The sequence below is a fragment of the Hirundo rustica genome, chromosome 1, assembly GCF_015227805.2.
Source record: "Hirundo rustica isolate bHirRus1 chromosome 1, bHirRus1.pri.v3, whole genome shotgun sequence".
NCBI classification, from domain to species: domain Eukaryota; kingdom Metazoa; phylum Chordata; class Aves; order Passeriformes; family Hirundinidae; genus Hirundo; species Hirundo rustica.
This window is the reverse complement of record NC_053450.1, coordinates 44,076,909-44,137,869: the sequence shown is the minus strand read 5'-3', so window position 1 is coordinate 44,137,869 and position 60,961 is coordinate 44,076,909. Positions and strand designations below refer to the sequence as shown.

Below are 60,961 nucleotides of genomic sequence, written 5' to 3'. Positions count from 1 at the left end.
AATAGCCCTCAAAAAAGAAGCAAGCATATTTCAGAAGGTTAGTGGCATTTCAATACAGTAAGCCAGTGGGGTTAGTTATTTTGGATGTGCTGGGTTGGATCAAAACACAGTTCTGCACAACAGCCTTAGTCATTCATAAATGGTGATTAAAACAACCACATCTCCTATGCAGGGGAAAAAAAAAAAGAAGACAGTATAGTCGCCACAATTCTTCAGATTTCTCAACCTGTGATTGCATTTTGCTTATCTTGCAGGTCTGAGTTGTGCTTGCTTTGCTTTTGATCAAAGAAAAAGAAACCATCATCCTGTTTCTGCCCTTGTTTAAAATTAAATAAGATATTCCCCATGGATTTTAAAGATATTACAAGTCCATATAAAACAAATCTACATGAGCAGAATCAGATACCTCCTCTATTAACACTTTAAGAAAATAACATAAATATATCACAATATCGAAGAAAGCCTTTTATTGTGATAATTTGTGACAAAAAGAACATTTGAAAATGCAGGTATGCTGCGAACACCTGCATAAACTATTTTAAGGAATTATGAAATTTAAATAACAGGAACATTGTTATTACTGGATGTATTCTGTTGTTCCATGTTTTCTGAATTCTGGAAAGGTCCAGCAACATACCCTGCCCATATTAGGGAAGTTGGAACTAGATGATCCTCAAGCTCTCTTCCAAACCAAACCATTCTATGACACCAGTCTTTATAAGGTTTATGCCTTTCTCTCAGACAACACCTTTGCAGAGTCCCTATTCAAGAGTATTGAAGTAGCCCATATGTGTCTGAAACAGGTATAGAAGAAACCTAGCCAAAAATTCTCTGAGACTTGTCTTAACGGGATTGCAGTAAGCATCAGGTACTTATACAGATGTTATATGATTTCATATATCAGAAGGTTGCTTGTGTGATGATGTCAATGTTCATTTTATTACAAATCTGGTATAAATAACATACACAAAAAAAGCGAAGGGTGTTTTTTAATAACAGAAATTAGTACACTTAGACTTCATTTCTGCAAACATTTGCACTCAAGCACTGTCACCCTGTGATGCATCTAATAATTCCAAAATCAAATAACTGTTTTATCTTCACATTAAAAATACAAAAATATAATATAAACATATAAAAAAATTTGGCAACAAAGTCTGTGCAATAAAAAGGATGCCTAAACACTGTGTTTTTGGATTACAGGCTCACTTTTAAAATCTTGTGTGTTCCTTTGTAACACTTGATATTTCCTGAAGAGAAAATGGAATAAGAAACGGTATTTCAGAATGCACAGCAGGTTCTCTTCTTAGTTTCATTTAGAGACACAACATCTAAGTCATGCAATACACAGGTTTTCTGAAAAACAAACAAAAGCAAACAGTTCATTAAGATAACGAGAACACAACACTAGAAACTGTGAAAAGTTTGCTTTTCCACATACTTTAATGTAAAATATCTGGTGCAGTCACAGGATATGTTTTTCCTTTGAATATTTAATTAAATGATTGAAGTTTTCTAATAAATTAGATGGAAACTTATGCCCACACAGGTCCCATTTGGCATATATACATTCTTTAGCCACCTCAAACATCTCTCCTAAATCTGAAGGTGACAGCATCTTTTGAGGAGTCGCTACAAACCATATGTGTCAAATCCTGTAAATCTTTACTCACATGAACTGTTCTGTAAGTACAGGTTCTTCTGTTGACTACACCAATTTTAGCTAATTTTCAGTTAAGTACCCTTATCTTTGAAGCATTGAGCATGGTTGAAAAAGTCCAGTTGAAAGGAATAGGCAATACAGAATATCAGTACTCAGTTAAAAAAAAGGCACAGGCACAGGCACTGTTGTAAAGGATGTTAACTATTTGGTGAAATTCACTAAAAATCTGGGGTTTTACCTCTATTTAAGAACCAGGAATGCCCCCAAATGGAAACAGTTAGTCTTTATCATGATAAACTATCAAAATAGCACTCCACCCTTGTAAAACATTTATGTACTGATTGCAAAAGCAAATTATAACAAAAATGAAAATCACCAAAACCACGACTCTTCCTTTCAGCAGCGAACTCAACTAGATAATTAATGTTGACCAGAGAAACAATCAAACCCAGTTGTGCAATGCAGAACATGTCGCAATCTTGTTCTCTGAAACTATGAACGCTGAACTCTGAACTAGGGCACAAAGACACAGAGAATATTGTCACATGCCCAGGAAAATGAAAGCCCCAACTTCTCTACCTGCCACTCTGTTGCCTCTGTCTTGGCAGGTTTACCAGCTAAGCACAGAGAAATAAGTACAACCACTGGATTCACCGCATTCCTCTCTCAACCTAAACCCAACAGCCATAAACAACCATGTCTGACAATAAAGAGAAACTTCCAGAGACAACAGCTAAGTTGGAATGAATGAAATCCAAAGCACAGGAAAAAAAGAAAGGAAGAAGGGGAAAAAAAGGCATCATGTAGTACAATACTAATCATAATTCAGAATTAAAAACTTACACATAAAAAGTCAGTGAACATAAAAAGCTAGTTGAACATTGACTACATCCAAAAAGATTCACCTAAAATTACTTGGCTGCATCAGAATGAGGGCAAATATAAAGTCTCCCATGTGCTGCAAATAAGCTTTATGCCTCTTTGCCTAAGAATATTCATCACTACTTAAAAATCTGGAGAAGATGCATGGAATTTGCTTCCTTTTTCCTTCTGCAGCCATAGTTCCAGCTCTTCCAGAATGCTGGCTGCCCTGTGCCAGAGCTGTCACCATAAAGAGAGTGGCTGAGCTCATTCTTCCCTGAGGCTGCAGGGACCCAGGGAGGCTTCCACAGTGCATCATACTGGGGGCAGAAGATGAAACATCTGAGAAGGGATCAAAAGTGATGGACAGAGGAAGGAGTAGAGGGCAAGAAATGTATTGTAGTATCTAAAACCCAGAATGGATGCTGAAGCTGTCATCAGTAAAATTATTAGCAAAGACCATCTGACTAGAATATCCCAAGACTGTGGCTTACTGATTTTAGAAATTTTTTGTCATAATGAATTCTCCACATAATGAAGAAATACAGCAGTTGCACTTTTTTTTTTTTTTTTTTTTTTTGGGGGGGGGGTGGTGTTTATTTTTTGAGCAGTAAGAAGCAAGAGACACAACATTTTTATTACCCTTGAGAATTCTCACAAATACCAACACACAGCTTTATAGCTTCTGATAAGTTTTAACTTTTTACACAGTTACAGACAGTAGCTATTACAATTTCTTCTAGGCAGAGACAGTATTTGGTAGCCTGCAAGCATAGATATTAAATTAAAAAGTATGAAGACCTTTTAAAAAAGGGAGCAAGGCAGAATCAAAAGTACACAAACCTAACCTTGTCATCTCAAGGAACAAGATACCACTCTGGTTTAGAGATAAGATTCTGAAGAGAAAATAAAAGCTTTGGAAGATAATGGTACAGTAAGAAATTTAATTTCACTCAATTGAGACCAAGAAGTAACACTGAGCATTGACTGTTGTGAACTACAACTAAATAGATTTTGTTTCACCCGTGCTTTTCCTTGAGAAGAAAACAATCAGTTTAAGTAGTAAAAGAGTTCTAGAAAAAACCCTGTTTGAAGAGTTTCAGAATTCAAGTTTCACTTACTTAGAGAAAACAGGTAATTTGAAGATGTTGCAGATTATACTTCACGACCAAACTTCATGATTTCAGTCAAATGGGGGAAACTTACGTTTCCTTAAACACTCAGGATACTTATTTGTATCCTTAGCATTTTACTACTTAATACTACTTTTAGATGGTAAGTAAGCTGTTCTCATATCCTTAGCAACGATCCTCAGTACTGTTAAGTGATTAAGAATGGTGAAACATATTTGATAATGCAACAGTTCTTATAATCTCTAAAATCATTATTTGATAGTTCATCTGCAAACTAGCCAGGACAGACAGACGAGAACCACCACTCCACAAATAAGGAACAGTCATTTTCAAATCCATTTAAAAGTTGAGCACTATCAATCACTTCAGTTGGTAAGACTGTACCATATAGGGTCTTTGTGAAGCAAATTAAGGGTCTGAGATCCGTTTAAGCATAAGTGCTTCACACTCATTTAAAAAGTGCACATTCATAATCTAAAGAAATACAGCAAATCCTGCATAAATCGCTGATGCAACGATCAGATTTGGGCAATCCCAAAAGCCTCAGGCAAGCCTTGGAAGAGGTGGGGCACCCCCTCTCCCGAAATTACAGCAGGGAGGTATGCAAATTTCTCCCACCTGTGAGAACAAGGCGGGCAGCATTCCTCCTCCAGGGCTCCATGAACACTAACACTTCCAGCTCACATTTCAGCTCAGCTTGTTATAACTCACTGCCCCACAAGTCAGCCAACAAACAGCAAAAAACTGTGAAAAGGTGAGAAGAACCAAAATGGTACCAAGAAGCTGGAGTTTCCACTTCAGTATCTTGGACAAAGTTTTGAAAATACCGCCACAAACACAGATGCCACTGTACCCTGCTGTGATTTCAGTAAGATACTGAAACTTCCTGCTATCAAATACTAGTTTTTCCTGTTAAATAGCAGAGCAGACATGTCTCACCTAACTGCCAGGCATCTCTGCAAGCCAGTTTTGAACTTCCCTTCTGGCTGTCTCTCCTGCCCAGTTCTAAGCAGAATTTATATCACTGGCATGCAACAGATACCTAGACACAGGAATTGAGATGAGATGGCTCAGTTACCTTTTTTTTTTTTTTTAATCAAGGCAAGAGAGCTATGGTGATAGCACAAAGGAAAAAGTAATGAAAAAACCCCAACAACCTCTTTCAAAGGTTTCCAATGGAGAAAATATATAAATCTTCATTAAGCTCAGCTGCCCATTCCTTGCTGAAAATCTACTCAGATTAATGGTGGATCCACCTTCTCTAGCACCATTTTTTTGTATTTTGATATGGTCTAGTTATTTTGAAGGTGGGGCTCACTGTGGGTTTGAAAGAATGACAGGATTTTGCTTTATCCATATCATGTCCCCAGTCACAGCCAGACCTGGAGTGCTTGCTGAAAAACTAGAAGCTTTGGAGAAACAAACAAAAGAGACTCTAACTGGGGTTACTATTATTTATAACTTCTTTAAATTTTGAGGACTTTTACTCAAAAAATGATCCTACTTAATTACTACAATAATTTTATTTATATTTAACAGTGATAGTTGACAAAGACTGGCAGAGAACTTCATGCACCAAAGTCCCATGTGACTCCAGTGCATGACCTGCCATTAGAGAGACCTCAACTATTAATAGTGCTGACACTTTTTATGTATTTCTCCTATATTCTGTAATTTGAATTACCTGTTTAAAATGCAAGAGAGTAGTCTCACAATCACAGTCTGGACAAATGGCACAAGCTGGATATGGCACAAGCAGTACTAAGCAAGGGCTAGGGATATATTAGCAGGGAAGGCGATCACTATGGGAACAGGTAAAGGAGCAGGAGAGGAGGATATGAGGTCTGGCACAGCAGGATCTAACTGCTGCTGACTACACTTCTCAAGGAATGTGGAGGAAGGTCTTGCTCCCAAAGCCTGCTATTCCACCTTGTCTAAAACATCTAACCCACTGGCAAAGCGTGGGGCTCTATCTCCCTCTCCTGTTACCACCACGTAGTCTGTAACAATGTTATATTGCAATTAGTTATTGAGAAGACAGGTGTGGATCTCCTGTGAGGTTCCCCAACCCTACAAATCATCTAAGTGAGGTTTACTATAGTTGCATCATAAAAACTCTATTTAAGAGAGCAATATATGTTTAAAGTCAATATCCTGTAGAAGAAGCAAATGCCAGAAGTAAGCAAAGTCTGTAACTGTCTTTCATTCTCCTAGAGTTTAATTTTATTTAATTTGAATCATATGAAACAATATAGGCTGAGATACGGAGGCCTCCACAATCAATGGAGGGAGAAAGGCACCTCCAAAACACAGCTTTATCCTAAAGACTCATCTCTTTCCACTGAATAGAGATGATTCCAGACAACCAGACCAGTCATGCAAATTTTAGCTGGCTAGGATTCTAAGATGCTAAGATGAATCTCATCCCCTATACACAGAGGTTGTGATTAAGTTTTGATTTACATGACCTAATTATATGCTACTGTTTCCAGAAGAATATCTGGCTCATTCAATGTCCAGAACAGACTTTTTTATAAAATTAAATAAGATAGCGTAGTTATATTTTGCCTTGCATTGCACCAGCACTAAGTGAGTTGGTACCATTTATCCTCTTTGCTTTAATCTCCGTACCTTGGTTCCCACATGTGCAATGCTGAATATATCCAATGTTACTAAGAAAGTTAAGGAGATAAAAATCTAAAATGGATCTAAAGTACAGCAGGACGAGCATTATGAAAAACCTCTTGAAGGACTTATTATTCTGTGGTCAGTACAAGATAAATAAAAGGCAAATAAAGCCTGGGGCTCCATGCATGACTAAGGGTAATAAAAAAACAGAGTATTCACTGATGGAGACACAGGGATCTTTTAGACAAACTAACAATTCCATGAACCTCAGCAATAATGAAATCCGATTTCCTATGGATTAGGGTCTTGAAGTGAATTAAATTTGATATCTGTGATGCAAGCTCCATCTGGAGTAGCTGGCTGAAGCATTTTTCAGTCTCTCTGTGTAGTGGTCTCTAATATTCTATGAACTAATGCTGGAAACTCCTGCAAGAGTATTCTGTCTCTCGCCTTATTTTCAAGGAACTACTCGGGAACTTAATTTAGTTTGATCTGTCAAATTTGTTGCAAGTCAGCTAACAAGTTCCAAAGGTACTTTAAGAGCAAAGGAATAGAAAACACAGTATAATCTCAACAATCTTGTTGCCATAGGAAAGAAATGTAAAGAAATGAAGGAAGAGCAAAATTGAGGTCTGCTACTTCTGACTGTTCATCTCAAATGACATCCAGCTGTTAAACATTAAATGTTACTCTCAACAGCACAGGGCAAGGTCATAAATGGATTTTCACTGTTCTCTACTCAGCAGATATATGTTTATTTAATATGATTAAAATAATCTTAGTAGTCAATCACTCTTGGGAGGTAGGCAGAATATAAGTTTTGGTTAGTTTTACTGCAGTTTTCAGAAAAAGGTGATAACTTCATTCTTATTTTCCTTTTTTTTAATGGAGTTCTCTCCTGATCCTACTTTAGAAAAATACCAACAATCACATCAAAAGGACATATACAAAGGCTTGTAATATTTTTTTGAAAACCTACTTGAGAACACTACTGCCTGCTTGGCATGAAACCAAAGAACACAAAAGAACAAATGCTAACTGCATTCTGGGTGGTATTTTTTGGTTCTGGTTGCTTTTAGAGGACTGACTCAAAAGTCCAAATAATTCACTGGCAACCAGAAGCATTGTCAAAGAACAGCTGTCATCTATTAATGAACAGGTTTAGGGATATCTGAGATTCATGAGAATTGTGAATAAATAAAAACCTGTTATTTGTCAACATGTATAAGCAAACTCCTGGAATAATCTATGTCATTAACATTTATTTCCACTGGACCCTTTCAAAGACAATCAAATTGGTTATTATTGCCCTTCTCCAAAAACTCATCAGTCAGAGGAAGTTAAAACTCCAGTACTGCATTCAGTAATTATTGACTGATTGGTTTGAAAATTGTGAGTTCCCAGAAATGTGGCATGACTCCTTAGCTGTTACCAATGTAAGCTATTAAAAAAACATCTGATGGTTTTAATGAGACTGTCCTTCTAAATTAGAGCTGCAGGACTGAGACCCAGCATGGAATGGCTGAGATGGAAAGTATCTGAAAGGTCATGCAGCACTTTAGTTACCCAGATCACTGGGACAAGAAGTCTTCTCTCTCCCTTAAGCCCACAACAAGACAAACTGCAAAACAAGACATGGGAAGCTGCAGCACAAAATAGTGACATTGAAACACTTGCCCTTTTTTGTTTTGTGTTTTTTAAAAGCCTTTAATATGAAACTTTTTAATATTTTTTTTTTTCTCAATCTACCACTGAACAACCACAAATTTGAAAAAATCAAGAAGCTTAGTACTTCTGTATGAGCTCTGTAACTCCGGACATCAATCTTCCCCATCTACAGGAGAGTTTTGTGTAAATTAAGTTACTAAGGACACGTCCACAGTAGATGGCAAGAATGTACATAAAAAGTCCTAGATTTCCTCAGATTAATACAGTCTACTGCAATGCATCTGAGAATGGCCTACTGCCTGCCAGCCTGCCCTACTTATTTATCTTACCTCTGAATAAACACCACTCACTTCCCAAAAGCATGGCCATAATAGACTGTTCTGGGGAGTTCCTTTCTTCTCTGGGACTGGGAAAGCAATGACGTGCTTCCACTGAAGCATCTCATCAGTCTGGGACAGATGGAGGCCTGATATACCCAGGCACAGGTGCCTTGGGCAAAAACACTGTGCAAAGCTGTATCTCCTTTTTACAATCAGCAAATATGTATTTCACCACTACCAAATGGATGTCTGACTGAAATTATCTCAGACTGGCATCTATCATGTCATTTTTCACAGCTACTAGTCACACTTGCTACTGCATTTTCCATTCTCCAAAATTTCATCAGTTAGAGGAAGTTAAAATTCAAGCACTACATTCAGATTTCACAGTGTTGTGAACAGGCAAATTATTTTGTTGAACCTGAAAACCATGATGAAACTGTATGGTTTGTGATGTATGTTTGATGAAACTGTATGGAGCCAACTCTTTCTTATCAGGCCAGTGGTAAAACCAATTGGGCTAAAGGGGTTCTTGTTTAAATCAACAAATGCATTTTACTAAAAATGGCAATTTATACACCGAAGTAATGGTACATGATGCCCCATCATGATTCCAAATATTTTTAGCTAAGGTGAAACATTATTACAGACAAATATGACAAATTCTCATGGGCACATTTTCCAAACACACATACATGCAGAGCATACAACTGTTCAAAGCAGTTCTAATTAAACCAAGCAGTAGTATAACATGTTCATCATGGTCTGATTTTTTTTATTTTTGCCATGACCACACTACAAATCCCATGAATTTTCATGAAGGTGAGTAGGAATATTGAAGTTTCACTTACCGTAAAATAAGTGTAGGCAATCTTAATGAGAAAAACACCCAAACATAATTTCTGCATGTGCAGAGAATTCTCTTGGCTATCATGCAAACACACTCTGCAGAAATGCTCACTTTGCGCATATTTGTCTTTGCAGCAGTTATGATCATAGCTATTGTTTTCTAGTTTTCATGTTTCATACTAACAATATATTCTCTATTTATAGAAGACAATGTCTTTTTCATTTACAACAAAATCAGTTATCTTACTTGAGACTTTTTTCCAACAAGCTCAGCAACTCAAGGGCCTGCCATTATCCTCCTGTTCTAAACAATATTTGACTGTTCAGTTGCTGAGCTTCATTTTCCTGTTAAAGTAACCAAAAGATTTTTTTGACTTTTTTTCTCCTCCCCCAAAATAACCAACTACAGCTTGTGTGACTATGTAGTATGACAGGACCCTGATTTAGAAGCAGTCCAACCCTGAGCTATTATTCTGACCATCCCCAATGGCTACTTAATCAAAACACTGCTACTTGTGACTTTGTCAGTAATTTTGCTCATTTATCTTTATTATGACTTGAAGATTATTCGGAGTGGAAGGTTAGTTTTGTATAACTAATATTGGTGATGAATGGCAGTGATAATACATTGCATGAAGAACATATATTAATGTCTAAAATAATATTCTACTGCCTAAAAATAAATTGCAATGCAAAACATTTTCAGAGCTAATGTACAATAATTCAGTCCTACAAAAGAATTGCAGCTCTGAAGAGTAAGGACCTTTACATCAACACACTCAAGTTAGAGATACTGACAGCTACAATATTGATTCTACCACTAATTAACTCAAATCTTTAGGCCCCGATAACTTCAAAAGCACTAGTGTAAATCAGCCAAACAAACAGTTATGAACCTTGGATAAAACATTTGATTGCTGAATCCAAAAGCGCCACTGATTCCATCATCATGCAGCATCTCCACTGTGTGTACACTCTGCAGAAACCTAGAGGAGAAAGGAATCTTCCTGGCACGGAAGTGGAACTACTCTGGAGGTGTTAATCACTCCCTTAAAGAAAATATAGGAAGTAAAGCTACAAATGCAGTCATCCTGAATTTTCACTTTCTCTCTGAACTGTACTGTACCTGCTCACCTCTTCTTTTGTTCTCTTCTCCCATGATTCTTCTCCCCCATGTTCTTCCTCTGTATGACTGCAGCTACAGGATCCCCCCAAAATACTAACACCATAATGCAAAACCAGCATCAGCTGTGCTCTGCTTAAACTGTTCACTAGTTACAACCTTATTTACCAATCTGTCAAGAAAAATCTCCCATCTTCCTTCTCCTTAGAGAAGAAGCCTACCTTTTCCAGGATTTCCTTAGTCAAGACTGAGAATGCGTGCTCAATGTTCACATTTTCTTTAGCACTGGTCTCAAAAAATGGCATTCCATATTCCCATGCAAGCTGAAAAACAAATGTAAGAAGTGGGATGAACATTCTTCAGGAAAAAAACCTGAAGTTCCTAATACCAGTAGCAAGCAATATGGAGGTGTTCTGACTGCTAACACCTTATAAAAACACTAAGTATGACTGCTCAGTAAAGTACTCTATATTCATCCTCAGTTTATAAATTTCAGGTACCTCTTAAAACATTCTTCTAAAAATTTTGTATTTTCAAGAAAACTTTTTTTTACCAATGTTTACTTGTAAACAACAAGAAGAAGCTCCAGTGGATCTGTTCTCAGTGTTTTGATTTATTTGGAAAATGAGCTGTCTACTAAGCAATTATTTAGAGGAAACTAATGGAGTGCCTGCAGATAAAAATATAACAAAAACTGTTGAAAAAGACTGGCTCGATGAAATATAAAAGAGACGTTCCTTTACGCTAGACAGAGAGAAGCACAGAGATAACAGGCAAGCAAAGAAAACATATGCATGCAAAAAAGATATGGTAAAAGGCAAAGAGAGAAAATACTCAGAAGGGCAGCATAGACTTGACATTGGTTGGTTTTATTTAATTGACTCCTGTTGTCTTATTTCCAGTGTTATTTCCAATACAGATAGCTTTGAGTTATGTCAGCATGAAGAAAAAACCCCCAACACAATACATATGCAATAATCAGACTTCAAAGTTTTTGTCAAAATATAATAAATATTACACTAAAGGTAAAAAAAAAAAAAAAAAAAAAAAAAAAAAGGCAAGCAAAATGGTTTCCCATCCAAAATGCAACAAGAAAATGTAATTCTGAAAATCAAGATGAGATCTAACTGACTCATTAGACAGAGACCACTTCATAACTTCATAAGGGATTCTGAAACTCAGTGGACAGCTGTGAACTGTTTTCAGTACTGCAGCAACTTGTTACAGAAAGTTAAGATCATTCAACTATTGCCAGTACAAAACAATGATGCATAAGGGTTCATAAAGAAACATACATGCAATAAAAGAATAATGGGCTCATAAAGTAGAGAGAACTGGTTTGCTGATTATGAAGTAAACAGAAACTATTAAATTACCCTTTTCCTTCCTTGTATCATGGAACAGGTTCGTAGAGGTTACCTATGTACAGACTCTGATGAACACAAACCAACCCTTTTAATCGTGGAATCACAGAAATAATTTTGAAAGACAACCCCACTTAAAATGAGGCTACTGCCCACACAATATTGGGTCAGATACAGCTTTGCCTACAAGTCTTGAAATCCACCAATGATGGATATTCTGTAGCCTTTATGGGACCCTCTTCCATGGCTACATCAACCTTCTAGTGGAACTTGTCGTCCTCAACTCCAACTGAACCTCCCAAGACGGGACTTGTGTTTTCTACCCCTCTGTTTGTTGCTCATCTCTTCTGAGAAAAGTGTATTTCTGTCATTCCTTTAGTACCACTTCTGTAGACCAGTAATTGCTCCTTAGCCTGCTCTTTACCCAGCTCCCTCTCCTCATGGAATACCAGCTTCTCAACACTCAACTGCCAGAGCCAATATTCCATGTGGCCTTGCCAACATTAAGTAAGGGGGGTAATAATCTCTCCAGATCTACCATCCTTTATCCTTCTAATGTATCCCAGCACCTTTAAAGCCATGAGGGAACACTGCTCACTTATATTCAAGCTCGTGTTCATTGTAACTCATCAGTCTCTCACAGCAAGGCAGTGACTAATGCCTTGGTTTATTCTATCACGGGTGCAAAGCTTTGCACTTCATGAACTTCATGATGTTTCTGCTGGCCCAGTTCCCAAGTTTATCAAGGTCCCGCAGAATCTGTGTTCTCCCATGTGGTGCGCCACACACCCCCTTAATCTCATGTCATGTGCAAATCTCCGTCCATCATCAACCAGATCACCAATGAAGATGCTGAACAATGTGACTGAGGCAAGGCTGACTGCCTATAGTGCCCTGAACCTTCTTCCTTGCCTTTTTAAAAAAAATATACATCATGCTGGCATCTTTCTAGTCCAAAGGGATCTTTCCCAGCCACCATGACTTTTCAGAGTTGACTGACAGTAGCTCAAATCACAATGATCAGCCCTTTCAGCACAACTGGGCAAACTTCATCATATCCAACATTCCTGAGCAATTTCTAATCCAAAGCTTTCCCACTGCTGGCTGACCTGTTCCTTCCCAAACCATGCCAGTACCTGCAGAGGCCTGGGAGCAATATCTATTTGTGAAGACCAAAGAAAAGAAAAATCAAATCATACAAAAATACCTTGAGTATTTGAGACTGCTCTATATCATGTTACTATATTGCCTACTACATCTAACAATGCACCCCCATTTTTTCCATACGTGCACAATATTTGTCACAGAAGATAAATGTATGTATTTTTTTAGCATACTGCTAAACTCTGTGGCAAGCAAGTCCTCCAAAAATGTAGCTCAGTAGAAAACCCCCCACTGGTCCAGTGGTAAAGCAGTTGAAAGTATAAACATGTATTTGGCAAATCCCTCTCCAAAAGACAACAAAAAAGTATATTCAAAGAACTACTTTTTTTTTTTTTTTTCCCCCCCTTTGGGAGTATCTCGAATAGCTCCATAAATAAAACACCTAAATACATTTATAAACCTGTGGGAATTATGCTACTGAGAAAGGATATTTTAAAATGTCCTTGATAACAGTTTGGAGAACTTGTGTGAAATAAGCTTATATCTTACCAACAACAATAAAGTAAGTAAAAAAATAATACTTAAAAATAAGTAATGCTAATACTACTTCCTAGCAAAGTGCTGGTATGATTTCTTAGTGCTGAATCAGAGAGATGTCTGAAATATTCCGAAACTGTGCCGAGTTCTATTACGTGTGAAAAATCAGCTTTGAAACTATAAATCAGCTTCAGCTGAAGACAGCAAAAGGAAAAAAAAAAAAAAAAAAAAAAAAGGAAGATTTTACTTGGCTTTTCTGCTGGAAAGATTTGATAGGAGAAAAACAGCCACATTCTACCAAGTCATATAACCTTCAACATTTTTATCCCTTAATGAAAAAGATAATGATATTCGGTGAACAGAGGAGCCCAAGAAGGTTGAATTAAAATTTTTACCAAAGTGAATAAGAAGCAATTAATACAAGAAAATTATACTTTCTAGTGTTAAAAATATTTCTGACTGATCACAATTACATAAGTTTGTACAGAATGAATTGTTACATGATTTTGTACAAAAAGAAACAACAACAAAAAATTCTCAGCATTAAATTGCAATGAAATGAAATTACATATGACAGCCACTCAGTTATAACAGATTTTTACAGAAATGCCAATAGAGATGATGAGATTCCCAGGGAATCTAGAGTTCTTCTGTGCAAGAGACTGAACAGAGTAACACTTAAAGCTCATACTATCAGGGTAATACAAAATATACAGCTACAAATTATTATTTGTCAACGTTAGAATCAAACTGTTTTCCCTTCTTAGTAAGGTTATTTTCTTCTTTAGAGTGAGAGGACAATTACTGCCTCTGCTAATGGAATCTTTCTCTGGCACATTCAGTCAGATCCTTTAGCACTTGTAGATCATATTAAAAGAAAAAAATAGCATAACAGAAGAGTTGCCTTGCCTCAAAACACAGGGGAGATCTAGAAGGCAGACTCATTGGGGAGGAGGTAATGATTTGTTTCTGAAAAAAAAAATACTACATTAAGAGGAATTTTGGTTGCATGGTTAAGAACCCAGAAGTTAGAAAATGTCATTCTTAATACCCTAAGCAAAACCCTAGTGCTGCCCTCTGGTGCACATGCTTCTAGTGATTCTCTAGGTTTCTGACAGTGCATCCTTTGTGTGAGACTACAACATGTATTTTTCAGCAACCTTATTCCCTGTACACAGATGTACATTAACACTGAAAGCATCTTGCATGTGAACTATGAACTCTCAGGAGTGTAATGTTGTCCAAAAGGTGATGTTATTTTTCTAAAGTTCCCTAATCTGGGATTATATAATTGGCAAGAAGCTATCAGTGTGTTTTTCTTTAAACATGAGACATCCTGCTTGACTCACCATGCCTGAAAGCAGAACAGGAAGGCTAATTCCAAGTTTCAGAGAACAGAGGCACACAGTTTGCAGTAGCAAAATTTACTGGTATATAGCACATGCACTCCTGCAATATTTAATTATAATCCCAATTTCTTCTGTCATAGCATGGCTTCTGAATTTCCTTGCTGGCTCTCCGTGAGAGACATTTGCCATTCCCTTTAAAGCAGCACTCCCCACTTAGTAAGCTCCTCCTTCACCCATGGTCAGCAGCTAGAAACTCTACTGTACTCTCAACTATACGCCATATACACAGTTTTGGGGAGCGGATGTTCAGTATCTGTCCACTCTTATTTAAGGCTATTCAGAGACAATGCAGATCACTTTTCATAGGCTGCCAGAATAGTCCTTTATAGTCAGACTGTAGCAAAAATATCACTGATGGGTGGTGTCAGAAAAATTACGCAGAATGCATTACATTTTAATATTCCACATTACGTCAGTACTCTGAAAAGGCAGTCTATATAAGATTTCTGTTGTAGCACCTAAAACTTTTAAGGTACATTTTAACCTTTAAAAGAAAAATCAGTATTCTAAAGAGATCAGCTAGGCATTACTTAATGTATTGCTAGCACTCCAGAACTCCAGTTCTTCTAGAGCAAGTCCGAATGGAATTCTGGGAATTCGGGAGCTTTTTACCATTTTTAGTTCAACAGCTCAGTCATGTACTAAGAAACTCGGGAAGAACCAAAGAAAGTACCAAAGATACCTTTTCTCCTTTCTGTTTTGGAACTACCCGTTCTGACTCCTTATCACACTTGTTGCCCAACAGTATTACGTCCACTTCATCACCTGCTTTCTAAAAGAGAACCAGCATTAATAAGTGTCAAGTAAGAAAAAAGCAAACAAAAAAAGCCCTTCACCTTCTGCTCACACTAACCTTCAGCACTGTATTTCCTTGAAAGCAAAGGCTAAATTCTGTCATGACCTTCATATGTGCAAATATTTTCCACCAGTTACTGGGATTTGGAGGAAAACAGCAAGAATGCAAAGAGGAGAAAAAAAAGCTACTTAAAAGTTCCACGTATAATTTCCAACCCCTTTTGTAAGATATAGAGTATATGGTGCATAGGCACCATCTTCTGATGAATGCTCCATCTTGAGGCTTTAAAGTGACTGGAAATGCCTTGGAATTCAGACACTGCCCTCCTAAAAGTAATAGATTCATGGATTAGCATATGACTCTGGTCTACATCCAGCACTCACAAGTAAAAGGGAAGGAATTTGCTGCACCTGAAAGAGCACCTATCTGTGCTTCACTTTTGCACACAGACAGTAAAATTACTTTCAAAGTGTTCAAACTCAACATAAAAGTCTGATTATTCCAAGACACTAGGAAAAAGGCAATAGATTTCTAATGAAGTAAAATTTAAAAACCTCATTGATTTCAAAAGGAAGAAAAATCTACCTTTTTGACCTTGTCTCCTTCTCTGTTGCTCCAATCCACTCACATGCAAGATGACTGTGAAATGCACTGCGTTTTTAACATCAGTGTTATTTTAAGATAAGTCTTTGTAACTATACGTGACTGAAATAATGACAAGGAAAGAGACCAGTTCTGCAACAGCATGTGGAATTTGAAAACTGACATTCGTTTGGAAAATCATAATATTTAAAACCCCTTTTGGTGCTTAAATGGAGGACGCTGAGGGTCTCAATCTACAAACAGCTGAAGCGACTGTGGTCTGATGCCATGGCTTTTATTCTGGAGGTACATGCTCCCACGCTTCCCTGTAACTCAAACAGCCTGGTCTCAGGCTGCAGACCTCTCTAGGGGGGCTTTAATGAAATCTCTTATCTCTGTCAAATCCTTAACTTTTGCAACTTTGCCATAAGAAAAAATCCATCACGATACAGAGAAAAACCTCTATTCATTAAAGGATGAGAGAACACTAGTTTTAGTCTATTTCTACTTTTACAACAATTTAAGACTTCGTCAGTAGGCACAATTTAGTATTAAGGAACACTATTTTTTTGTTTGTTTTAATCCATTCTCCTCTTGGTCATCTAGACGTATTTCATACCCACAGTTTAATAAAATAAAGTAAACTTCATAAGAGTGTGAAGTACAGGCCTACAATAATGAATTAATCTAACCTGGATTTATAGACCAAAATGTTGGCTGTTTAAGAATGCAATGAAGTTTCACTCATTAAGATCAGTGGCTCTCATACGTAAAATCACATACATCAGTCCTAAAATAGGGTAAACAGACAATTATACAATCAACTTTTAATTCAGAAGAAGACTGAAGGTTGATGAAGGTTTTATGAGTGACATTTGACTTCACTCTGCAGTTAAAGGTTAGGGGGAAAGACATACTGCATGCACAAACCCACTGAATGCATTCTGTAACTTAAATTCTGCATAAACAGCACAAGTTTTTGCAGTAGGAATTTTCTACTTAAACAGCTTCAAACAATAACAAAATTTAAACGTGCTTTGAGGTACCAGGCTTTTCAGCAAGTATTTATGATAACTACCAATCACAAAGTATTTACTTCTGCAAATAATTACTGTTTCTACATCAATAGAATGTATCCATGTATTTTAACTTGGTCTGGATCCACCAAAGCACTTAGAGCTCTCCTTTTTTAAAGAATGTATTTTGCAGTTTCTTGCATTTAGAAAACTGAAGACTGTTAGTCAAAATGATGTCCATTTTAAATTCTGAAGACTGATTATGTAGAACGTCTTCAAAAATTAAGTCAATACGACTAGGCAGAAGTCTGACCATGTGCTCAGCAGGCATAAAAACTGTATGGGTACACTGATTTGAACCCACCAAAAATATGGCTTTTCAGTGCTTTCAAAAGCTCGCTGTATATCTTCATACTTTGTTATTTATAGCTCAGGAATAAGCTTTCCAAATGCAAAATCTATAGCTAAAAAGATAAAGGTTATTTTACAATTGTTAAAATCCTATTATGCAAGACAGCACTGAGTAAGCTCATAGGCTGAGGGAACATTTTTGCTCCCATATTATGGAGAAGTACTATTAAAAATGTCATCAATTTCATCAAGGCAAATTTTTTTTTTTTTTTTTTTTTTTTTTAATTCAGAAAACGTTTTGCTCTGGTATCTCAAAAGCACCAAATTTTGGTTCACCCTCTCAGTTTTTCTTTGGGTTCTAACATTTCAAAGTTCACATTTTATTGAAGGTTAAAATAAATACAACTGGAACCTGGAGAATACCTACACTATTTTATTTGTAAAAGGAAAACATCATCACTGTATTTCTCTGAAAAAATTGGAGCCAAGAGATTTACTGAGACTGACAAAGAATTCTCAAGTGTTTGGCACAGCTTGGAGCCACCAGGTTTTGGCAGAAGATTTCTCTTCCACTGGGTTCTCAGGCAGCTGGATCTGGCAGCAGCAGGAGCCAGGCTGCTCTGAGCAGTGGCCACGGGAGGGAGCAGCAGCAGAGCCTCAAACTCAGCGGTGCCACGTCCTGGACTCGGAACACTGGACACTCACATCACAGTACTACAGCCTCTGTAGCTCACTGATAGAGGCCACCCACCCATGCCCTTCACTCTACAGCTCAGTTTCCACCCAGCCAGGGAAATACACAACCTATGAGGCTATTAACAGAAATCAAGAATGCAAAAGCGAAAATATCTTGCTCATCCCTTTTGTATGTAATTTGTTTGGGGATTTGGGTGGGGTTTTTTTCCAAATGTTAGCTCTATTTTTTTCTAGTTTTTATTTTCCAGAAGTGCTGTGAATTTATATGAGTATGAAAAGTAGCAGACACCTTTTCTTTTAGAAAACTACACCATATCTGTACTCTCAGGTTATTGGAAGAAACTGTCCCTTCACTTCTTAAATGGTGAACAGAGACCTACCAAGAATGATCCCAACCTCCCCCGCAGCAAACTGACCATGATGATTATGAGCTCACCAAGACTCCTTGTATAAAGCAATCTATCTAGGGATACATCTTCCAGAACACCACCTTGTCCCTTCACCACACCTCCAGGGTGTAGTTGTGAAGGGCTGTGTGATATTGATCCTCATTGATTACAGATTACAGAAGTTTGTTTGTAGGTCCAAACAGTGAAACTGAGAACCCATACCTGATAAATACACTATGGGTATTCTTAAATAGTCTGTATTTGAGGAAGAAATGTAGCATTAATATAGTTTTTCACATCTGAAGAAGATGTACATGGTTGAGAAGGCATAATGACAAACCTGTCTACGAACTGGGACAATTTGATCTTTTCACATCAAGCTTTCCTATCTGAGGAAGAAAAACTGAGAACAGTTTTGAGTCAAACTAATTTTTGAGTCAAACAATTTGAGTCAAACTTGTAAAGCAGTTTGCTGTGCTGCTTTTATTTAAGTATGATGCAGAAGCACTGAAAGACAGTCTAGTTTCCCAAATGCATCAGAGGAACCAAACCAAAAAAGGGCACTATGCAGAAATACCAGCAACTCAACAATTCATACAGTTCATATCCTAGTTGAGAGGTCACTTCTTCAGGTAGGACAAATAGAAGTTTAACGTATTAAAAAACTCTAAACCACTGTCACCAAGACTTACAAAAGGAAAGAAAATTATGTTCTCCATGCAGAAAATCCTGTGATGGCAGACAATTTCCAGCACAGAGATAATTGTTAGGAGCTGGTATCGTCACCGTCATGGCCACACCAGGTGACTATCACAATTAAAACCAGTCCAAGGTATTTAGAAGTAAATTAAGACCTACCATCTATGTCAACAATTTGTGGAGACCCAGACGCCATTTGTGAATAATTGAGTGATTTAGGTTGGCAAGGACTTTTAGAAGTCAGCTGGTCTACTCCCCTTCCCAAAGATAGGCCAACTTCAAAATCAGGTCAGGTTGCTCAAGGCCCTCTTGAATGGAATTTTAAGTGTCTCCTTTAAGTGATGCTCTCTGGGCACCTATTTGAGCATTTGAACCACTGTATTGTGAGGAATCTTTTGCCAATGTTAGTTGGAATCTCGTTCAAAACATCCTGGAAAAAACTTTTCTGCAAATGGATTTGGTACACAGTTGCTTGTAGTTATTTAATTTCCAAAGGCCAAACAGCATCAGCCTTTCAGAGCAAGTGCATCCAGTAGCTAAAAGCCACGTCAGCAGAAGGAACACTTTAAGAAATTGGACATAACCTGCAATCATACAAATAAAGAGTGGTTTCAACTTCTAAAGTTATCTTCCTGCAATTATCGTGCTCCTAATGAATGCATTACAAATACAATATCCCTATATTGAACTTGCAAATAATGTCCTAAGATATTAATCTGTGAGTAAGTATACTTTTCTAGTAAGCTTTTAAAAAGTACAGTCATGTTACTTAGTTTCCTCTAGTTCTGAATTCAAATTATACAGCAAAACAGATATGGCAGCATATTTGGGTCTTGTACTTCCTTGGACAATAATTCATTTTTAATAGTACAGCTGCTGTATTCCACATATAAACTAACTGAAATATAATGAGACCATTACTGGTAATCTGACTGTAATTGCACTGACTGGCCAGTTTTTATAAAATCAGTGGGAGTTTTTAAGAATGCTAAATTTCTTGGATTGTTATTTTCAACTCTTGCAAAAGTGGTTTAGCACACTGAACAGTTTTTCACAAAACTTTCTGTTTAAAATTTTTATGTGCAAAGAACAAAAGAAAAAAGAGACCATAATGTAATAACTGAATTGCCTCAAAAATTCCTGTTTGACTGGTTCAGGTGCAAGCTTTACACCTATTAGTCTGGTATTTAGTGAAGTCTGTATTCTCTCTGTTTCCCTTTTTAAAACTTATTTGTTTTTTCTACGCTTGCATATTTTAAATGGTGCTGTAGAAACAGTCACTTTGATTCTGGGCATTTGTAGGAATTAAATACTGGTTTGCATTCACAGACCAAAGCACATGCAAGGAATGTCATCGACCTCCAGGAAGTAATTAATTTTCATGAAATGCCCTGTGTTTTAACAGTTTATTGCTTAAAAACATTTCTTTTGCAATGAATGGCCCCATATATTTTCACCAAGACACTTCAGAAACGGATATCCCACTAGGACTAAATTAAATTTTTTTATTACTATCTAGCTTTATTACAACACTAATTGCTAGTTTTGAGATTGGTACAATCAATCATGCAATTTACATTCCTAGAAATTGTTTTAGATTGAGTATTTTTCCATTTTTTAAACTAACAAAAGTACCTTCAGGGGTTAAGATTAAACAGTCTAAGTATTAATACCTTGAGTACATTTACATGAAAGCTTTTAAAATGTCACAAATAGAGAGCAGGCTTGTGCAGGTGTCATTTCCTGACTGACTATAGCAGATCTAAACCTGCATGGTGGCCACAGGAGCTAGTCCCATTGTTCCCTCCACCCTAGCCATACAGCCCTGATACCTTCTTGTTGCTTATGGCTGTGCATTGTAGCCCACTCAATCAGTCTAATCTGTTGATCTAATTGAAAATTACTCCTTTTGAGCCAGTGTGAGGCCAGAGAAATATTTTATGTTCACATATAAATAGATAGGTAGGTAGGTAGACAGACAGACAGATAGATATAAATCGATATATGCAGATAATCTACATTTTCAGTTTAATCTACAGTTTCAGTAAACCTGCTATCATACTGTTTGCTGAGCTAAATCTTTGTTAACCATGAAACTGTACAAACAGTGCCCTATCTAGCTGGGACTTTTGTTTGGCCAACAGAAGAAAGGCATATGCTTTTCTTAACAAAATAATAAAACAGATGTGTTAGTTTAAAGTCTGTGCAGACAAGCCAGTAAGAATATTGTGTCATCAAATCTCCTTTGTAACACATTACTGAAGTTAGGCTCTGTTGCCACTAAGATTTAAGATGGCTCTGAGGTCAAGACCAATGATGTACTAGGTCACCAGAGTAATGTTTTTAAAAATGAGATAATGTGAATATAATGTTTTCCTAAGGGTATAAAATATCCCATGTATATTACTGGATATACGATCACATGTACTTCATTAATTCAGCTGTATACCGGAGATGTGAAGAGAGAAAATAATGCATTTGATGCATTTATTTCAAGCCTCCTTTCCCAAGATGAACTCTCCCATCCATCCCCACCAAATGACAAGAGTATTTAAAAACCTGCCTGAAACTTTACTTGATTTTGATCAATGGAGAGCACTACCTAGCTTGTATTCTTACAGTAACTTCCGCAAGCATACTAACTACAAACTTCTGTGCTACTGCTGAGGAGCAATATCTCTGCTCCCTACAGCCTCCTCAGGAGGGGAAGTAGAGAAAACAATACTGATCTTGTTTCCCTGGCATCAAGAGACAGGACACAAGGGAATGGCTCAAATTGTGCCAGGGATAATCAGACTGGACATTGGGAATCATTTCTTTACCGAGCCAGTGGTCAAACTCTGGAACAGGCTTCCTAGGGACATGGTCAATTCCCCAAAACAAATTAAGAGGCATCTGGACAATGCTCTTAATGAAATAATTTAACTTTTGGTCAGTGCTTAAGTGGTCAGGCAGCTGGACTAGATGATCACTGAAGGTCCCTTACAGCTGAACTATTCTATTCTATTCTAAAACTGCCTTGCCTCTAGCTAATAGAGAACACAACAAGAGAGACCTACTGAAAAAGACTTGGAATATAGGATTACAGTCAGCTGAATGTGTCTAAGGGCTTGCCCACTCCTCCCTCCCTTCACATTGTTTCCAGACATTCTTCTTCTGGCCTTCCTACTGCTACCTGTTTACTTTACTCCAACCCCAGTAAGACTCAGACCTCTCTATGAGCCTCTCAAACTCACTACTAGAGCAGAAAACCCACTCAACTTCTTTTGCTCCTTTGTGTTAGTTTTCTACCCCATTAGGAAGTCAGAGTGAAGCACAGAGGGCTCTGACAAGCTCCAGTGGGAACACATACCCCATCTGGCAGCCATGTGCCTGCTGAATCACTTCCTATGTCATATGAAAGCACGTATTTCTGGCTTCAGCACCACGAGCAGCTGAGCTAACCAAACAGCTTACCACCCCACTTCCTCTTGAAATCATCCTCTCAAGGAATATCCAGCAAGGACAAAGAGGATATTTAATTTCTTTGATCCTGGGATGAGGTAACTACACTGAAGTAATGAAATTAGGAAAGGGAAATCACTGGCTGTGATATGGAATTTTGATACGGAATCTAATTAAAATCCCAGGATGAGCTCATGCAGACTGATCTATGTATAGCCACACTAGTGACAAGAGCACCATAACTCAGCATGCAACAAAGAAGGACTGGAAGCTGTGTTTTAGAAGTACTTCAGAAAATATCAACATGGGCTTGTCTAAATATAAACCATGTTCCAGTTTCAGATGACAGTAATTCTACTATCATACTGTGTGCTGAATTAAATGCAAGAAATTCTGGTTAGAAACATACAGGAACAAGAATACATCTCATGCAGTCATTTAAAATGACACATTAATTACTTTCATTAAACAATTAACCACTGACAGATATATTTACCTCATATATGTCGTTCATCCAGATTGTTATACTTTGAAAACTCTTGAGATTTGTGATGTCATACACGAGAACAAAGCCTTGTGCACCACGGAAATAGCTGGTACTAAGTGTATGGAACCGTTCCTGGCCAGCAGTATCCCTGAAGACAATTGTAACAAATCACACACACACAAATAAACAAACAAACGAGAGATGATCAAACAGACAGAATTCCCAAGAAAGATTACTTTACTTTAAGGAGTATTGTCCAAATTTTAAATTATGTACTCTAACATGAAAGGAAGAAAAAAAAATCACAGATGAGAGAAAATCTGGGTGCCAGATATAGCAATGAAAGAAATACAATGGAAATTTATTCTGAATAATACAGCCTTACTAGGGAAGCCAACCCAGTGGCTGAAATCTGAGACTAATGTTAAGCTCACCATTCCTTCTTTATATAAATAACTCAGGTGATAAGAAAACTCAGATATCAGACGTCCCCATATTCTGACAACCTCTTTGTAAACTGTGATACCAACAGCAACCTGGTTTAGATGGAAGAGCAGGTTTTGGGAAAAAGCCATAAAATACCCAGACACAGAGATTCTTACACATAATGCCAAACTTGAGGAAACAAACACAAATGGGATCCCTCAATCTGCTTCAGGAGATGCTGGCTACAAAGTACCACACCGGAAATGTTTCTACACTAACACACCAAGCAAGAGGAACAAAGGAGACAAGCTCCAAGCTTTGTCCCAGTCCCAGAAACTTGACATCCCTGGCATACATGAAAACTGATGGGAAATAAAATGAATAAGGGAGGTGCATGCCCAGTGGAAGCAGTTAGGTGACATGGAACGAATACAGAGATTCCGTTCACTACTGCAGGGAAAAAATCTGTCTGGTCAAAGCTACACTGAAGCTGACAGAAACATGGGAGAAAATAAAAAGTTTTTCAAATATATGAATGGCAAAAGGCAGTGTAGAAATAACATCAGTTCGTTAGAGGATGAGGATGGTAACATCACTAAAAGGGACATGGACAAGGCAGAGGTGTTAATGCATTCTTTGTCTCTTGTCTTCAACACAGATGACAGACCAAAGAGGTCTCAGTGCTTTGAGCTGGAGGACCATGACTGTGCGAATGATCAGATGATCAGCTCCCAGTCAACCCTGAAATTGTGTGGGATCTGCTTCTCCAGCTGGATCCCTACAAATCCATGAGGCCTCACTGGATTAATCTGAGAATTCTCAAAAAGCTGGCTGATGTCATCACAAAGTCTCTCTCAGTTTTTGAGCAGTCTTGGGAGTCTGGAGAGGTCCGAGCTGACTGGAAGCTGGGTAAAGCTGTCACAATTTTCAAGAAGGACAAGACCCTGGAAGCTACAAGCCTGTCAGTCTCACTTCAGTGCCCAGTAAAATAATGAAAAGTACTATTCTGGGAGATACACCTGGAGGACAACACAGTCATTGGTCACAGCCAGCACACCAGGCCAAAGTCCTGCTTGTTGAACCTGATTTCCTTTTATAAAATGGTAATCCAGCTAGTTGATCTAGGAAAGTCAATAGATACAATCTCATTGAACTTCAGCAAAACTTTTGATACTGTCTCTCACAGTAGCTTCCAGACCAAATGTCCAGCACACAGCTGGATAACCATGCTGAACAATTGGTGAACAACTGGCTCACAGGTCAGGCACAAAGGGTTACAGTGAATGGGGTGACACAGGCTGGGGCCTGGGCACTAGAGGGATTTTGCAGGGCTTCATCCTCCACCCAGTTCTCTTCAACCTTTAACCACTTTCACTAACCACTGAGATGCAGGACTCAAAGGATACTAAATGAGTTTGCCAATGACACTAAATTAGGAAGAGCTGTCAACTCTCTTGAGGGCAGAGAAGACCTGTGGAGAGATCTTGAGAAATTAAGAGGATTGGGCAATCAGCAACTGCATGAAGTTTAACAAGGGCAAGTACCAGATTCTGCACCTAGGACGGGGCAATCCCGGCTCTGCGTACAGACTGGGGGATGAGATGCTGGAAGGCAGGGCTGCAGAAAGGGACGTGATCCATGGCAAATTTAACATGAGCCATTGTGCCCTGGCAATCAGGAGGGCCAGCCATGTTCTAAGGCTCATCAGGCACAGCATCACCAGCCAGGCAAGGGAGGCTGCTCTGCACTGGGATGGCCTCACCTCGAGTGCTGGGGGCAGTTTTGGATACCACACTAAAAAAAAGACATTAAGCTCTTAGAGAGCATCCAAAGGAGGGCCATAAGAATAGGGGAAGCCATACAAGGAGTGGTTGAGGTCACTTAGTTTGTTCAATCTGGAGGAGAGTGAAGGGAGACCTCACTGCAGCCTACAACTTCCTCACAAGGGGAAGCAGAGGGGCAGACACTGATCTTTTCACTCTCCTGACCAGTGATGGGACGTGACGACGTGGCCTGGAGCTGAGTCGGGGCAGGTAGGTTGGCTGCTAGGAAAAGGTTCTTCACCAGAGGGTGGCTGGGCACTGGAACAGGCTCCCCAAGAAGTGGTCACAGCACTGAGCCTGACAGAGCTCAAGAAGTGTCTGGACAATGCTCTCAGGCCCATGGTGTGATTCTTGGTATCTGTGCAAGGTCAGAAGTCAGACTCAGTGATTCTAATGGGTCCCTCCCAACTCAGTGTATTCTATGATCCTATGAATTATCCCTGAGAAAGCTATAAACAACCCTCTTATATTTTTGCATTAAAGCCTGAGATGGAATAACTGCAGATCCAATACTGGTCAGATAATTCATATGTAGATTTACTCCTTGAGAAGTTAAATACTGGTAAATAGAGATAATCTTCAGTGTTAGATGCCTGGAGTGCCAGAAACCCTACGTAGCCTTTAGAAAAATTTTCAAACAAAAAACCAGTGTACACTCCCAAAGATGCATCTTATCAAAAGTCATTTCTCTCCGTGATCCTTTTGAACAAACATTGGATGGGTAATGAAATGTAACATCTTCTTGCTTTGTCATTTTCCTCAATGTTCTTATACAATTAAATATACTTTATATGGATCATAGATCTGCACTTGTTTGTATGCTGCAAGCTTTACTGCTATCACAACCCGGTGACAACCCTCTTTTCAACTTACAATAACTGCTGCAAAAAACATACTCTCCTATGCTAAATTCAAATTTTAAAATTATCTAGCAGAAGTACCTGCACATTGTGAAGACAAACAAGTAAAAGTAGATGAGATTTTTTCTTGTCATAATGCAATTTAGTTGGCTTTCTTTTGTGATACTAATTAAAACTTACCATATTTGAAGTTTCACTCTTGTATCATTAAACATTACTGGCTTCACTTTAAAATCAATGCCTAGAAGAAAAAAGGAAAATCTGTAACATTTCTCATAATAACACGGATTCCCTTTGAAGATTGTCTCTCAGCTCTAGTTATCACACAGTTTCAAAAAGAAAGTGAAAAGGAACAATACCGTAGAAAGAATAACTAGCCAACCACATACATTCAAAATGGAAGCTGTAAAAGGAAATTATTCACTGCTAAGTGCCAATACATTGCACAAATACAATGCAAAGCAATGCCAATAACAAGCAAAGAAGGGGCATGTCAAAGCAATGGTGAAGATACTCTGAACTACAAGTATTACCACGGACTGGCAAAGGGATGTGACAGCAGTTTCATGGCCTATGCACAACAGTACATCGTGCAAATACATCGTGCTGATTTTCAAGAGCATGGCATCTATGAATGGGAAGGTAAAAATGCTTACAAAGCTGTCACACGTGCAACACAATTTTTCTGTCCTTACTTCCAAATCCCTAAAAAAAGTATCCAGGGTTAAATGAGCAGAAATAGGAATTGGCTGTGCGCATTAAGTGCAAAGACAAACACACATGGGATTTAATTCAAAATGAAGAGCATTGGCTCTACAGCCTAAACCATATCCAGAAAGCCAATGTTAAGAGCAAGTATTAACACTAAAAATCAATGCAGAATGTTGCCTCTACATACACTACAGATCCTTCCTCAAAGACATTTGCCTTATGATTTATAGTGTTTTCCTTTATTAAACTGTCAAATTAGTACTTCAGATATGTTAGATGATACCTAGATTTATGAGGTGTTGAATTTCCAGTTCTAAAATTAGAATCTGCCAGCTATCAGCTGCTATCTTAGAGTGACATATTTTTGCAGAGTAAAGCATTGTTTCCCCTATTACTTCATTGCTGAAGTTTGAAAAACCATTTGATAATTTCCATTATTGCTTTTTCCCCCCACTGAAATACAATTAGGCTCTTTTTGTCAATTATAGTAAATGAAGTTAAGGTAACATTGTGACAAGCTGACCATACTGTATGGGCAAAATTCCATAAGATCAAACTATAGCTACTTACAATTACAGTCTTTTCACCAGCAGTAATGTCATTTGAAGGAACCGGACAGATTGAAAAATCATAAAAATTTTAAATTAATACCACTGTACTGATTTCCATGAGAATGTGCAAGCCAAATTACTTTATCAAAGGAAAGCACCCATGGCAGCAAACCAAAAATGCAGAGGAAATGCTCCCTTCCTTTGTACTGACAGATGTATTGTGCACAAAATTTTGACAAGTGCACTCCCACATGCATGCACTCACATGCACTTTCAGTGCTATTAACATTTTTTGTGTGTATGTGGTAAGGGAGTTGAGGTGGAATTTTAAAATTACTATGATAATCATGTCCTTCACTTGATGAATTTTCATTGAAGCTTCAATGAAAAGGAAAGATGAAATAATATAATTGGTATCTGTAATTAATATTACACAAAGCTTCCTTGATGGAATTAATAATGTCAGAAGAAAATGTAATTTAAGTAAAATTTGCTCATGTAAGGTGAAATTCCAACGTGATGGAAAACATTTGCTCCTGAAATTCGCATGGTTTTGTTTAATTATCTGTATCATTTCCTACAATTGATGTTGGAGCAGTTGAGAGGGACAGAGTGTAGACTGGGAGGCTGGAACATCACTTACAAATAGTGCATTGGGAACACAGCAAAAAATTATATTCCAGACAGGGATTCCCAGAACTATAGGGAAAAGTTCTTAGTTGACATACATTTTAATAATAAATTGCTATAAGCTTTTAAAAAAAAAATTGTAAAAAGGGAAGCAGAGTGCTGAATCAGACTAAAACTTAATCTAAATTAAAATCAGGCATATTGACTTCTTAAGTCAACTTCAAAATTTATTGACCTAAAAGGTCAATGAATGTTAGTGAAAAACAGAAGTCAATATGTTCTGCATGCATGAATTGTTCATGTCTTTATATGAAATTTCCAGCAAACTTAGCAAATTGGAAAGACAGAAAAGAAAAATGAGATACACAATGCCAAAGACAGCTCACGGATTTCAGATGCTTTTAGGCCTACCTGGTATACAACATGATCAACATAACAAAGCAAGCATTGATTACAGCTCTTGAGATAAATGTTATTGGAATGCAACAGCATGTGCTTGCTTCTTTTAAGCTGTCAAATAAAACCAAGAAGGGGGATGCCGGGTGCAAGTTCAAATTCTGGTTGTTGTTTCCAACTTTTATAGCCAGGAAAATTTATTTTCTTTATATTTCAAAGAGTAAATAATGCTCATATTAGGACTGAGGCACCTAAAAGACAATTAAGTCTAAAAAGCATAAAAATAGTCAGCCACAAGGTAATTCAGCTGTGAAATGCCCCTCTCTTCCCTCCCTTTGGCCATCTGTCAAAGTCCTCTTCAAAGAGGTCTTTTCCAGCTGCCCTGGACAATTGCAGCACACTTTTCACCCAAACAGAGCTGGTGCGTTCCTGACAAAAAATGCTCAAAACCACGTCTATCCAGAGAAAATGCAAGTTTGAGTAGCTTAGTAGGATGCAACAGTGAAAAGACATGGACAGAAGGTGGTGAATGCCCATGTGCAGGTTCTACTCAGCCCATTGCCTTTCATGCAGCATCTCCAACTCCAGAAACAGGGAAGCAGTTCCTAGCAGCTCCTGTGCCCAAACTGGGCAAGTGCCCAGTGAGACGTGGTGGGCTGAGTTTCCACTGTTACTCCTAACCCATACTTAACCCCTCCTAGCTGCTGAAGCATTACTTGCATCAGATTCTTTTCTGAATGTGCCAAGAAATGTCTGAAGCAGAGAGGTGTCTTGAGCAGTCCCAAGGACTGATAATTCCTGGTTTGCTAAGAAAAGCAACTCAAGGGATTAGATGGTTTGCTAGGAAAACAAGAGTGACAAAAAACCCAGTCTTGTTAAAAAACCAAAAAATTAAGATGTAGATTGCTACTGGTGCTCTTAACACATGGCACATTTACCTTCAATATGGTTCATTTTTTGTTGATTACTTTATTCCCTTCTAAAATAAATACCAGGGAATCTACATAGACTTTTTAATCCTAATACTGAAGTTGTACCACTTTCAACTATGACAGATCTGGGAGGACTCACAGCCCTGCAGAAATGTTTCCTACAGAAAACACATGTGCTGGACGACCACAGCGACCATAATACTGCAAAATAACCTCACAGCCTGTGAGATCACAATTCTGTTCACTGATATACAAGGAGGGGTTTTTGGTCATAAACCTTCTCTATGGCTTTATATGCAATACCATTGTTCAAAAAAAAGCATTCATTCTTTATAATCTATTCATAGTACAATGCATTCACCTTATGATGCGTATAAGTTTAATCAGAAAACTGTTAACTGCTTACAGTTTATCCAAACTATGTAATTGAAGAGGAGGAAGGGCACCCAGCCTTGAGTGTTTAAGTGCTGCATTAAAAGCTTTAAACAAAAATTTACTGTGGATGTATTTTTTGCATTTTCTCATAAAATACATCTTTTTAGAAGGTTCACTACTACTGGAGCCTACTACAGAATACTTGCCCTTTTTTTTTCCCCCCATTATAATACTAGGATTTCTCCTAGTAACACAAATCTGTGATTCATGATGACATAGAAATTAGACTTTCAACAACCTTTTAACTTCTGTGCCTATGACCTCTGCCACCAAGGAAGGTGATGGCACATGATTTTGTCAGGGAACTCAGGAAGTTGCAAGAGTGCACAGCCAGGATAATCTTCCCTCTACCCAAATCACAGTTTCAATTGGACAGGAGAAAAATCACCAGACATTAAATGCAGATGAGCATTTAATAGGCTGTACAACAGACAGGGATCATTTGACTGAACTTTTATGAAACAGGCATCCAGATAAAAGCAGTTATTTGTTCTGACAGTATCAACAGTGAGGAAGGAGACATCACAAACTGAGAAAACACTATGTGTCTTCTTCCTCTACATCACTAGGACATCCTCTCCGTTGCTGCTGTCTTCATGACAGCACTCCACTTCCAACATTACTCTTTTGGAAGACACCACACATAATCCCATTTGTTTTCAAAGTCCAAGCTCTAGAACACCTGGTAAAATGGAATTAAATGGAACATAGTATTTCAGAAATAACTTTAAAAATACATTCAGGTAACAAATACCATGTTTGGATTATTCATTTATATTTCAGATAAGAATTTTTTTAAAAAAAGTTTTTAAGTATCTTGGTAATAGGTGTCGCTAATGAAACCGAATAGAGTTAATCTTAGTCCATAAACTGTCATAAAAACCATTATCTTCACTAGTCCTTGTAATAGTTCAAGTCACAACTTGGGAAATACATTCTTAGTATCATCACCATATAAAGGTTTTTTGAGTCTGCAGCAGACTGAATCAGGAGTAAAAGAAATTATGTCATAAAATAATAACCTCATGGTCAGGAAAGCAAAACAATTATTTATTTTTATAGCCATTCTTTGGGCTTTCTTGCTAAGCCTGGCAAAAAGTTGCCTGTTATTAGGATCAATTTCCTGACTTTACTGTTAGTTGTGTTCTTCCCTCTTTGTCTGTGCTGGTTCCAGAAACTGCTTTGTAAGAAACGGCAAGAAAATAAAAAAAGTGGTTAAAGTTAAACCATTCTTAATGCGGGCAGGTCAAGTCATCTCGTGTACATAAAGTATCCCTGGTCCAACTACTAACACAGCTACTGTCTGGTATTTTATTCTGTTATGCCAACTCCTCCCAGACTGAAAGATGCGTAAATAAACCATGCATATTCCAAAAGCAGGAATACGCAATTTCCTGGCATATTTTAGTTTTCTTTTCAAGGTCAAATCAAATCAAATTAAAACAAAGCAAAGAAAAAAATATTCTTACACATGAACTCTTAAAAATTAAAATTTCCCAATGAGAATTTGGGAAAATGTCCACAGCAAATCAAACCACGGCACACACATAACACATTTTCATGCCAGAGACAAGGTTTTCAGCATGTGGACAGTCACCCTGCCATTCCCCATGGCTCAATGGGCCTGGGAGTGTCAAGAGAGCAGGGAGCTCCCCATCACCTGCCCGCTGCAGCGTGTGGTGCCAGGGCAGAAGTGACATGGTCTGCCAGGGTTAACTATTTCCATCACAGCAACAGGTCTGCTTTAATCATCACACGCACCACTAACTACAGCTGAAGGTATCTTTATACCATTAAAATTATAAACACAAAGTTAAAGCCCTTTCTAGCCTGAAATACTGATGACCTGGGCTTTTTACTGACATCTGACAACTCCCTGAGGCTGGTACCTGAAAGGAGGTTTTAGCCAGGTGGGGATCGGCCTCTTCTGCCAGTCAACAAGAGACAGGACAAGAGAAATTAGCCTCAAGCTGTGCAAGGGAAGGTTTAGGTTGGAAATTAGAAAGAATTTCTTCCCAGAAAGCTCAATTAGACATTGGCATGGACTGCCCAGGGCGGTGGTGGAGTCACCCTGGAGGTGTTTAAGACTAGACAAGGCACTCAGTGAATGGTCTATTTGACATGGCAGTGTTTGGTCACAGGTTGGACTCGATTATTTCAGAGTCATTTCCAACCCCGCTGATCTGGGACTCCGTATTGTTTCCTCTGCACCTGCACAAATGTGCAGTAGCAGGGCCTCAGTGGGCAATAAGAAACCCACTGAGAGAAACAGGTCTTCACAAGTTTACACCAGGAGTAGGTTCCCAATGCCCAGACAAACAGCAAGGACAGTGTAACGAGCCAGCACCTTGCAGTGGCTCTGGAGCCAGCGTGACATGTGTCCCGACACCCCGTCAAAAGCTTAAGCTGCTGTTCGCGTCTGCACACACGAACTGCTCAGCGCAGCGAGGTTTGACACCTCCCAGCCCGGCTCTGCCGCTGACAGCGCCGGTCTGGCCGTGTGTGAGCCGCGGCACCTAGGAGGGGAGGGCGAGGGGCAGCAGCGAGGCGGGAGGAGGCGCAAGGAGCCGGCGGGCACTCACCGATCGTGGCCATGTACGAAGTGGCGGGAGAGCCGGCGGGAGGCGAGCCGGGCTCCGTGTACCTGCGCACGATGGAGGTCTTCCCCACGCAGGACTCTCCGGCCATCACGATTTTCACCAGCAGCGGCCGCGGCTCAGCCGCGCCGCCCGGCCCCTTCCCCGGCCCCAGCCCCGCCATGGCGGGCGCCGAGTGCCGGCCGGGCCGGGCCGCGCCGGGGCGGGGCGGGAGCGGGCCCGGAGCCTCCTCAGCGCCGCGCCGGCCACTGCCCCGAGCCCGCGCTATGAAAATATGCAAAGACACGCTTCTGTTTTTCAAGAAGTTTCATCACCAGGGAGGAAGTGGGGAACTTTCACAACCCCCATGATGCTTCCCTCGTGATGTACAGAAATAAACAGTCTGGTTTGACGTTGCTTCCTAGCCTTAAGTCAGAGGTGGAGGAAACAGGTTCTATTGTCATCTGACAGTCAAAGTGACCTGTAACACATTAACCAAAAAAAAAAAAAAAAAAAAAAAAAAAAAAAAACCACACACCAAAACCAAAAAACAACCAACCAAAAAACCCCCACCTGTATCTACAGTGTAGGCTTGCTGCATGTGTGTCTGGATGTTTTTACCAGAATCCCACGTTGTCCAGGTTATAAGGCCCGTGGACATTTGCCAGCATGCACACAGAACTCCTCCAGTGTCATAAATTTAGGAACATGATATACTTGAATGAAAACTGCTGATGTACGTTTACAAATATTCGTGTCTTTTCTAGGCCTGCAGTGACTTCCCATGGGATTTGACACTGTCACCTTCAACCCTTCAAGTGACAACTTGATGAGTTTATGTATCAGAGCTTTTTGTGGAGGACAATTTATGACTCAGTGAGCTCCACCTAGCATGGTTCAGAATTACAGATGCAGGACCATCAAGGTTGGAAGATGCCTTTGGGATCATCCAGTCCCATCATCAACCCAGTGCTGCCACTGTAACCCCTAAACCACTAAACTGTGCCACCAGCACCAGATCCAGATGCTTCTTAAATACCTCCAGGGATGCTGACTCCACAAATGTCCTCTTATCAAAGGCCAAGTATTATTTCAGGCTTATGTCCCCTTCACCCCTCATGGCAACAGGCACCTCAGCTTGCCAGTATCGGTGACCTCTAGGACTTTGTGGTAGAAAATCTCCAAAGGTTGTCATCAGCCTGTTTCTCAGTCAGTTCAATTTCCTTCATTGATGGAAAAATGAGAATTTCTGCTGAGAAATAATGAGTAGGAAACAACAGATGAAATCAACAGCTGAGTTCGGTGGGCTTTTTAGGAGTGACCTCTGAGATGTGACTGCGTAAGAAACCCAACACTAGAAAAGAAGGCATCAGTTGAAGTGTTTCCATTAGTGACGGAGTAAACCTGTGTATTATTGAGTCTGAATACACTCTTGACTGACTGTTGATGGAAAATGTTGAGCCCACAGGACACTTTCAGGTGACACATCACACTATGAAGGTGTTTTGGGAGCCTGGCCTGGACAATAAAGCAGCAGGCATGTGGCTTGCTTAGTTCAATAAAGTAAAGGCTAGGAGGGAATATGGTTACTCTTTGCCATAGATTCAACTAAAATGAATAAAAACAAGCTGCATAAAATAAAAAATATATAGAGAGAATAGATAGATATACACTGACCATGAATATGGCTAAGCCAAAATTTGTGAGGGTTCTAATGATATTTCAGAAAAAAAATTGCAATTGAGGTAATAAATAAAGGCAAAATGAGAAGAATGTGTTAGGGGGGCTGTAACTGCCTGCAATAGGGAAAGACCGGATTTCATAAATCACAACACTTCCTATGAGAAAGATCCCCTGCTATCTCAGCAGTCCCGTGAAGTTCCACTTCCCCATGCAGAAATTTGAAGTTACCATTGTTTATCCCAGATCTGTGGGAAGATAGGGTGCTGGCATCTTCTGGTATTTCTCATGGGTCAGAGGTGATGATGTGTATGGGGAAACTCCAACACAGATAATGTAACATCAGCAGGCACAGATGAGTGTCACCAGCCAGCTGTGTATCAATCCTGCTCTGGTCCCTCCATCGGTGTGGCTGCTGGAGCGAGGACAATGAGCTGTGTCCTGTGATGGGTGCTGTAGCACGGGTTGGACAGATGCATGCATGTCGGTAGCACACTGCTTTACAGATACACCTTAAGGCTTTGTCCTTACTGTGGAGCCTTCTCGATTGTCTGCTCTGAGGTTGTCCTTCTCAAAATAGCTTCCTTCAAATGCAGGCAGTGCTGCAGCTGCCTGCAGCAGTTAGATTAACGTGTTAGCCTGGACTGATGGTGTTAACAGGGATGCTACATTAGCTCAGTCTTTACCCTCTGCTGTCTGTCAGGCCAACCAATTTAAATAAAAAGGCTCCTTAGTATTTTGTACATTCGAGTGTTGATTTATGAACCATGTTCAAGGCAGGATTCTAGCCAGATTCCTAATGAGACTCCAAATACCCGAGGTTACCGCTGCTCTCAGTGAGTTACGGTATCACTTTTCCTCATATTCCTATCCACAAGGGGACAGTCTTTCCATCTCTTACCACCGACTAAAACCATTTAAAAGTTAGCTCCTTGAAAAACTACCATTCAATGAATGAAATTTATTTTTTAAAATACAGGGTTCATACTTTAGAAAAAAGTTCCAGGTTTTTGTATACATTATATTGGTGTACTTAGAGAATTACTAATAAGCAAAGTTAGTTTAATGAAGCTAATGACTTGAAAATAATGATTGTGGCTACAAAATAATCAGTGCAAAGCCCAAAATGAACTTTCCATTATGTTTATTGAGATATCTTTGGGGGAAAAAAAAGTATTTTCTTCTCATTCAGCTTTTTTGATCATTCACTTAAATTTCTTGATTCTGTCCAAAAACGTGTTGAATAGTACTAGTAATAAAGACACATTTTTAAAGGATTTTTAGTGAGAGATCTTTTAATTTTCATTTAGAAAAATGTCTAGATTTATTATAATTTAATTTGAGAAAATGTTAGATTATGAAAACATCACCTACATTTTTCTTCAATATTTGTAAATTGTTGCAGTTGGTCTCATAGATATGATTCTCACAGTTTTGCTTCTTACCTGAAACATTGGGTTTAGAAATAACTGCTTAATTTACTCAGAGTACAGAATACTTTGGGCAAAGCACATAATGCCATATTTTTAAATTTTCAAACTGCTCACACCTCCTAGTTTGAGTTAATGTGGCATATGGTCCCAATCTCTCCTGATAAGTTGATACAGCTGCCAATTTTTCAGAGAGCCAAATCCCCACAAAACTGGGCCAAATCCTCACTGCAGTTACAGAAAATACTGTAAAGTGCTCTGAATGCAGGAAGGAACCAGAGAGATTCTTCAGCAAAATATTTCATGCAAACCAAGCATAATCTTGTCACTAAACTTGCTTTGCACATACTTGCAAGCAACCATCATTAAAAAAAAAAAAAAGAAAAGTTAAGGAAAAGAACATAAATATGAACCAAAGATGAAGAAATGGGGTACCCAAAAAAGAAACATAATGGTATTGTTACAGATGCCACAACCTCCTTAATAAATGAAGCTTCTTCCTTAATGAAGTAAAGCTTACAGAATATTGCAAAGTGGTTCAATGTATTTCCATCTGAAATTATTTTGATGGAATATTAGAATACTAATTCAATTACAAATATTAGCAGCATATTCATGAAAGTTTTCCTGAGCTGGAGATATAAGCTAAAAATGATAATAAGAAGAAATAGCAAGGCTTAATTTGGATTTAAAATGCTCAGTACTAAGTCACTGCTCATGTCAAGATTACTCACTGAATAGATTCTCTTAAGTGGCCAAAGTGGAACTTTTTGCTTTCATATCTGTTAAGATAAAATCACTTCTGAGTGGACAAAATTGAGGTAAATTACTCATGATAGGCAAAACAGGGTTCACTAATCCTTAAATGAAATTTCTGGGCCAACTGTAAAGTATTTTACATATTTAAGAGACAAGAGTCTCTGTCAAACCAGAATATAATTTTTAAGATTTCAGCAGAGAACACGACATCTCTCTTTCTATCAAAATGATTCAAATGTGTGGTTACTGATAAAAACTGCTGAAAAGTGATTGTGATGAGTGACCCATTGTTTGTAGCTGCTCATGATCCACTTTGGATTTGCAATAGGTTTTAATTTCACTTTCTTCAGTGGCAGAAGCCGTCACTACATTCTGCCTTGGCTCATTATCCTCATTTCTTGTATCCCTTGATATCTTTTGTTTCAAAGCCATGTTTCTCAATATATTTGAAAGAGGCAGTGTGGTGGTCACAGTATTGGGTAATTTCAACTGATTGAAGAGCAGTAAGGAGAGTAAATGAAAGATGTGAAGATTTTTGTAATCAGAGAGAGAGGTAATTGAGGCTAAGAGAAATATTTTAGTTACAAAGACAAGTAATAAGTATTCTGATATGCTACAGAGAAAGAAGTAGGGTCACAAGTCCTGCCAGAAGGCTGCTCCAGTGCAGTCTTCCCACAGGGTCACAGCCTCCTTCAGGCATCCACCTGCTCACACATGGGTTCCTCCACAGGCTGTAGATGGATTTCTGCTCCACCATGGTTCTCCATGGGCTGCAGGGACACAGCTGCCTCACCGTGATTTGCACCATGCGCTGCAGGGAATCTCTTTCCAGTGCCTGGAGCACCTCCTCCCCATTCTTCTGCACTGACCTTGGTGTCTGCAGAGTTTTGCTCTCACACATTCTCACTCTTCTCTCTGGCTGCAGTTGCCCAGGGTTTCCCCCTGCCACCTTCTTGACATGGACAAACTTGGGAGAGCTGTGGTTGTTCAACCTGGAGAAAAGAGGGCTTCACGGAGACTGTCCAGTACCTCAAGAGGCTTTATAAAAAGGAAAGACAGGGACTTTTTATATGGGCAGATAGTTACAGGACAAAGGACAATGGTTTTAAATTGATAGAAGGCTGATTTAGTTTAGATGTTAGGAAGAAAAAGAGAATAGTGAAGCATTGAAACAGGTTTTCCAGAGAAGTTGTAGATGGCCCATGTCTGCATGTGTTCAAGGCTAGGTTGGATTATTGCCAGGAGCAACCTTGTCTAATGAATGGCATCCCTGCCAGGGCAGGGCTTGGAATGAGATGATCCTTAAGGCCCCTTCCAACCAAAACCATTCTGTACTTCTGTGATTAAAGCTATTCTACGTGCGCTTCCACCATCTCTGATGGGCTCAGCCTTTGCCAGCTGCAAGTCCATTTTGGAGCAAGCTGGCTTTGACTCTGTTGGACGTGGGGGAAGCTTTTAGCCGCTTCTGACAGAAGCTACCCATGTGGCCTGCCCCAACTACAAAAACTTAGCTATATAAAAATATTTCAGAAGATATCTTGGTAAATCCACAGGAATTTCCACATGAATCTCTATTATTTGAGAAAAAGCTTGGGAAGCATCTTTACATCACAGAAAGAGCCCTGTAAAAGGAAGAGGAGTGAAAAGAAATATTATCATCAAGATATTATGACTAGGAGGAAGACACTAAATACACATGCTTATTCTGATTTTTCTTGGCACCTGTAATGTCAGGAGCAGTGTGGACTGAGGGAGATGATTGATCTTCAAATCAGGGGGATGGAGAGTAGAAAATTAGAGCAGATGTAGAGGTGAAGGACTGAATTCATCCTTGCAGGGGCCTTTAGGTACAATTTATGGGAATGATTTCCTACAGCAGTTTTAGAGGATCTAAATGGAGTATGTGGCTTAGAGAGGTCACAAACTAAAGGCCAAGCAGCCGTGACAGTCATCTTTGAAGGTAAGCTTTGACATACTCTTCCGATTACTTTTTTACCCAGTAATGGAAACAAATAGGAAACCATGCAAGCAATTTGCTTATGGATGAGCCTGAGAACAGACAGGCTACATCTGTATCACCTGCAGTAGAAATATCCATATTTCAGTTCAAGTTCACCAAGCAAAGTTGCTGGAGGAGTAAACCAGTGAAAATGCTCCATCTATCCTGTAGGCATTAGCTCATTTCCCCTGGCTGTCTCTCACTGGCTTGCTCTTGTCTCCATGTGTTGTGCCACAGCTCTTTCTGCTGCCTCCCATGCTCCTCTTCCATGTCCAGACTTGCTATTCCAGCTATGAGGTGGCTGTCAGACCGTCACAGACAGTTGAGGCCACAGGCCTGGTGCCTTTGGTGGAGCAGTGTTTTCGGAGAAGAGGTGTTGGTAATTTCTGATGGTGGTGCTTAATCTTCTGAACCTTGATTGGCAAACTGTAAGGTAGCTGGCTGCTCTCCATACAACTCAGCTTTCCGTGGTGGGAGTCTCCATCCATCTCCAAAGCACCCAGCTACCCCAAGACTATACACACAGGGCAACATGAACTTACATCCTATCCTTTTCATCCTGATGAGGAGCTCTCTCACCTGGACTGTACTATTCCCCTGTGAAATCGCCTAATTCCTTTGACCTTCTGTCCTTTGACCCGCATCTCCAGTCCCCACTAATTATGGCAAAGCTGGGACTGGGTTGGGTGCACTCAGAGCTGGGGGGACTTGGTGAGCTCCTCTTTTAACTGCTCTTAAGATGTGAAGCCACCTTCTCCAATTGGCCTCATGGTTTTGGTTGGTGGAGGTTATCTGAATGACTGGAGCAGGCAATGGTTTTTAGTTTATTTTTCAGTGACTGTTTTCTGATTTAATGGATGTTGCTGGGTTTATACTTGTTTTCACTAGTCTGACTATATTTTTCCTATATATCAAAAGCATTCAGAGTTGCAGATAGACCTTTTTATGTATCATATAAATCTATTTAATTGAATAAATAAATAAACATTTCCAGAATGTAGTAAGAGTGAAAGATTGCATTGATGCTATTAGGAGCAGAAATATTTTGGAAGTACCACTACCAAATCATCTGTGAAAATGCCACATAGGCACTTGAACATACATAACCCCCAGAGAGTATATTTTCCTTGGGATAAATGTCAAAAATTCAGGCTTCCATTTTCAGTTAAGTATCTGACATATTCTTCAAATGCAGAGTGCTTGACAGATACCAGAGCATCTTCCACTAATTATAAAAAGATTTAAATTGCATCTTATTTATATTTAGCCTTCTGAAAGCAAAGTAGGAAAAAATAAGATTATTTGATGCCTAGATCCTATAGGCTTTTCTTTTTTTCCTGGAAAAGATTGGTAGAAGAATAAGGTTAAATCAGTAGTACCCTAATCTGTTGTAGATAATCTAATTTATGTTGCTATAGATCATGTTAACGACTCTAAACCAATGTGCATTTTTTTTTTTTTTTTTCATTTGCAGTTTGGGATTCTCAGAATAGGAGATGCAGAGACAAGGATAACCCATGTTTTCCATGAGAGATTCATGGAAACTGAAAAATAAGGTCTTTTAATATCTTTCGTGATAACTGTTTTTCTTGGCTTAAGTGTAGGTTTTAAAAAATGGTGCTCATTGTTTTGCTTGTAGTTCTTTCATGCATGAACAATCATGCTGATGATGCATTTACTTCAAGTGAATTTTCCAATTGAAAAAGTGCTCTTGAGTAGTTTAAGTGCTATGAATCACCAAAACCTCATCTAAGTCCCATAAAAGCACTGGCTGCAGAAAACAGCCTTGGAAAGAAGACATATTGGGATTGTACTGTGTGATTCAGCTGAAAGGAAGTATATTTGGTCAACAGAAGACGCTGAGGTACCTGACAGTTCTGTAAAAATGAAAACATAATATGCTAGACAGACAGAAACTAACTGCTGCATCCCACTCTTATATACCTCACTTGTTCCTCACAGGTTTGAAGCAGTGATTCTGCTTCAATGTGAATGTGAGAACCTCAGCCCTTGAAACACAGGATTTTTGTGGGGCGTATTTCATTCCTTATCTCTTTCTTAACGTGTTTCACTATTGTCTTCCTTTCTCTCTAATTTCCCTTGTAGTCTGGCTATTGGAAGTTCTCCCTTTCCCTCATATCACTGCCTGCACCATTTGGACAAATAGTGTTTCTGATACAATGTTTTCTTAGTATTAACAAATGCAGAATATTTTTTGCTTATATAACATTTTGACTAAAACACTTTGAATCATAAGTATTTGTCAGGGAAGCATTAAAGTATTTGTCAGGGAAGCATTAGTGAGTTTTCAGTTCTTATGCAGATTTTATTTAAGGCTACTTTTGAAAGCAGATAAAACTATTCAGTAAATTACAGTGTTTAAAAATTGTAAATTTTCATTGTTTAATGATAACTTCAAAATATTAAGCTATTGCCTTAGATTTTTAAAATTTTTTATTTATGATGTAACTTAAGGTTACAAGTTCTTAACAGTATCTTCAATATGTTGAGAGGTTGAAAAATGTAACATAGCTTTCTGTATCTTGCATAGTAATGTATTGTCTCAGTTGACCAATACAAGTGTAGTGGGTTTCCTTATGCTTGGAATTTTTGTCAGGATCCAAGGGTTTGGGGCTCAGATCCAGTCACAGACTGAGGAGCCCCATGGTGCTCCTATAAAGGCTGAGAGGGTCGCTGTGGTCACAACACCTTTTCTGCTTGCTGCCACTTATGCAAATGCAGTTGCTTGTTGGTGGAGTAGATGGCTTCCGTGTTACCCTGGTGAAAAAAAATATTTTTGCTCACATGAAGCCATGTAAAACATTTACATTTTGATTGTTTTTACAAGAAAATTTGGATACAGTTAAAGATGTTTAGTATGAGCTAGGGGATTTGCCCAAGAAGTCTGGCCAGCAGTGCTGACAGGCTGACCAGTGATACCACTATCAGTTTGTGATTGGCACTGCTCCTTGGGAATCTGGAGCCAAAGTGCCTGAAATGCACCTTTAGGGTAGAAGATACCTGGGAAAATTTGATGGTTTATCTCATGTTTTATTTTTTGGTGACATCATTGTTGCATGAGTCTTACTTTAGTGATTAGCATTCTTGTGCTGTTCTTTGAGATAAAACACTTGGTGAAAGTAAAATGTAATTAATGTAATAACACCCTCTGATGAATTATTAGAACAATAACTGTGAAACAAGAAAGAATAAATAGATTGCCTTTCAGTCTCTACAGCTTCCTAAGCAACAGAGGTGGTATCTCCCCCTTCCTGTCTAAAAAAAATTAAAAATGCCTTGAGGGTGGTATGCAAGGGAGGGAAACTATATGAAACATGAATTCTTAATACACATTGAAGAGAGAAAAACCAGAAGGTACAGTTTTGCCACAAAGGTGTGAAATAATCAATGCTCACTTCTAACTCAGTCTAACCTTCTTAAAAGTATGCCTCCCTTAAGTAAAAGCAATGTTTAAATCAAGAACATTTTCTTTGATTTAGAGTTAAAAAAACCCTAAACTTTCATACAGGTCCCCACACACACACAAAGGTGAAGGAGTGATGGTGCACATCATTTGAAATATTGATCAAGCAGTTGAAAGTTATTTGGAGAGAGAGTAAAAAAGTGTTGAGAAAGGCTGCATGTGCCTTGTTTAGCAAAACAGACCCTTGCAGTGGGACACACAGGTTGTACACCAGCATGACAAGCTCTCTTCCTTTCCAACAGAAAGCACATTATCAATTTTGCATTACTGTAATATTTCATGTTAACAGTTTGCCTGGAAACCTTTAATATTGTTGCAGAACAATCCAACCGTATGAAATTGGTGCTTTCTTGGGGAGCAGCATTCTGCTCACTATTATTATTGCTAACCTTCTCTGGTTATTTGTACACCAGAAATTTTGAAGTCACTGCTAAGACTTTTTAAAGGAGCATGGCTGAGGAAGCTGATGTTGTGCTGCCAAGTATGCCACACAGAGTGTTTTCCCCATATGCTACTCTTGAAAATGAGTCATTTAGGCCCCGAAAAAAATCATCACCAAAGGTATTAGCAAAAGCAGGTTTTAATATAAATTTGAAAAAGTGTGGCTTAACAGAGTTCAGTGGCAAGGTTCACTCTATTACTCACTACAGAAAAGAAGAATACAAAGAAAAGTCAGTTTAGAATCAATTTAGAATGATTTACACTGAGACTGAGGATGCAAAAGGGTAAGAGTGCAAAAGGGTAAGGGAGACCCTTCTGTTAAGTCACAAAGTTCAAAGAGGACTGTCTTGCTTTCTAAACTCATGAGAGATCCTAGATGTAGCCAAACCCAATCTAAGTCCCATATTTGACCAATGATTCATGTCTAAAGGTTTCATCAGCACATAATTACTGATTAGTATTTATAAAGTGATCCAGCAGGATTTACTATACTCAGAACAACTACTTAATTATAGATTGAGGATGGCGGCATTCATACTATACATGTTAGAGGGCATTTGGATCAATTCACAAATGCATACACACAGATGCAGAGGTGTATATATATAAAAAGGTGCCCCTTAAAAATTCCCCTAGAGTTCAGTGAAATACTCCTGTTGAATGTCTATACATTTCTCAGAGTGAGGGCTGAGCATCAGAAGAGTGGAGGATATCAGTCCATGCCCTATCAGCTTTTGGTGATGGTCCTTCAAGTGTCACAAACTTGAGAGTTTATGGGCTCTGAGAGGCGTCTGCCGCCAACAGAGGTACTGTCACAGTCCGCTGCAGTCCATCAGAGTTCAAAGGGCCTCACTTAGGTCCCCTGTTTATAGTGTCACAAAATGACTGATTTTAATCAATACGGCCATAATCCTGGCCACAACCCAGGTCGGTAACTACTGAAGTTTTTCAAAAGTCTGATAACAATGGTACCATTCCACTTGGGCTACAATTCAGCTAAGTAATGTTCCAATGCTGTCAGGGTATAATTGATTATCCCTTGTTCTCCACCTTGGTCAGGAAATGGATGTCCTGAGTATGAACAGTGCTGCCCCCAGCTGTGCAATTCAAGAGTTCCTGGTGTGGTCAAGGAATGCTTCACTGCCCCACTCGTACAGTCAAGGGACGCTTCACCACCCAGCTGGTATGGTCAAGGCTTAATGGAATTGCTGAAGTCACAGAGCAGGTCCAAGGGGGCTGTGAGGGTATGAGAAATGCACCACCACAATCCACCCCATGACTTAAAGTCAATTCGTCTTGCTTGCTCCACAGAATGGTCTTGAGGTCACCTCTTGCCTCTGGGCCTATAAACAGATTAATGCCATATTCCAGTTGTTATTTGAGGGAAATTTTTGGTTGTTACATAATTGTTTAGGTTTTATTAAACATGATTGAGTAGTATTACATATGTAAAGAGAACTTTGCAACTGTGCCACCCATATAGCTGTTTTCCACACTGTTAAATAACAAGCATAATATGACATAAATAAATAAAATTACAATTGGACTCAATTTAGAGCTCCTGTTGGTGATGAGAACTACCCAAATAAAATATCCTACTAGTGATGTTCTCCGTCCTTCTTTGCTTTTTCTAGGACAGAGAGTATATCTTCTATGTCTTAATGAACAGTGCTTAGAGTTTTATGTCCATGATTTTAGAAATGTATGTTGTGGCTTTGACTCAGGTCATTGTTTTCTAGTAGTTTCTTCACCAAGGTAAAATTCATGCCAGTGGGAGTAGGTGGTAATGGTTAAAATTGCATTGCAATTTGGTAAAAGTACAGAGGCAGATATTTGACTGATAGCTGTCTCTACAGTGGTGTTATCTGTAAGTATAGAATCACAGAGTTCTCAAAATACCCAAGATCCAATTCTAATATAAACAAGTATAATTCTGGGGTTTCATCAGGATACATTTCAAAATTAAAAACAATTTGTTCAGTGTCGAACAAACATCTTGGATCGTAAGGGTATTACTTTCACAAATAAGTCCCTGTTGTTTCTGAGCAACACATGCACCGACATCAACAGCTTTGTGCCAGTTTTGTTGGCCCTATAGTATATGTTTTATCAGATATAGTGTCATGCTGATTTAATCCCATCACAATTATTTGCTTTATAATGTATCCCAAAACTTGTCAAAATGATGTCTCCTTAAGGTCCCTTTGAAGATGGAATTTGTTGGTTACCCTTTTCATCTGTGCAAATCCATTCCTGCCTACAAAAGGAGATGTTATTGTATAGTGCTATTGCTGATATATTTAGATCAGGCATAGCTACATTTAGAATTACATATGCATCAACCCATAGACACCCTGTTTTACACAAATTCCACATTTTGTGCTTAACAATAATGAAATCAAATAATAGTTCTACATCATGTTTACCCAGAGGCAAAATGTGAGTATAGATTGTGTAAAAGTAAAATTGAATCGGCAGTCTGGTTCTGAGAATTTATAGAAAGATTTCACATTATTTCTTTGTTTGAAAAAATCAGTATAGTATTTATTAATCTTGATGGGACTTTCTTGATGGGGTAGATCCATTGATTATCCAATACCTTATTTTTATTTTTATTTTTTTATCTGCTCTCCTAGTATTACAATTATTATTATTCTAATTCTTTTTCTGTGTAACATCTTCCATCTTCACTTATCTTCTAGATATACCTCATTTCAATGTATAAACAACGTAGCAATGTTTAAGCTTGCCTTATCTTTTGGCAGGATTCCCCAATGTTCCAATATAATGTAGTGCATGATCTCAAGGCTTTTGTGTTTGATCTGGAGGGATTATACTTTCTCAATCAAGAGGAAATCCAAGACTGTGTTGGGGCTATACAGCTGTTTTCACTGCTATCAATATAGATTCTTTTTCTGCTGTAAAGGAGAACAAATAAAAGGTTTTGATGGGGAAAGTGGAATGGGTTATCCCTTTTGTGATGCAGGATAAACCCACTGTGCATTTATTCTCTATTTTTCAATATTCCTATCAGTAGCTTCCCAAGAAAGTAAGCCACAGGGTTTAGTCAGACTAATAGGCACAGTTCCCACTTGTGGTAAATTTACCATAATGAGTTGTCTTGGCCATAATGCTGATAATTTCTTTCATTGGAAGGTAAAGCATCAAGTTCAGCTTTTGCAGAGAACGCTTGACTCAGAGATTGCCAATTATTCAATTGATGAAGCACTGTGGGTAGGAGTCAAGTGCTCCACTAAACATTGTACGTCTTAAAGCTCCTTTACAATAATCCCTTAGATCTTTCTACCATACCATTTGATTTGGGGTAGTTTGGAGTGTGTAATACCCATTGAATTTCTTCTTGCTTGGCCCATCCTTCCACCTCTGTACAAGAGAAGTGTGAGCCAATATCACATTGAATGGTATGGAGAGTAAGTAAGTGAGTAAGTAAGACCCAAGAACCAAGGTCATAACCCCTGTACTTTCATCCATCAGCATTTAGACACTTTAGGTAAGCTGGAAGACTACTGCTACACTCTGTGAGGATAGGTTGGTATCCTACAGAGGGTTTGAATGGCCTGAGACAATCAATTTGCAATATGGACTATAAAGTTTTCCCTTCCTTGATGTGTAGGGTGATGCTTTAGCAGGGTGATCTGACTGTATTTTTAAGCTGCACTGACGATATTCTGTAAGAGTAGCTCCACAAGTTTTCCAACCTTTGTTCCGTGCAACAAAAGGTTGCTGATTTGCCAGTGTGACCTAATTGCTGATGTTAACTATTCTCCCAGTTGATACCACTCAGGATTTAAAGAGTTCTCTATTTTTATCTCCCTAATTTTAGTCAATTCATCCACATTTTGATAACAGTTTTTGGCTGGTTTATTACCCTTGGCATAAGCTTTCATCCATCCCGTTTTGAATGATGTTTTCCTATGTATATCAAGAAGTAATTGCCAGTCTTCAGTCCTCCAAACTGAAGTTCTGCCTACTTCCCACTTCATATATTTCCGTTGAGTGAACCATTGTGTGATGCGTATCTACACAGCATAGGACTCCACAAGTATCATTTTTCCTCCATTTTGTGCTACCAAAATAACTGCCTACAAAATTTCTTACTTCTGTACTACCTTCACCTTTTTCTGATATTTGTTTGCCTCCGTTAATGTTTAGTGCAGCAGCCTTACATTGGCATTTACCATTTATCTTTTTTGCTGAAGCATCAGTGAAGCACTTTGAAATAGGTTACTGGAAGTACCCTGTTCAGCAAATCCCCATTCTGTTATGACAGGGTTGTGGGGGTATACTGGTCCCAGTGATTAATGGTTTTAATTCCTGTATTAAGGTTTTTACTGCCTCTTCATGTTCCAAATTCCACCTCCACAGTTTTTCCATTCATAAAAGCAAATAAAACATGCAAGTAGTGGTAGAAAGTCCAGATACTTGTTTTGTCCCATATCCTAGAGTTTTCATTAGCGTTTGTAACTCTTTCCTAGATTATGATGACTGCAGCTGTTCTGCTTTTCTTAAGGTGTCTAGAAAATTTACTGCAGTGTCTGCTATCCGCTGAGTACCCAGCATCTTCGCTTCTTCTCTTGGCCCTTGACGTATTTTTCTGGTGGGATGTTACCTTCTTTATGCAATGATGCTTCCCCATCTTTTCAGGCGAATCTCCTGCAATTACAGTCAATCATATTGACCAAATTTCACACCTTGAAGAAGTGAGACTGTCTGTAAAAGTTGAACAAGTTCAGCAAGCACAGCATGAGCAATCATGGGTGAATGTTTATACCCCCATGGGAGTCTGCTAAACGGACATTGTACACCTTCCCAAGTAAAAGCAAGTTTCTCTTTATTGTCTTCCTGTAAGGAGACCATAAAGATCATAGCTTTTCTATCTAGTACTGCCTTCCATGGATGTGTGGCTGCTTGTAGTGTGGCTGCTGGGTTTGCAGCATCAGGTACTGCAGCTGTTAGTGGGGTCCTGCTGGCATTTAAGCATCAATAATCCATAGTAAGTCATCATCTTCTGTCTTGTTTTTGAACTGATGAAACCAATGGTTCTGGATACAGTCTTTCATTTTTTCAAATAAACTATAATTTTCTAAATTCTCCTTCATGCTGCAACAGAAATGGAATAGGAGGGATGGTAGGCAGGTGGAGGTGGACTGTGGGTGGAATGCACCACCACAGATGTTCCATCCAACTCTTTTCGCAGCTGCCTCATCCATCATCTTCCACACCCTCCTGGGTTTTCCACCTTGCATATTTCTCCAAAACTGTGCTTCACAATACATAGGTAGGGCCTGGTGAAATGGAAAGACAAAAAGGGTGAGAGGAGCCAGGATGGGAGACACAGGATTTGGTGAGTCGTTAGAAGATTGAAGCAGACTGTGAAAACTTGACCATTCCATCCTTTACAAACCACATTGTTTGCGTTATACTGGTGACATGGAATTTCTTAAATTAAATCAAAATCCAAGAAGTGACCTGCCTCAAAGATGACTTTGAAATTTGGAGTTTGTGGTTGTTAAGGTAGGGGAACAAAATTACCGTGGGCTACTGCAGGCTGTGGCTGAGCAAAGCAGAGCAGGCAAGTGGTGCTGTGGTTGTGGAGACTAAGGCAGCTGTGGCTGTAGTTTATCCACAAGCATGAGCACTGATATCTTCTGTGAAATAAGGATAGTTAGCACTGAGGGAGTGCTCCAGAGCTCTTCTGGAGCCATTGATCATTCACATTACAAAGTGCACAGGAGTGTGTCAGCTTAAAAGAGTGCTGCTTGATGACCGGTGAAGTTGACCAAATCTCACCTTCAGAGGAAGCTGGAGATGAAAACAAGCAATGAAATGTGTGCCAGATAAGTTACACAGGATAAGCCTGGAAAATGATAAACGTAAAGCTTATCTTTAGAAAGCAGGGAAAGGAAGAGCCAGAGACTAAAGGAACAAATAATCAAACAAGCTGCAAGGACAAATGGGATTTGTCAAGTACGAATTGTATTAAACCAGCCTAATTTCTTTCTGTGACAGGATAACAGACCTTGTGGATTAGGGAAGAAGGAGTAAGAGTCTGTAAATCACAACTTCAGGGAGATTTTTGTCATGGTTACACATGGAATTCCCATAAGCACTCAAGGAAAATACACTCTGGGTACATCAGTCCTAAGCCACTTCAAAAACTAAAGGGAATAATTAGTAGATCACCGTCACGCTGAAGTGTTTCAAGAAAGAATGTCCCAGAGATCTGTCATGGACCTGGCGTTAGTGTTGAAAATTCATTCAGAGTAAATTTCAGTGAAACATGGCTGATGAAGTAAATAGCATATTTATTAAATTTGCAGAAAACGCCAAGCTAAGGGAGCTTCATACAGTTTTCAGGACAGAGTTAGTATCTAGACTATATTTGGTATCTTGAAGAAGGAGATAAGAAAAAAACACTGGGTGAGTTCATAAGGAAAAACCCTACACTCAGAAATGAGAACCTGCATTTCAAACCCCACAAACCTGGAAATGGCTGCAACACCATAAAAGCCATGGAGAAGATGTGGAAGTTACAGAGAATATGAGCTAATGATATGGCAAAAAGACAAATATTGTAATGAAATGTCTTTTTAAAAATGCCCTTTGTCTGCAATGTAGATGAAGTTTTCTTCCTCTGCTCAGTGCAGATGTGGTGTTCAGCTGGAGAATGGCATCCAGCTTTGAACACTTTTAGCACCTAAAGAAAGATGAAGGAAGTAAAGTGGGTCTGGAAATTTTATTTTCCTCTAAACAAGATTAAAGGAATAAGGGTTTTTTGATCTATAGCTTAGTTCTTTGAGATTTTCCCAGTTTTGCAGAAGAGTGAGATGCCATTCCTGATACATGAACAATTTGTTTCTCTCTGTGACTTTCTTAGGTGCCAGAAGTTTAGTGATTCTTTCATTGTCAGTGCTTCCTGGTGGTGTGTGCTGGGACTGTGCTGGCAGCTGCTGTGGGACCCTTCGTGTGGACTGTGGTCCTCCCAGACACAGCAGAAGTACGACAAGGCAGGGATGTGGCAGCAGCCAGTGACTGAGGAGGTAGATGGAAAAACTTCATATTTGCCCCCACAAAACCCATATCTATCCTGCAAACCCCATCAGGCCTTAGTTTTCCCTCAGGTGTCCCAGTTTTGTCCCTCATTTGGACAATGACCTGCCATCTCTATCCAACTAGGCTTCAGCCCTTTTGCTCTTGTCCCATCTTTCCAAAAATCCCACTCGCCACGCCAGCAGCAGTGGTCATCCAGCAGCCACCTGCTCCATCATTGCCAACAAGCAGCCATCACTTGGCACAGACACCGAAGATGAAAAAGGAGGAATGCCACAGCTCTTCACTGTGTACAAGTGCAAAGCACTGCTTTCCAGGGAGAGAAATTATAGCAGAATAAGCCATACAACTGCAAGATTGATTCAAAAGTGCTAAGAGAGGCAACACAAAATATGAACGTTCCCTCTTGAAGTTAAAATAAGAGATCTGAAATTATGAAAGGGATCGAAGGAACTACTTTTAAAAAGGGCAATATTCTAAGTCAAATGCTACTTTTGCAGACTTGCTGACTTCAGCTTCTCAAATCCAGAAGTACTTAATGTCCTGCATTAACTAGACTGTATTTCCACAAAAAAACCCAGCCTAAGTACTGTTTTTTGACCTCCTTTATATATTTACTCAGACATGAACTTGTGGTGAATGCAGAACTGGGAAATTTTTGGATGCTGAGTCAAGTTTCTAACAAGCAAAACAACAGAAGTTGTAAGAGGACTAGTATGTACAGAGAATCTGTTTCACCCTGGAGCTGCTTCCACCTCTGTCTTTCCCTGTGTAAAAGTCTGGGGGAATGGTGTCTATTCAAAAGCATCAATTTCTCCAGCAAGCTTGGTGTTCAGTGAGTGAGACATTCCACAAGGCAGTGCTGGTTACTCCAGAGGCTGTACACACTGGGAGCTGGTTCTTGTGGAGCAAAACATGTCATCCTGTGCCCAGAATAAGGGCTTTGCCTTGCAAACAGCAGCTCTATGCCCTAGCTGGTGCCTCAATCCCTTTATTCAAGGAAGCCAAAGCAATATTGCCCTCCACTGGTCCTGAAACTAGTTTAACTGCTAATGTGTGTTGGACAAAATCTTTGTTGGTACCATCAGGGGCACTTTGAAACCAGAATTTGACTCAGATTCCTGGGATGTTGGTGTTGTTCCATCTGTGCCAGGAGCTTTTGCTTTTCAGTCCCAGCTGTGGCAGGGACAGTCATTACGAGTGGCACGGCATGGCTGCACAGCAGGAGCGGGGTACAGGCAGCATCGCCTCCTGTGAGGGATCTTTGGTCAGGGGATCTCCGGCTCAGCCTTTGCTCAAAGCAGGTGGAAACTTCACTCAACGTGACTCCTGGCACTGTCCAGCCTGAGCCCACTCAAAGATTGGATTTGCTGTTGACAGTGAACAGTGACATCGCCATCAGGTAAAACCCGCACTAAGCATTTCAGATTTCTAAAGTTTGTGATGCTGTGTTGAATACCTGTGTTTTCAACTATTGTATCTGCTGCTTCTCACTGCTGGCTGAGGAGGGGGCGAGGTACAGAGGTTACAAAACCTCGAGGTCTTACAAGCACCAGAGCTGGCTGAAAGGCACCCAACAAAGCCAGCTTCACTTAAAAAAACCCAAACACCAGCGTCCAACAGCTTCATGCTAACAGCACGGGGGTTTAAATATTTCCCCTCACGCTTTGAGGACCATCCGAGGACAGTGCAAGCAGCAGAGCAGGCCGCAGGTTTATTCCTTGGGTGTGAAGGTGTGTGAAGGCATAGTTGGGTTTCACCTGTGCGCTGGTGGCACAGGGGAAGTCCTTTAGATGAAAAGGATTTCTGGTGTGGTGAGCAGCAGTGGAAAGATTAACTGTCCTGGCATTTACGTCACCAAAATTAGGTTTCGCCTGAACAACCCTTTGAAATAAATAATAGAAATTCACACCTATCTGAGTCCTACAGTTTTCCAGACTATTTGGGGCAGGCTGAAATTGGGTGTGTAAATCTCCTTGAGTACCTCGGGCACTCTGCGGTTTTCTTAAGGAGCTCTGGCAGTTGTTGGCTTTTTTAACCTGCTGTTCCCAGCAGCACTTCCATGAATAAAAATGTTCCTGGTTTGCAAGCCATGCTTCCCAGAATATTACTCTTCTAAGCACCCACAAATCTTAATTCTCTCTTGATATATCTAGAATAGCTGTGGGAAATAAGTCCAAGACCACTGTGAATGGTTGAAGTACGAAATATTTTAATATTGATACATTTATTGTGACTTATCGCACATCAGAAAACCTTATTTAATTTCCACCATTAGTTTCTTTCAGTGAAGTTGGAAGAGGTGCATGGGAGCAGCTTGGATATCAGAGAGGTTTTTAGCAGACTTAAGGACTTAATTTTAGAATAATTTTCAATAAGTTGCTAGGAAAGATTATGGGCTGAGGGTTTTTGCAGGATATTAAGAATTATATCACCCCTTCCAGAGCTATCTGCAAATCCTGTGCTGGTGTGATAAATAACCCCACACTTGTCGAAAGACAGGGAGCAACCAATGTCCTTGCAAACTACAAGAAGTCTGTTTTCCAGACAGTGAGGTAGTGAGAGCTACAGTTGTTGTTCTAATGCTGTTAATGGGTGACTGTATGCTAATTAGTCAGATTAACTAAGCGGGTGAGTCATGCACTAACCCTTCTTGAGAGAAAGTGCCCATTTTGAGATGCTAAATGAGAACATAAATGCAATCAGGTAGAGAATTCTTGAAAGATAAGACGAGAGCAGACCTGCTTGTTAATGGAGTTAGTGAAATTAATTCTGCTCTGGAAAGGGGTACACACTTTCATGTTCAGGGTACATTTTGATGGGGAAGGGTTCAAAACACTCAGATCTATATAAAGCATTTTGCTAAGTAGCTTTAATGACCTTACATAATCAAGGAGATTTCTGATATTCTCTGTTATGTTTGCAGCTTTGGAAAGATTTCTTTCTTTTTTCTTTTTATTATTATTATTTTTTTTTTTAATTAGAGGCATTCAGATGTTTCAAATGAAGACAAAACTATAATGTTGTGAAAAAACACAAAGCTCTCTCCTCTGGATTGATAGGAAAGTATTAAAAATGTTTATTGTGAGTGCTCAAGCTATTATAGAGAAAAACTACAGCCTTCCCACATTTGAGAATCAAATGGCATCAGTGCTGACAGGGACCACAGGTTCTGCTGTGGTGTTGGGAGTCACCACTGGGGGTAAGGGAAAGAGGGCTGGGTGTCCTTCTGTGGAGAAGATCTGCATCCTTTTTTTGGTGTGTGTGATCCCTTCCTGTCAGGGTGGCCACCCGTTGTGTGTGTTCACCTATTTTTACATTTTTTTCTTATTACTCATAACACTGCAGACATCAAGGAAGTGTAGCAGCAGTGCTAGCAGCCATCCCACATTGCCTGGGACGCTCTAGGTCCTGAGCTAAACAGGGCTCACACAGCTGGGAAGCCCCAGTCTCTGCTCTGAAATCCCTGTTAGCTTCCCAAGTGCCTGACAGGAGAGGTGAGAGGAGGCAGCCCCAGACCTGGCTCCCAGTAGCTGTTCAGGCCTGCCCATGGCATTAATTCATGGCAGCACCTGCAGCAGCCCTTTGGACACTGTGAGGCTTGCGGGGACACGCTGCACCTGCACATGGGAGCCAGTGGGAAGTCGGCCAGTGCTGCAAGGAAGCTGATGCTGGGCGGAAGTTCTGAAGGAATGATGCCCACGGTAGTTCTGTGGTCTTCAGGACTTCCTGAGAAAGCACAGGCCTTGGGCACTGAATTCACCATGAAAATATTTTGCCTCAAGCTTGCTTTTGAACATATTCTGTTGACTCATTATTTGCCCGAAATAATATTTTTTCTTAGTTTTTTGACTCTTCCAGTCTGATAGCAAGGTAGCAGCTTGGCAGTAGAACTGCTAGAAGTGCTGGTTCCACAACCCTGCCTTCTTTTCTAACCCAAACTCTTCCCAGTGCCACTGCACTGGCCACCAATTTCCAGCCCAGAGGTGGCTGCACCGAGGTGATTAGTGAAGTGATCCTTATATATATTTTCAATTCTCTGAAGTGCCTTGAGGCTTGCAAAAGGCACTATATAAATCAATTAATAACAGTATCAGAGGTCAGTCAGCCAATAAGAATACAATTTAGTTTAATGAGAGATAAATAAGACAGACAGAGTGAGAGGGAAAGGGAGCTACAAGGCTACAAGCCGGCTCTAAGTATTCCAGCTCCTGGCTTTATCAGAGTGATCATCAGAAATACGTAAGATAATTGTGCCATTGCCATTTCTTAGTCCAGTGTAATACCTATTACTGGTTTTGATGTCTTACTCAGCTCTGTACCAGTATGATTTTAGGAAGAGTGTACATTATTTTCATGAAAACAAATATGAGCATGAGGAAGCATTTTTCCCTTGCGTGCAATTCCTACTAAAGAATTTACATTCTTCTAATTTACTGGTTTACTGCACCACTTAGTGCACTCCTGAGATGTGCAGAATGTCCTCGCAGTTAAGAATGTGCAGATGAAATTTACCCTTTTTGCACTGAATCACTCACTCTTCCCTTGGAAGTCACCATGCTCTTTCCTCCCTCTGAATCTCCTTTAACCACACTAATAAAAGAACAGATTATTCTGCACAGTTACAAAATGGATCAAAAATGGATGGTTGGCAGGTTTTTTGGATTTTAGGGTACTTATATATTTTCGTAGCCAGTCTGGTACTAAATAGGTGAATGGAAAGACACTGTTTTACATTTGATTCTTCCATTTATATGGGACTGTGGATGTAGGAATGAAAATTCTCTATTGTAGCCCCTGACAAAAAGCTGGGCTACACCATCCTCATCAAAGCAGTACTTGTTAAGTTGCCAGAAGATGCAGAGAACATGGAGCCATAACCCTGAAGGGGGCAGACGGGAGATGGGGGAGGCCTGTGTGGCTAAACAAGGTGTTCCACGTTTGTGCCACAGCAGAACACAAGCAGCACAGCCCATCGCTGTGTCTGTGTCCACATGGACCTGTTGGAATGTGCTGACCAGCGCCTTGGGCCCCACTGCCCAGGATGTGAAGCCTGAAGAGCTGTCAGGGAAGGCAGCAGCTCCTGTCCAACCCCTGCACGTGCCCTTCCTGTGGGTCCGGAGGGAGCCTGTGCATCGGTACACATCGGTACATGGAACATTGCCGGGGAATGTTCCAAGGCTCGGTAGTATAGAAACTGCCATTAGCAGCAGAGCATGAAAGATGTATCTAAAGCAGAATTAAACACTATGGAGCACTCATGGTGAGCAAGTCCATAGCTGTAGGGCAAGGCTGACTTGGGTTTAGATTTGACAGAGTTTAGTGTAGCATCATTACATGCAGAATTGTCTCACCTGGCTGTTCCTATAATCTTCCTTTTTTTCGTATGTGTCTGCACTCTCTGCATCTCTCTTTGTCTGGCAGTTGCCTACATCATGCTCCAGGGGGGTACTTGTTCAGACCTCAACCTGTGGCTGTGGCAAAGGGAAGCAAAGGAGGAAAACTGACCTTCCTAAAGCTCTTTCACAAGAATCCAAAGCCAAACGGCACTGACTTCAAGCACATCAGCACTTCCAGTGCTGCACCCCCAAAAATCCCACTTATATTTCTGAGTCTTTTCACGTGCCTCAAAACAGCAGCCTGTTCAAACCTGGGGCTGTCTCCTTCACACTTAGGTAATCCATTTTCAGCTACTCAGACCTGGACATGAAAACATTTCTTCTGCAAGGAGGACTGCTCTTTGTTCTCTCTCCCCCATGCCAAAAAAAATCCAGCCCTGAACACTGTGACAAAGGATTAGCTCAAGCTGAGGCCAGGCTTTAATGTAAATAGCCAGACAGAGAACAGAATGGCTTCTTTTATCAAACTTAACATCCCAAAGCTCTACTGATTTCATTGTCATTATGGTGGTGATTAATTTGACCCAGAGTACTGCCACCCACTGTTAAAGCCTTCACTGCATCCCTGTTGATAGCTCTCATGACAGAGATTACAGTCTGCCCCTGCGTTGTCCATAATTAGTACTTGTCAAAATGAGATTTGCCTATGGTAGCCCACTGCTCATGAGAAACCCATTCAAAATTAAACATACTTGGTAAAATAGAGGACAGTTCATCCTCTAATTGGAACCAATAAGTACAGAATGACAACTCTTTTTCTCATCTGTTAAGTGTCGTTCAGGTCTTAAAAATGATTTTGTGAGCTGGCTTCATAGCTATCAGTAAGTGCTCTCTGGTGAAGTATGAGGGTGTCAATTCTGTTCTGCATCTGGGTCCTAAAATGTTTGCACAGTTAATTCCCCAAAGCAACGTAGTTTAATTACTTCATCTGAAACAGGGACACGGGCAGGGCACAGTGGCAGTCCCTGACACATGGCCAGTGCCAGCCCTGCTGCCCATCCGTGGGTGACGGTGGGTCCTGCAGGGCTGAGCACAGCCTGGGGAATACCAGGAGTGGGACCAGGGAGAGGGCATTTGGAAGAGCTGTCGCATATCTCCAGGGAATGGAGGAGAGAGAAGAGAGTGAAGCCACACAGCCTGTGGCCTGCCCGATGGGCTGGCATGGAAATGTGATGTTTGTAGTGGCTGGGGTGTTGGCTAGTCCAAGGCTTCATTCATCGATGGTTTGGGCTGGACTAGGCATGGAGTCTAACACACAATTCACTTTACAGACCAAGGCAACGGCTCTCTGGGTTTTTTCCCCACTGTAGGAGGAATGGCCAGTGTTACTGCAACCCTGAATGCAAAGACTTAATTACTAAATCCAGTATCACTAAAGATTGCAACAAAAGGTTTTCTGATTGAACTCTGAACTATAGGGCCAGGGATGGAGTAATTATCCACACCGGAATCAACTGAAGTTTATGTCCAATGACATTTTCTACAAGACAAGTAGGAGAGCTGGTGTTTTTCAGAAGCATGAATACATCTATCTATGGAAATAATTGCTCTGAGCAACTGCCTAATAACAAGAGGAGGTGATCCAGAGCACAACACCCTTGTGCTCGTCAAAACAGACCGTTGTTGGAGAAATATATCTTTTCAGTTCAGGTACTGGAAGTGCTCAGCAGCTCTTGAAACCAGTGGAATATATCATGGCAAAAGTGAACACTTGGAGAATAATTCACAAGAGGTGATGATGTGCCAGACATAATTCTTCACCAATATCTTTCATTTTATTCCACTAGAAGAAGCAAAAGAGATTAAAAGACATCAGTATTTTTTTTCTGAGTGCCCAGACACTGATTAAAGTGCCACACTTTCTTATAGCAGGTTAATTAATCTTTACACAGTCCTATATGTAAACTCCACTCACTAAAGTTTATTGGATTCCCTACCTGAATATTGCAGATCCAAATGAAGCTTTATCCTTATCTTCATTGGAAGTGCTGGTAAGAGTGGGACATTTTGTCTTGAATAGTGCCAAAATATCAGTCTGATCTGTTGTGACCTGGGCAAGTTATAGGGAGGTTTCCTTGGGATGGAAAGACCTCATTGCAAAGCTTGAGTCCATTGAAACCCTGGGCTGCATTACTCTAAGACAGAAACCTCCTGGTCACTGTGCAGGTGAAGATGTGGGCCAGCTGGAGATAGCTAAAAAAGGAAAACCAGAACTGCTGGTGGATAAAAATTCCATAGTCAGGGAGAGATTGAGTCACAGGCTTAGAAAAAAGTGAAGACTGGTAGTCTCTGGGTTTTCAAAAAAAGCTCTTGCAGAGTGGGAATAAACAGTTCTGTTTATTCCACTGAAAGCAGGAGAAGAAAAAGCAGCTTCGAAGGTTCTGTCTGTTGTGAAAGTTTTAGATTAATTAATTATGGACTTAGATTTTTGGAAAATAGTTGTTTTCTATGCTAGGTTTTCTTCCAGGAATCACTTCTTTAAACTAATGAGACATTTAAGCTAGACATTAGGAAGCATTTTCTGATGATGACGGTGACTCCATCCCGTCACACATGGCTACGAAGGTTAGGCGAGTCAGCAAATGTCTGCTGGGAGCGCGCCGGACATCGCCGGCCCCGCCGTGCTGTGGGGGAGGCAGGGGATGACCTTGGCAAGCCCCAGCCAGTCCTGTTCCCTCTCACTCCAGCAAGTCTGAAGATTTACTTTCACCCTGAAGGTAATCAGTCAGTCGTGATTTTGACCTACAGTTTAATGTGCTCTCTCGCTATAGTTACAGACATCCTCCTTCTGGTTATGCTCCCTGCTGTGACTAATGGCATCTTCGCAGTTAAAGAGGTGGTTTTTAAAGAAAAGCATCCAAGTTTCAGTGCTGTTACTGAGTTAACAGTTTTAGCAAAAACAATGGCACAGCAGTCCTTGCTATGGCCTGTGAACTTGTCATTTTCTGGGTGTAAATGTGTACATGTGTATTTGTATTTTGCAAAACCCCTACATACACAGGAAGCAACATTTTTTTTCTGTTAGTGTTTATGAAAAGGATCATCGGTCTTGGTATTCACTATCCACAGTGAAATATCTTTTAAGTTCAGCCTCCATTCTTACAAAATAGTCTTGGTCAGCCAAAATTTTTTGAAAACTGAAGTATTTTGCACAAATGGAAACTAAAGTGGAAATGAGTTTGCAGAGATTAGGAACTGAATACCACACAACATACTGAGATAATAAGGGAGCTTTACAAATCTGATCCTGCAAGTGTGATTTTCTGGAAGATGTTTAAGGATGACATGAGAAACCATTTTTTCAAGATAAAACCATATGGATTTTTATGATATTTTGCAAAATACCTCCACCCTTCATGACTACTCCTTTTTAAAACGCTGCAATGATTGAAGATAATTCTTGAAACTGAAGAACAGGTTTTTAGATTTAATGATGAGACCCCTTTAAATATTTTTTTTTTTTTTTTTTTTTTTTGTGTGTGTAGATGCTGATGAAAATTTTGGGAAAATGTTATCCTTCCCTTGTTTTCACTTTCCAAATAGTTTCCCTATCTGTTCACCTCTAAGCCCAATTAAATTCAAGGGCAGCAGATCACAAAAGCTAATGCTAGTAGACCAACATTTCTACTCTCTGTGGCAAGAAAATCAGCAGAAAGTAGCTCAAGGTTTTTTTTTTTTTCGTTGCTATATAAAACTGCAGATGTCATTTGGATACTAATTGGAGTCATTGTACAATCATGTTAGATGCCCTGTTCTCATTCAAAATGTGGCAGGTAACATAGTACCTATGTTCTTCAAGAAAAGATCAATGACAAAAAGGTAGTTTTCTGCTGCGGGGAGAAGACAGACAATTAGAAAACCACTATTTGTATTCAATCTCTGTTTACACTGGTTGACCACATCTCTCACAAGTGCGCATTTCTCTCCAGCTTCAGAAATACACAAATATATCAGCACCAGAAGTCTCCTCTCGTTTTAGTTTGCAATTCAGGATTGCTTTATTAATCAACGCAAGATGCATTCATTGAACTGGATTAATCCTGCATAAGTAATTTTGAAATTTCCTGCTGAAGTTATTTTTCATTTCTGGGAACAAATCATTTATTTGGATTTTCATATATCAGGATCACAGAGATTTGCCACAGTCAGATTTTAATTTTAGTTACATCTGAGCTGGCTTATATATTAGGGTGCATAGTTTTGCATGAGAGCATCTTCTAAAATCTGTAATTGGTGTGGAACACTGACATGCACAGAATACATCTGACAAGGTCCAGAGAGTTAGGTTCAGTTTCGCTGATCAACATCTATGCTGCAGATTAACTGAATCTTTTATGGCATTACAAGCCCTCCAGAATTCATTAGTGTGATGTTCCCTTCCTGCAAACCACTCTGACCTCCAGTGCTGCCATCACTGCTTCCTTGGACTGGACTGAGAGGCTGAAACACTGCCTCCTTTCCACTGCTGCACTAATAACAGAAATTAAATGTGTATCTTAAAACTGCCCTGGAGTGTGTGCATTGGCACTTACCTTGGCCTTTTAGCACTGCTTGGGATTTTTTTCTCCGTTGTCTGAACCAGAAAGCTCTATTTAAATTGAAATATGGTCTCTCCCTTAAAAGCAAGGGAACCAGAGTACTTTATTGATGAGTGACTATAATACAATAGAAACCAGTATATATAATGAGGTTTGGCATGGATTTTTCTGAGAAATTGGATCACAGATGCAGCTAGCAGAGGAAATCACTGTATTAAAATCAGAAAGGGGGTAAACATGTGAGGGAAAGCAATGCCAGCTTTTGGAAATTGAGTGCAGAGTACTTTCAAAGACAGCACTGTAATTAATGAAAAGCATATTTTTCAAATGCCCTCTTTGTCATTTTTAAGGGCGTGGGTACAGGTTGCAAGTCACCAGCAAGTCAGTCTTCTCACACTTCTCAGCCAGTGGATGGGACCATAGCTCAAGATCAGGGAAATACCTTCAGTCACCAATCTGTTGTTTTCCAGGTTCCACTCTGCAAAAGTAACCTAGGCAAGTTTTTCATGCTAGGGATGAAATGGAGAAGGACAGCAGAGAAAGAGAACTATGGAATAGTCCATATGTCCAGCTCCCAAAGATGACTCTCATCAGAGAATCAGAAGTAGACAGGGCTCTTCCTTCCAATGCAGCTGGGACTAGGATTTGTGGCTCATCTGCTCTTCTTATGCTTCCCACCAGCACCATCAGCTCTCCTCCCTTGTCACAGTTGCTGGCAGCATTTGGGTGTTTGCCACAGCCCAGGCCCAGCAGAGAGGTGACCACTGAAAATGATTAGCTGAATACCATCACCCAAGGGCTTATTTAGTTAGTTTCATGCTTATCTCACGTTGTCTTCTATCGAATTTTCTTATGGTTCTTTTCTGCCCTTTGTATTGCCTTTCCTCTAACATTTTTTCCAGCCTTGCTGTGATATGTGCTTCTCAAAAACCATCTTTGCTTTCCTCATTAATTCTGATTTTTTCTGTGCTGTTGATCCTCAAAACCTTCCCAACTTCTCCTCTCACAGTCTCATTTTCTATTTTATCCTTTCATCTACTTTTTCCCTTCCTTTCTAAATCATATCTGAGCCTATTGCTTCCAGTTTCTTTTCTTCATCCTTCTCCCACCTAACCTAAAAAGTGCATAAATCTCCCTTCCTTCCTCCGCTGAAATAAACTCATTAGTGAAAGAATTCAATTTGTTGTGCTATTTTAGTGCTATCCAGTACAGCTCACACCTGCTATAAATACGTGGGCCAGTTTGCTTAGTACACCCCCCTGGTTTGCATAGGTGAGATCTGGTCCCTGACAAAGGTTTTCAGGCATGAATGAACAATGCATGAATAGTAACTGGCATTGATGATGCTTCTGCTTCCTGGTAGAACCTTCTGCTTTTACCTTGTCTTCTCAGCCTGGCAACACCTCTTGTCCCAACTCCTTTACAGCACGCCCATGCCAGCACTTCTCCTCAAAGAACTGAAATACCTATAATTAGAAGTGTCAGTTGCCACAGGAGGAACATTTTGAAGAGGGATGAAGTTGCCACAACAAGCACAGAATCCCCCAAAGCAAGACTGGGCTTAACAAAGCAGGGTCCTTTTCACTTACTGTGGGACAGAGGAACAGAGGGAGCAGTGCAAGGCAGAGGCATTTCTCAGGCATGCAGTGGCTTCTCCAGTGAGAGCAGGCACAGAGGTGGAGCTTTCCCTGCTGGAAAAAA

General features: G+C 39.7%; 1 protein-coding gene across 1 annotated transcript; it reads right to left on the bottom strand.

Annotated features, from left to right (window-relative positions):
- Positions 1-452: 452 nt before the first annotated feature.
- Positions 453-32,643, bottom strand: LOC120755370 (ras-related protein Rab-10-like). The gene is made up of 6 exons (XM_040070201.2): positions 32,466-32,643; positions 26,409-26,469; positions 23,129-23,267; positions 15,342-15,431; positions 10,467-10,568; positions 453-1,356 (listed from the first exon to the last, which is right to left on the bottom strand). The coding sequence occupies exons 1-6, from the start codon at positions 32,641-32,643 to the stop codon at positions 1,282-1,284; spliced, it is 645 nt and encodes a 214-aa protein (XP_039926135.1). The 3' UTR covers positions 453-1,281.
- Positions 32,644-60,961: the final 28,318 nt, after the last annotated feature.

What these genes read in the sequence shown, in the direction of transcription:
- LOC120755370 (XM_040070201.2), bottom strand. Translation starts at nt 32,643, where the DNA reads ATGGCGGGGCTGGGGCCGGGGAAGGGGCCGGGCGGCGCGGCTGAGCCG. An exon ending in TTCGTACATGGCCACGATCG is followed by an intron (nt 26,470 to 32,465) that starts GTGAGTGCCCGC and finishes TTTTTCTTCTAG; the next exon opens with GCATTGATTTTAAAGTGAAG. An exon ending in CTAAGGAAATCCTGGAAAAG is followed by an intron (nt 1,357 to 10,466) that starts GTAGGCTTCTTC and finishes TTTGTTTTTCAG; the next exon opens with AAAACCTGTGTATTGCATGA.